Consider the following 72089-nt stretch of genomic DNA (forward strand, 5'->3'; position numbering starts at 1 on the left):
TCTAAAGTTGTTAGAAGGGAAAAGCTTATGAGAGAACGGTTTGGTGAACCACCTAATTGATTAGGTATCTTGTCGTGTCAGACATATCCTTATTAGTTGATAAATGAATTAAAAAAAATGTGCAAAAGGCTTCTAACATAATTAGATTAGATGCGGCCACCGACATCATCATTGTTGTCCGCTTTAAGAAAGGATCTCGGTCGTCCTTTGTCCCAGGCAAACATCCTACACAAGTATGTGGAGTGTTGTTTGTGGACAGTTTGTCCCCATAGAGATTTACATCCAAATACGAAGACCTGCATAGGGAAACTCCTATGGTATGGATGTTAAAATATCCACAACTCAAAAAAGTTCTTATAAATAGGGAGGATTAGAGCTATGTGGATATCTATGCCTTTATGAAAATCTAAATAAACATCCATAGACCCAATATTACCTTTTATATTTTTAATACATTAAAAAATAATAAAAATTGTCATAACATCACTAAGTGAATCCAAAAATAGAGACCCACGTATTTATCCTTTTATTTATAATATATTAAAAAATATTTAAATTTGCCATAAGGTCACCTATGACCTATTTTATGAGAATAAACATAAAAAGAAGAAATACATAAGGTCACCAAGACACTAAGCGATCAGATGAGAAAGCAAAAGACAATTTTTTTCTTATCATATCCGGTCATCCAATGACCTTATGATACTCCATAAGGGACCCTCAAATTTAGAATCCTATTATTAGAGCTTGAACCCAAATGGATTTTTGGGGCTTAAAATGTTATGTGTAGTCAAAAGGTGGATAGGGGGACTGTAGGAATATGAAAAAGTCAAAAATACCCTTATTCGAATTTCACTGTTCATCAAAAAAAAAATCCTAAATCTATAATCTTCTCTCCTCCTTCTCTTTTCATTGAAAAATCATGATGAAGGTGAACACGATTTCATCATGATGAAGATGAAGATCATAAAAAGACAACTAATTATATTATCTTCTCCTCATCCTTCTCTTCTCATTCATAAATCATGATGAAGATGATGATTATAGTTATAATTTCATCATGACGAGGATGATGATCATAAAGAAAACCAAAAACTATCATCTTCTCATTTTCCTTTGATCATGATTGATAGACACATTTTTGTGTCTAATTTGTCTCGATTCTATATATTGATAGTGCTCATTTTTGTACTTATTATGGTGTTTTATGTGTGTGTAGGTATTTTTGGCCAATAAACATTTTTGGAAAAATCGGCTCGAAAAGTTGCATGGGGCACCCCCTGAGGACACTTGTTATTCGGACCCCTCAAATGGATAAGGGGGGACTAATTACTAAGGGGCATCCATTTCCAGGCAACTGCTAAAGGGAGACCAGCACAGGATAGGGGGAGGTCATCTTCATCGTTTTAAAAACTGAAATTGGCGGGAAATTTTGTGCATGCAACTGGCAGAGTTGGGGATTGATTTCGAAGGTGTTTTAGTGAGATTCAATCGCCAGAATTGATTGGGCTGGACGTGATTCAACTAAACAAGCCTGGTATAGTCGTTTGTTTGGATCGAATTGGGCTAGAAACCGAGTTGGAGCTAAACAGGGAAAGTGTTTTTACACGGACGCTATTGAGATTATTTTTAGAAGTTCTAGAGAGACTAAAGACCTAAAACTCTTTCCAAAGATACATATCTATCTAAGGAAGAGTTTGAGATAAGTTGGAAAGCTCAGAAACGCGTGAAACAATTTTGGGAAGAGATTATTGTCGTAACTGCCAAGAAAAGAAAAGAAGAGATTTCGAGAAGTTTTGGGGAGATTAAATCGCTCTGTTGGCTATATATAAGTTGTTGGGAGTTCATAGAAGGGAGTCGAGTGTTTGGGAACCTGATGAGGGCCAGAGAAGAAGAAATCAGAGTTCGATCAAACTCTGTTTCTGCTGCTGCTGCTGCTGCTGAAGAACACGAAGAACAGACGTCCGAAGACAGTCGTTCTTCAACAGTGTTTACGACAAAGTTGTGGGGGTCGCAGCTGCAGTCTCAACAACACTTCATATATATCGTTCTTCTTGTAACTGTGAACAACGCCTTTGCAACAGTTATTTCTGTTGCGATTTTTCTGTTCAATTGTTTTACTCCCTTTTAATCAACTTTTGAGCTTTATACATGTATTTTGAGATCATGATTAATATGAGGAGCTAAACCCCAACACTGGGATGACGAAGGAAACCCTATTTCACGCATGTGGTAATTTTAATAATTCTTTATGACTTTTTGCACTTATTTTAATTGATTCATAATTTTCACTAATTAGTTGTGATTTCGTTTGATGGTGTATGCTTAGACGTAAGAGCTTTTGATACACCATGCTTGTGATTTACATCTAAAGTTTTAAAAATCTATTTTTGGCAAAGAATAAGAGTCCATATTTTTAATATTTTAGCTATAATTGATTGGAGTTATTAATTGAGTCACATGAATGGAATTTGGTGGAATCCTGAATCTCAGTACCTCTCGATACCGTGACAGCTTTCCTTGTACATATTATATTAAGTCTAAAATCGAATCTCAACAAGTCCGAGAAACGAACACTTTACTTACCACTACAAAACTACATCAATGATAAAGATAATGATCATAATTTCATCATGATGAAAATGCTTATCATAAAAAGAAAAAACTAAGAAAACCCATCATTTATTTTTGCTTTTGAATGGTTCAAAAATCCGATTCGATGAATTTCGGGTAAAAAAAAAATCTGAAGGTGTTTACGGTCGGGAGTTTTAAAAATTCCCAACCGTTAATTTAGATTACGGATAGGTTTTCCCAGCCGAAAACAATTACGACTAGTGTTTCCCAGACGTTCGTACACCCACGGCTGGAATTCCCAGCCGTAAGCTATTCTGATGATAAAAAAAAAGAAAAAAAAACAGAGGATGAAAAACGGCTTGGTTTTCCCAGCCGCAATTGAACTTACGACTCGTACGTCCCAGCCGTATCTAAGACTTGCGGCTGGATTTTTCCAGCCGTAAATGGTTCTGATAATTAAAATATATAACGTATAGGTCGACAAGGTTTTCCTAGTCGAGATTGCTTACGGCTGGGTTTTCCCAACCGTAAATTGTTGAGTTGCGGCTGGGATGTAATGTTATGCCAGACGTATACAGTATTTTCGGCTGGAAGTTCATCATTTCCCAGCCGAATAAGTGTCGGTTACGGCTGGGATTTGATGTTTTCCCAACCGAAACTGCAAAAAAATCCAGATTTTTAATGGGTGCTTTCCGATTTGAATCAACAAAATCCTCCATATATAGGGTTATTCTGAGTAACTTAAGGATATGTTTCACCATATTAGATGGTTGATTTTCAAAAAAGTTAAAAAAAATTCTCAGAATCCTCAACTGAATCAAACAAAAAAGAAAAGAGAAAAAAAAAATTGATGAAAAAAGGTTTTTGATTTTCATAAAATTAGTTAGATGGTTAACCTGAATTCATATAATAATCATAATTAATTTAGTTAATTTCCCTAATTAACACTAATTCAATTGAGGGTATATTAGACATTAACAAAATAAAAGGATAGGGGGTTATTGGATTTGTTATTTCATGATCCAATAAAGCCCCCAAAATCCTTTGGGTTTCAAGCCCCAGTAATAGGATTCCAAATTTATGAAAAAACATCTAGACTTCTCAAAGATGTGGATAATATATCTAGCCATAATGCCATTTTTTGGTCCATAAAATGTGGACCATCACAAAATATGGATGCTTTTTGCTCCACTGGAGTTGCCCTTATCACGCCCAACCCGTCGAGTATCATATCAAAGATTTAAAACATAAATCTCACACACACATGTATATAATAGGCATTAATCTGATGTGCAGTGTTTAGTTTATTGTTCTATTTTGAGCATAAACATTTACAACCGCAATATATCTTCATCGCAAAAATAAGGGATTCTGCAGAACTTATACACAAAAAAGCGAAGAGGCCCTATCACCTGACAGGTTTCCTTTTACATATGGATAATAATGAAGAAAGAAACGTTTACAATCACTCGTAGTTGTTAATTAACTGATGATAATGGTTGGTACATCGACAGACTATAATTGTGGCGGATAATTCCGTACGCTGAAGGCCATTGGGACATCCTGTAAGGAGAAAGAACCAGGGTCAAGAACCCTCTCAAGATGGAAGATGGATAACCAATTACTACAAGAATGGATGCTTGAAGGACGAATGGTTAAACTAACAGTATCAACACCTCAGACTGACCATCATTTTCGTTAACCTCTGAAGTTTGAGAAGTTTGAATACCGAAGTAGAGTGTATCAACTCTGTCTGAGAACAATTCTAGCCTCAAATGCTGGATAGTAATGTTTTAAATCGTATTCTCGTCTTGTGTTTGGTATGCAATCTACATAATCAGCAACCAGCAGCTTTTAGAAAGTTATCGTAGGGACTTGCTGCTGGTAGCCTGAAAATGTCAGGGTGATGCTGATATTCGGTTGCACAACGCTTGGGTCCTGCGTTAACAGATGTTTTGCTCTGCTTCATGCTGAAGTTTTCCTCGTCAAACGGGTTCCCACGCTGCAGTTTCAAGTGCTTTCAAAATGAGATGGATTAACAGAAGAAGTACGTTTCATGTACAAGAAATACATAACCGTTGAGTATAAATGAAAACAGGAGTTGTAAAAGTAAAGATCATCACCTTCGGAGGTAGATAAGTTGGTATTCTATTCACATCACAGTTTTCATCTGGTGACGAGACGTGGAGGCAGTTTCCCTGCTTTTGCTGAACGGTCATGAAACTGGACATCTTTTGCTGTTTTCCCATCAGAAGTGCCTCACAATGACCAGCCATCTCCATGTAAGGAACATCAGGCGTAGTCGAAACTGACACTCGTCCAACATGGCGTGTCGTCTCCGAAACCTGCACAATTAGGGCTACATAGTATAACTTTCTGATAGTAAAACCTTCCATCATGCTGACCAAGATTGATCAACGTGTTACCACTGTACACCGGACATGCATGCAATTTGCGAGTACCACTACTAATTTTAATGTTTAAGAATCATTTGAACAAATTGATATATTAGTCATACAATTTTTAACACGGCAAATTGATATATTAATTTTGTTGGTATCTTAGTAAACACGGCTAGCAACTGAAAAAAGACCATGCTCTCCGTATTTAATTATGGTCCAGCTAGGGACCTTCTGAGATAGACACAATCCATTTTAAAGTGTATGCAATAAACAAGTAAAGAGCTGACATACCGAATCTAAGAGTTGATTGACGCTCAAAAGGTCAGGAGTTTGCACAACAATATCTGGTTTACAATCTGTTTGAATTGCTTCAGGAGCAACTTCGTCCACTAAAAATAAAAGTGGAGGCATGGCCTGCATGAAAAACAATGTATAATACATTAGTCATACAATTTTTAACATGAAGTATAGGGAAGGGGAGGAAAAAAAACATACCTCATCAACAGATTCAATTTCATTTGAAGCAAACTGAGATACTTCTTTTGGATTCTCCAAGTATAATGGAGCTCCCAATGGACATATATCATCAGGCATAAAGTCACTTAACAACTGTTGTTTCATAGTGGATGACTCTGACTGCACAGATGCATTAAAACTTATCATTTTCCAGTAAAAATGAATTTTATTAAAGCTATAAATTCCATAAAAAAAAATCGAATTGCATTAAAAGGCAATTTAAAGACTTTACATCCAACATATTTCCCAAGCTCTTTATAATCACGCAAGTCATTGATTCTTGGGAATGATTCTCAGTTAACTTTATTGTTGATAGAGAATTGGTTGCAGCAACATCATCTTCTTTGGATCCATATGGATAATCAGAACCAGTGGTAGTGGCCTGCAGTTTGCAATTATCAACCGAGCGTAGATAGGGATCTACCTGGACGAAAGCAAAAAATGTGGAAGCGAATGAGATGATAGCTTAAAAATGAAATATAGATATTCAGTTGCAGATACAGCGAAAAACAAGAATATTTTTACTTGCATGTTCACATTTAGTTGTCTTTTTTTAAACCGGTTTTAGTTGTCATTGTTAGTCACTATGCACAGCAATCGAGCCAATATAGGTAAAAACATGATTACCGCCTCATCTGTAAGTGATGCTTTGGCTAATGCAACAAGAGGTATGATGTTGTAAGCTTTAGATGCAAAGATAATCATTGAAGTTGCCATCGTAAAGAGAGATCGACAGCGTGACGGCTGAAGTGAACCTGCAAGATAACTGTCAGAGTGCTTCCAGATGATATTCACCCATCGATTCGGCTAAATGCAAGTCTTGGTAATGAAGAAAGGAAGTTCCACAATTAAAACTGACAATGAACCAAATTTCAATAATCAAAATCCTGCTTCGTTACCATGATATTTAAGTGGTAACACTAAAATATACATGAACTCTTCAGTACTCCCAATCTATTATCATGTTCCTTTATCGCTCTAAGATTCTGAACAGTAGGATGTATGATATTTGCACCACAAGTATATATCACTTATTATGCATACCTAACAAAGGTTGAACTTCATTCATCTGGCAATGAACAGTAAACTTTCTCGCAGTGCAAGTGGTGATAACTACTGACTACCTTCAGAAAGAGTCAAAAAAAAAAAAAAAAATCTTGAAGGATGCTTATATGTAGACATCATGTTGAACATTAACTTTAACATGGAATGTATCTCCTCAGGGACTATAAGATTCTTATAGGGAGAAGGATCATTCTGTCATTCCTACTCTGGTTTTTCAGGCTAAGATGTGTTCTAGGGATCTAAAGATGAGAGGTGTGAATTAAGAAAGGCAGTTTAGACAAATTCCAATCAGCTTCTTCCTCCGGTACATATACAAACTTTATGACCTCTCTAGTGGCACTGTGGATTGTGTCATTTTCACATTTGTCAATTCTAGTTTAAATTAAATTACTAGGGTGTTTTCTTTTTCTTTTTTGGTAAAACATCAAGACTTCCTGGTATATGTGATGCATCTTCTGTTGTCGCTTCCCCGGATAATTCTAGGGTACAGCATGGAAATCAATATACACTGTTATCCACCAGATACACCTTGATAGAAGCAAGTTGCCGAACAAAAAAGGGCCAATCTCTTGAAGCACTCAGATCACACATGTCAACACAAGAATAACTCCAACTTATCAGTTTATCTTGAGAAAAAAATAAGAAGCAGATAGCTCAAATATAATTTTAGAACATTAGAACTGATATAAACTAAATTTCTGTGATAGTACTACAAAAGTTGGATCCTACCTCCACCTTGAAGGGAAATTTTCCTTAGCGAAAACGCGAGCTGCAAACTTCGAACCAGAGTCTCATTACTGGAATTCTGTGAATCACAATATGAAACATGAGATCCCTAGATATAGAAAGGAAGTAACTGAACATATGCACAAAATTGGAACGTAACATATAAGGTAATTGATTGCAACAGGTAGCCAAAAAAGAACGAGAGAGAACACCCACTTCATAAATCATATGAATATGATATGCTCAATCAAGGGGATCATTATTCAGCTTAAGGCAGTGGATGGGGTTATATGCCTCCTTATAGGCATTTTCCAGAACAGATTACAGAGCACTTACTCATAAGCCTAGATCCAATCAGGACTTTGTAGTTGAAAACAATAATTCATTTTAGAGGGATGAGTGGAACTTAGCATCATTCAACTCTCCCAAAGGTATTTTAGAACTTAGTTTCTGACTCAAGTCTTAGAATATTTTTTTTATCTTGAACCTCCTTCAGTTCTTTTACTCATACATGTTTTATCAATGTAGAAGGTGATCAAAAATATAGAATATGAAGATTAAGGTGAAAAAATGCAGCAAACATTTTATACTGCAATAATATAAAACAACCCCTACAACCTTGAAAAAATAAGATCAAGATTTCTTACTGTTATATGAAAATAACAGTAATGCTAGTGTATCAAATTCCATACCTTGTTTCGAGCAAACAACACCAGCAAGCTGTATGTATGAACAATAGCCTCAAAGCTTTCAGGAACATTGAGAGGAGAGAGAGACTGAGCCCAAATAGAAGAAAGCAAGAGAGTAATCTGACGACTGCTCAACCTAAGGGAAATTGGATCCTGAGGTTTAGTGAATAGGAGGATGTTATTCCCGGATGCAGTGAAGCCAAGATTTAAGATTTCCTGATGAATAACAAACAACTCCAACACGATAAATTTCAAGAGAGGAAAGTGGATAATTCTTACATACCACTTCTTTGTTTGAAGATACCATAGGTTTTTCACCGAGAACTGAAGGTACAGAAGCACGTCTCATGCTATAAACTCGACTATAGGACGATTTTAATCTGTTCAGCATCCCAGTATTGTTGCCTCCTTGCAGCCTGTCATCAATAGGTTTCTCGGTGTTCTGTTCAGAAGCATTTTCTGACAAGAGTGGTTTATCCTTTTTAAGCTTCTCAAACAGAGCAGCTGAAGAAGAAAACACAGACACATTTCTTGAGAGAGTTCGGTTAAAACCGTTTTCCTTTAGTGCATCAGAATTAACTACGGAAGCCTTTGAACAAACAGAAGATGGCACAAGAACAACAGAGAATATGCTGTGAGCTCCCACCCGTGTTTCATGATCTGGATATACCATAGCCATAAGCAATTGATGAAATAACGCCTCCGGAAAAGCCTACAGCATTTTTTGGAAAAAGAATTACGATGCAGAGCAACATAGAGAAATAGAAACAAGGTCAGATCAAATTAGTTTACATGTATATATTAACTCACCTTGTTTTGATATGATAAATTTGGTAGAGAGGCTAATATTTGAGCAGTACGATACACAGCATGGATGGTAGTTCTGGCTATTAATGCAACATTTGGTATGTTCTCCAACATCACGGCCATTCTATCAAGCATAGGTCCTGCATCTCCTACCTGCCAAATTTATGCCAAGCATTATGAAATCACTTCATAAATACAGAAAATCAAACACTTCACTCTCAATGCCAACTCAATACAATCCACACTTTAGCAAGCACATAAAAGGGCTCAAACAACAGAGAAAGTCCACACTTAAGGATCTTGGTGATGACTTTGTCTTGGGACTTATGGGACTTCAAGAAAAAACCCACCACTACACACGGGCCGGTTTGCAGGCAGTTGCGATCTCACCAAATTAAGAATAAAGGGGTCCTCGGCTCTGATACTGGTTGTAACACCCTTCTCTCAATGCCTAAACAATACTGTTCCCGCTCTAGACACCACTCACGGTACGGGTGTGTCATCAGGCCTCTATGATACTGTACCCGCTCTAGACACCACTCACGGTACGGGTGTATCATCCAAAAGGCCTCACACATGACATTAAAGAAATATTCTACAAATTAGGGCTTCCCCACAACTCTACCTTAGGTAAGATTGTAACAACAACCAAACAGAACCTTCTCTTGTCCCCATTCACGGGCCTCGATTTGAGGGCTGTTAAACAAAATCCCTTGAAACTCATGCTGCTAGAGCCTAGAACCTATTAACTACTAATTCTCATGTTAAGAAAATATTAAAGAGGCCAAATACCTTATGCGATATCTGCACAAGGCACTCATCTACAGCTTCTAAAAATTTCTTATTCCAATTGATAACATCAGCCCCCAGGTTGGATTCATCAAGGGAGCAGTGTATCCCTTTCCGTAAATGTCTCATCAGATCACTTGCTGCACCAGTTATCGCCACAGAGTGCTTAACCTTTGAATTTCTGGTGACGGCAGTAGTAACTCGAACAATATCCAGCTGCATGTCAGGTTCTCTGATAACATTCTTGTGATCAAGATGTTTGACTAGGATAGACAACAAAAGGTGGGTGTTCTGTCCTGCAATTCCAGTTAAACAAAAAGTGACAGAAATTTAGGAGAAGAAGTATAGTAAAAATATTATATAGAAAAATAAAATAATTACCTGACTTTTCCATCAATGACTGAATATCCAACAAAACAGGAAGAGCAAGCCCATGCTCAGGAGACCATAAATTGCCACTGTCAAAATGGCGAAATAGAGAGTCCAATACACGCCGTAGAGTTGTGGCCTCCTTGGCGAGCTTTGCCATATTATACAGGCAAACCCTGGACCAAAAGTTAGCGTGCTTCGCATCTTCCCTCCTAAAAGATACAAATCATGAAAATTAGTTATTTCAATATGGTTAAAGCAATTTACAAAATTTTAGGGAATAAAGAACTACATGGAGATGTTTATTTCGCCTTTTTCATTTACAATCTCCCTCCAAGAAGGGACACTTATGGTTACAACTTCAGAAGGAGCCACTTGGCCATCTTGCTTGTCTCCATCTATATTCTCCATCTTCTGATTAGGTGCTCGATAATTTTCAAGGACCACTAAAACAACCTGTGGGCATCGAAGAATTCTGAAAACATAAGTTCTTAAGTAGAATGATAAAACTGAGGACAATCCCACAGCCAGAACCAATCAAGGGAGAAGAGCCTACTTAACAAAAACTAAAAGAAAATAAATAATGCTTCAAGAAAGCATCAAGGAGAAAACCACCTCATTCACACCTTACAAGCTCACAGTATTTTGAAAGTTAGAAATTATCAAGCTCAAATCAAGCAATTCTGGAAACTTGAATGCCAAAAAGTCTCACTTATAAGTTAGAAAAGTCATGGCTACCGACTAAAGCCTTTAATATTCAGGAACACTTCCGTGATGAGATAATGAACAGAGACAACAATCATTCTTGAGATTTTACCAAAAGGGCCTATAGGCTCATGTATAAAAAGCATGTTTCAACCCCGACATATAATAATATATCAAACAAGGCAATTCTGATTTTTTTTATGACCAGAGATAAGATGTCTCCATTATAGACTGAAACCAAAAAAATAAAATATGATAAACTAGCCAAAATAACCAAGTATCTAAGTAAGTAATCTGGGAATAAGTGTTTAGATCTATCATTGAATTACATTTGCAAGTCATGGAGAAATAATAATGACAATCCCAGCGGGAATGAGGTAAAAATCATATATATAGAGAGCTACCACTTGAAATAACTGGAATGACTTACATTATCAAATTCTGTTGAAATATGTGAGTATTCCCCCATGAACCAGATCTATAAGTCAAAAGGAAAGAAAGTCTGAGTGAAACGGAAGTTTGATGTCCATACTCTTTATAGCAAGTAGAAGGTGCAAATAAAACATTATGACTACTTAAATTTGGAAACTGACAACAAATTCACTGTTAACCATTAGCTACTTCCTTCAGGTAAACAGAAACAGAAAGAATGTTAATACTTTTATGTTCTGCCGGTACATCAAATATTAGGGTAAACTCACAAATGAAAAAGGGGAAACAAAAAGAAAGGTTCAAGTCATAAGTCATTCGAAATATTCCAGATGAAAAATATATATGACTGTAAAAGTAGTTTAAGATTAAAAAATTTGAATATCATGGAAAATCGTCAAGATGAAAGAATCAACCCTTAAAGCATACTGTATGAACGCACTGTATATGCTTCAACAAGCTTTCAAAATCTTTGCTGACATCAAACAACCGATGCCTCAGAAATAAGCAGGTCCTAATGCATGAAGTCGCATAGTGTAAACCTAGATACTATTTCAGCTCCGTAAGAGGCCTAAAGAACTGCCAACTTATTTGACTTCTCAAGAACTCAAGTCCAAACAGAAACGCTGGGATTAACACCTGCTAAGGATAATGATGTCCATCTCAAAGAAAAGTTTTGACTGGGTGGTATAAGCCATATGAGGAACTATATCCAAATTCTAACCATCAGCAAAAATTCAATAATTTATTTTTCCAACTTAAAAGGTTGAAATAATATACTATGAGATGTGAGACAGGAAAAACATTAGAATTACACCAACAAGAAGAATAATATACCATTGAAGATAGAGTTTGCATCGCAGATGAACGTAAACATTGCGTCTTCTCATCCTCACCCATTTCTTGGGTTATCAGACAAAGTTTAGGAACGAAGGCTTCTATGTTGAACATGTAAGTACCATCAGTCTGCCGCAAGTCAGAAACATGTTATCGATCACTCTAAACTCTACCCTAGGATTAAACTCAGGAGCTAACCTTCCAATCACTTTGATGAAAACGAGTAAAAATCTTTGTATTACCTGAGTGTTTACGAAGTCAAAAAGAGTCTGACATCCTATAATCCTCATTTCAACTTGACGTACTTGATCTAGCAAAGTGTGTATGATTCCTAGTAGGCTACTTGCAAGCAACGACCTACAAGGACACATCAAAACGAAGAAAAATTGGGTAATTTCTATAAGTTGATGATAAGATTCTTCTTCAACTCTACAAATCATTAGCGGTTAATCCAAAGAAAGATATGCAACTCTGTTTTGAATAATCATCAAAAAATAGTAGGGGATTTTAATGAAGTACCACACTTCCAATTTCATGTTCAAGAAAGTGCCATCATTTTTTTCAGAATTTATTTCATGCCACACATTTGACCTTTTCCATCCCGTTTTTTTCAAAAAACAGTTAACTTCCGTTAGTGCATAGGTGGCAGTTATTCAGCTTAGTAAAAGACATCTATGCCCTGGAATCATCTCACTGTACTGAGTTAGATCAAGTTATCATAGCGAGTCATTACCGAGTTAAGTCGTGAGTCACTGCAACAACAGAACACAACCCCCAACTCAATACCACCTCAATCCATAGCCTGCACTTTAGCTGCAATACTTGTATCTTCTCAGCTTCAAGCTCCATTATTCTCTTGCTAAAATCATTTGATCCAGCACCACCCACTGCTCAAAATAGCATCCACCTGCAACTGTCCCCTAGCTACCAGCGTTTCATTCTCATTGAAGTATAATTATAACCCATAACAGCATCATATACACTGCAATAACCAGCACCATTTTAAAAATCTCTGCACCTGTAGTTTGTACCTTCCCTAGACATTCATCTAAACAGTTCAATACATCCTGTAATAGCATCATTCAATTGCAACATCAGACTTGCATCTCAACTTTAGTTCAAAGCACAACAACAACACAAGCTAACTGCAGGAGTTCCTGTACCTCCAATTCCATCTTAGACTCACCAATAGTTCAATTTGTAAATCAATTTCAAACAAAATCAAAATAAGATAGCAGGAAAAAGCTCACAATAAGAATATAGATGAACCAAATGGTATTATTACCGAAGAATTGAACCAAAATTCTTGAAATTTTCCATTCGATTCAACCACTGGACTAGATATATGCACCTTGCCATTAACATGAGCCCCATTCATCTGTATTTTTCCTTTTTTCAATTAATTTTAACAGATTTCCACCTCTTCAGTAGCTTCTGCGTCACCTATACCTCAAATCAGTCCAAACCCTAACTCAATCATATCACACAAACCCTAATTTCAGAATCCCCAACTTCCTTGTTCGAAACTGAATCCACCCTAGATTTCTTCTCGATCTGCTCTCAGCCACCAGCAACAATCCCTAACCTAACTTAGAAGCAAACCCATTGAGTAATTCTTCATAAACTCTCGTTTTCTCCTTAGAACGGCTTCATCTTCTCAATTTCTCCCCTAAGTTCTTCACGAATTGATCCCCTAAACCTAACTCTGAAATAAAAAGCATAAGTTTATCTCTGTATGGAGAAGAAGAAAATTAGAAGAAGAAGAAGGACAAAGAGGTGGTGATTATGGTGGTTCTGATGGAGATGAGATCATGGATTCATGGCTGCCGCTGTGAGTGAAGTGAATGAAGAAAAAACAAGAAACCGAATATGAAGGGTAAATGGGTGAAGATGGACATTTGTTCGACTTGTTCAATCATTATAGACCAGTTTGGTGGGCCTTGATGGAATATCTAACGGTTGTGACACTTTATAAATTCTAAAAAAAACAATGGCACTTTCTTAGACAGGAAATTGGAAGTGTGGCATTTTCTTAAATTCCCAAAATAGTATTAGACTCATTCATTTAATAGACCCCTCCAAAGTAATTTTGGACCAAAGCTAGAGATTCTACTTCACAATTCACGGAAAACTTATACATGTGGAACTGAAGGCAACTTACATTTGCTCTTTGCAGGAGATCAACAGTTTTCTGTATATACACATCACTATATGTGCAAACTGAAAACGCTCATTTCTCAATTCCCTGTAACACCTCTGTTCAAGAGAAGCCGCGATCTGATAATTAAGACCAGAATTTCCATTAGTAGAAAAGTTGTGAAGGCAGTAGCAACAACTCAGCAGGTATTATTTCTATGCAAGAATGCAATACTTGGCTATGATAATCAGTAATTATGTAAAAGAGGATATATATGACCAATCACGATTGGATGCTTTGGATATCCCATGTGATCAGCAAGAATCCCCTATGTAAATAACACAGTATTGCACTGTTATTTAGTTTCTTGTAAGTGTCCAACAGTTGAGTTGGTAGACACTTGTTGGCTGTACCAAGAGGTCTGAGGTTGGAAAGAATACAGATGGACAGACAAAGCAAAATTAACCACAAAAACACAAGATTTGACCACAATAAAAAGTCTCCAACAAATCTATCACCGACCGAGTAAGAAGCATACACCATGGGGTTAAAGAATTCATTTTCGAACCAATATGATTATACCTTTGGGATACGCAAGGGATTTCTTGAAGCATATTCACACAATTTGCTTATTTTCCGTTCATTTGGCCCTTCTTCCTACATAAGTAGCACCCATCAGATATCAGGAAAAGATCCACAGGGAAGCTAAGATGTTGAGATTTTTTTCATGCAGGATATATGCCTTTTAACCTATTATTTCTAATAACCATTCCAACAACAGAAACAACGGCAAGTTGAAATGTAAAAGGTACAATAAAAACTATAAAATCCTTCGACTCTAAGCCAGAATGTTGCCGACAGGGGTGCCATTAAATGGTTTAAACAGATGCAAATCTACAAAGAGAGACTCAACGTCAATCACATTTACTGATCCCAATCGCATACACTGCAACGTCTATACAGTTAAGAAAAGCGGCCGTGTTATTATCCTGGAAAAGGCATACAAAAGGTAATCTTTACATAAATCTCGATATCGTGTGAAGTCCGTGGAGTGTATTCCTCACCAGTAGATTATAACATGCAATACTCTATAAGTAGGCTGTAACTATCATCTGTTGTTCTGCAGTGGTGTTAGGTTAGAATTTCGATCTAACACATGATACGCGCACAAAATTTTGTTTCTATGTGTTGGAATGGACAATTTATAAGCGTAGCTCAGCATCAGCGAAAGCTAGCATTCTGCTTATAAACAATTGTCATTTCTGTTTGTTTTTTGGAAAATTTGAGGAGGCGACGTTAGACCAAGACCTCCAAAAATAAAACTAAAAAGTCAAATCTGTTAGTAGCTGACAGAGATTTGTAATTCCCCATTCCAAAATGTAGACAATTAGGCGGTTCATATCACCATTTAGCTTCCGAGGCTAAAGCCCATATGCTGTATGAGCAAACAGGAAAGAGATAAATTTAAAAGCTCTATCATGTTTCTGAACATTTTTTTGGCACATATTCAGTTAACATGGATGGATCATTTAATCAATTAAAAAGCGAATAATAAAATGTACTAAAACAAGAGTATGAAAAATTGAATGATGATAGTAATAATGATCTAACCGGATTACGAGGGAAGATTTCGGAAATAATCTTCTTGTATCGCTTGACTGGTTGTCTAGATCTTGCTCTCATCTCAGGGAAGAAAAAACAAAGGCTCCCGCAAGCTGGCAAAACCTTCCTTGATATCACACCCATCTCTACCCGCTAAAACTTTTCAAAAAAATCCAACTTTTTCTTCTTTCTTTCTTTGTTTCTCCATTGGTAAACACAACAATCACTTGATTCCTTAAATGTTTCTCTTTCTTCTACCTTTTAACTAAGACAATCGAACAAATCCTCTAATGGATGCCGAATGAGGGAGAGAATGAAAATCCTCCTCCAAACAATCGGCTAGAGGTTTAAATTTTCTGGACCAGCCTACAATGTTCATATAGATACCAAACAAAGAAAACAATTAGCAAATGCAATACAGAAGCAAGTTTTTTTTTTATAACCAAATTTTTAAAAAATAAATCAAAATGATTACCTCGGATCGTCGCCTACAAGAGAGCAGATCGGAGGCTGGAAACCCTATTAAGTTATGCAGGAAAGATCAAGCTATGAAACATCCTACACCGCAGAATTAACGAACTCCCCTCTCCCTCTCTCTTCTCCAGCAGAAGAAGGGTAAAATTTCATTATGAGAATCGAATATGAACGAGGAACAGGCCGTTGGAACCGTTATTTAGCCTTTTCCTTCGTTCTTTCTTTTTCTGTAACAATTTTTATTTATTTATTTTCATCGGCTATATTTTTTCATTTTTTTTCTCGGTAAGCAACCATTTTTAGCCTAGCTTAATTGAGGGTCTTCGAAATTAACTGGGGGCCATGCACAAAAGGTCACCGGAATCTAATTTGGGTCACGTCTTATAAAATATTTTTTAAATGGCTAAAATATCCCTAAATGATTAGAGTTAAAATTTAATTAATTAGTAATAATCTTAATTAATTAGTGATAATCTTACTTAATTAGAGTTTAATTTTTTTTTTCCAGAGTTTTTTGTCTGTAGTTTCTAGTCTAACTTTTTCTTTTTTACTTAGATAGTATGAAAAATCGTCAAGGTATTAAAAATTTCATTGACGACCCTCAACAGTCGTTAATGTTTAGACTGTTTAAATGACGATTCTAAACTGTCGAAGATTCATAAATGGCGGAAATGTACGACAGTTTTGGGTCGTCATAAAAATGATCAATTCCCTGACGACCCTTTGGAAGGGTCGTTACTGTTTTGGTTACGCATTTGACGACTTAAACAGTCGTTAATGTTTTAGAAATGTCGTTATAGACTGTCATTAATCTCTAAAAAGAGTCGTTAGTGTATGACAGTTTAGAGTCGTTATTGTTTTGATCATGATGTATATGACAACCCTAAACTGTCGTTAATGTCGGTGAAGGGTCGTTAATGAGGGTCGTTACTTGAAAAAAAATATTAATCAAGGATAAAATAGTATATTCATCTTCCGATTTTTACACCCCTGAAAAATTTGGGGGCAAACAAAATTCCATGGCCCCCAATTAAGCTAGGATTTTTAGCTATAGAGAAACCGATTTTCCAGCACTCGTGTAACACTCATTTATCTCTTGTGATGCTTGGAGTCTGTTCAATAGTGTTGGTGCTACCATTTTTCAGCCAACGCTGAATACCGTGTGTTATTCTACGTGATACAGTTCTAGGACCTAAAAACCTGCTAGTACTGAGTTTTTAAGGATTCTCCCAGGGTGCCAAAATCCAACAGCAGTTTGGAAAAAAAGAATCACCACTGTTATTATGCACGAGAGTGCGATAGGAGCTCTTCTACTCAGGAAAAGATAGCTCTGGCTTCACTCGCGGAGTAAGGCGCAATAAATTATAAACATGTAAATGGATGCATCTCCTAAATACCATCCATCTTCTAAATACCCCAAAAAATATGGTTCTTTTGTTCTTCAGATACACGTACTCTGTGCATTTTACTATTTCAGCCATCCATCCTAACAACATCGTTAATTATACCACCGTAAATGATTATCTTTAAAGTTCCGGATATCAGTGAGATGATTCTAAATCAAATTAGCATGGCAACTATCATTCTCTCATTCTGATTCTCAGAAATTGTAAATGGTTGGCGAAACAACCACGGCATTTATATTCTGTTTCCAAAGAAAACTTTGCAAAACAAAGCAAGTGTGATTCAAGTTTCTTACATTCATCATGCCATGTTTCCAAGGACTATGAATAATCCCTGGTAAACAAAGAAGAACATAACTATTTCATGATAGTGATATTTATACAGTAACAATCTTCTAGTAAACTATCCAAGGCAGCACTCGTGAGTCTTAAATATCTACTTCAAACTACAGCCACATGTGCCAAATTAAAGTACTGCTGAAAGGAAAATATCTACCAGACCCAACTCCCAAGCAAAACCGTTTCCAGTTAGAGACTATGCAATAAGGAAAGGCAGAACAGTTAACATAAAAGCCTCGTAAGTAAAAGTTGCTGATCCAGTGTACGATTTATCCTTTTCCTTAAATTTATCCGTAAGCCCCTGCATAAAAATTAGAACAATTAGAAATTCAAATAACCTTTTGATTGTTTCGCTGAACTAAAAGTTACTTGAATACAACAGAAGGAAGAACTGAGACGGTGATTACCTTGACAGTCAGACAGCATCTGTTTGCCATAGAACAAATAAATCAAAAGAAGATGTGAATTAGAACTGTCGGGAACTTGTACTGATGAAATTTATAAATATAGTTTCTTTCCAAAAAAAAAGATACATCTTTAATAAATTCAAATGACTTAAAAGAGTTAAAACCAATAATGAGCACAACATGGTACATAAATTTAAAATTGGGTAATGAGTAAAATTGGTGACGTACTCTATGAAATTATCATATTCAATTGCCCTGCTTTTGCCACCAGTTTTATCAAACTTTGAGATGAGCAGATCCAACACGCCCGGAGGAACAGCAAACCCAAGGCTTAGAAGTGCCTGTCGCAACTCTGATGTATCAATTTTTCCACTTCGATCACCGTCAAATCTGTCGAATATTGCCTGAAAAACTAAATGTTATATAGTGAAAAGCGCAATGCATGCTACATGTACAAACTTTTTATGTGTGTGTGGTGGGGGGGTGGGGGGTTTGCAAAAAGATCTAAACACGCTGCAAAAGTTTCGAAATGTCTATATTAAGGACATTTCAGATATTTTACAAAGTACACACCTGCAATGCACTATGATATTAACAAAGCTGAACATCCATTCCATTACAAAACAAGAAAGTTCGAACAACTGGATCAAAACTTCGGGTGCTACAGCCAATCTTGACAAGTATACCTGAGAACTATGATTCAAACGCGAAGACTTCATACAGTTCAATTTCTTCTGGTTCTAATTGTAAATAACTGAAGATTTGACGGCGAATTGTATAACAAAGTTTCAGCATATAAATAGGACAATTTTCTTTTGCTTAAAAGATTAATATACAACTGTAGGATAATTTTAAGCAGATAACAGTGTACTTGATCAGTTAATGTGTAAACTGCACTTTTTCATTGTATATGTGGACATTTCTGTTCACTCCTAACTTTTTTCCTATTTGCTATTGTCTAATTTCATCTTTCTATAGAAAACAAAGTGTTCACTTTTTTCCGTCTAACTGATACTTACCAAATTTTAGCAAATATGCATACTTGAATTCATCTATTCTACGTTTAGTTTGGTTCAGGCTCGACCACTTTCTCAAACTATCAAGATGGGTCTCTTCATAACTGTTGCCTATGGAGGAGGAACATTTACAAAGTTTCTGGTCTTTGTTTTCTAAGTGCTCGAGTACACTTCAATATGTTCCTTTTAGGCAAACATCAGGTATTGTAGACATAGATCTGAAATTTAGTGTTGGGCAAGATTTTCTTGTGCCGAGTCACAAAAAACCTAAACAATGTTTACAATGAATGTCTACCGCACAAAAAAGGACATTAGATAGACATAGAATACAATCTGTACAGCTCAATAAAGTCAAATCATGGCCGTTAATAAATTTAGATCGCACTATTAACAACTTTCATTCACCCACAATTTTCAATATCTCCTTTTTACTCTCACAAATCCACTAATTTTTCCAGTCCCTGCTCGATTTTCCCCGAAAATTTTCATTTCCCTCCTTGCAAAATTTTCTGAACTATGTTTACGAAATATATTTATTTTCTGTTTTCCGATTCTTTCACATAACTGTTTGTACAGATCTCAAAAACTAGCTAGGATTTCTTCTATCTCAACTATTCTTTCTTCTCCTTTAGTAAACAATGAAAGAAACCTAGACGAATAACTATGGCTGTGGTGCCAGTATTGAACATAGAATATGTAGAAGTAGAACCTCTGACCATAAGATCTGAAATCTAGTGACTGACAATATTTTCTTTTGGCGAGCCACACGGTCTGAATCTATGTTTACAATGAATATCTACCGCACAAAAAAGGACAATAGACGGACATATATAGATCACAACCTGTATGACTCGATAAAATCAAATTGTGGCCGTTACTAAATTCAAATCGCATGATCCCTATTTACATTATTTCAGTATAACAATGAAAACCACTACGAAGTTTTTTCATTTAACTATGAACATCCCAGAAATTGCAAACACCTCACACATGTACCACCGCTATTCTCCCTATGTTAATTTATATTCCAAGTTACTGGTTTAATCTCACTGCACCTAGAGACACCGCTATTCAACGTAAGTTCTACTTGTTTTTCTTGTTACAAATAAGAAGTATGAATACATCTGAAGTCTGAACACCAACTAGAGGACTAAAATTAAACTAGGATCCTTATTTCTTAGTTGGCGAGGCTTATGAAATCAAAACATTTACCCTAAACTGCAAATTTTCCAACATAAATATAGTGATCAAACAGAAAAAGTCAAAGCATACCAATACCTACTTCAGATTATAATATAAAGACACTATGCAAAAGCTAAGGAAGCAGTTTTCGAACATACCCTCCAGCTTTGAAGACTGTGGTACACTGCAATGAACTCTTTAGGTCCTGGAAAATTATGAAACAGATAAGTAAATTAGAAAGAAAAAGAAAACATAAAAAAGATTAAGAAAAAAAAATTCTGACAAAAGAGAACCACACCGGAAATTATTGACTACCTTATTTATTACCCAGGAAGATGCACTTATTAGCATTCAACTACAAGAGACTCCACACAAATCACTAATAAGCATGTTATGATGCAATAACCCCTTCCACGAATGAGTGAGCAGAAGTGAAGAAACCATCCTTAGTCTAGGAAATGTAGTATTTCAGCAGTTATATGATTATTAATTTTCCTCAGTCAGCTAATCAACTTGCGCATTATTAAACTACCATTGTAGGTACTCCTAATTCTACAATTTCGCTCAATAAAAAATCAATTAGGTGCCCAAAGAACCACCGATAAATCTACATGGACAGGCAACCTGGCAACTTGCAGAGACAAAGACTCTAAAAAAAGGGTATATAAATAAAGGTTAAGAAATTTTTATTCTATCGGATGTCCCCAAAGTAACCCCTAACGGTCCACATGGAGGGTAAGAATAGCTGCAAAGAATTTACTAAGGTAGCAGACCCTATACCCCCAATTTGGACTAAATAATCCAATATTTGCAGGACTACTGAAAATTGTCCCGAACCTAATTTTTTTGTGACACGGTGTTTTGTTGTTTGACCATGTCTTTTCAGAACTCCATCCCTTCACCTCTCTCTCACAGCATCAGAGAAAACGAGAAGATGATCAAAATTGACCTAGTTGTATACATGGTGAAGACTCAAAATTAAGTTGGAACAACATAAAACCTAAATAATTAATTTAATTTGAGAGAGAGAGAGAGAGAGACTCACCGATCTTATGAGTGTTGGAATTGGTGAAGAGATACATAAGAAGATGAACAGTTCTCAGACTAAATCCATTCTGATGATAAGCAGCGAGAATTCTCTGCAATTCTTTATCATCAATCAATCCACTACCATCTTGATCAGCCATCTGAAAGTAAGCAACTATATTCGGATCAGTTCCTGGTGGAAACGCTGAAGGTGCCAAAGGAGCAAATGGGCTGGCTCCGTAATGTTGTTGCTGTGGTGGTGCTGATGCTGCTGTGTGATAACCACCGCTACTTCCATGATAGTGTCCATCAGGACCACCAACACTTCCAGAATCGTAACTATTTTTAGGAGGTTTTAGGGGATCTGATTGAGGAGCAGATGGTGCGTAAGGTGCATAGGCTGATGAACCATACGATCCTGATGATGTTGGTGGTGGTGGTTGAGAACCGTATGATCCTGCTGATCCATATGGTTGAGGTTGATGATGACCTGATGAAGGTGGTGAACCACCATATCCATATGGTTGTGGTTGGGGTGGTGGTGGTTGCGAAGAACCGTAAGGCGGTGCTGATCCGTAAGGTTGAGAAGATGGTGGTTGTGATCCACCATAGCCATATGGTTGTGGTTGAGGTGGTGGTCCACCGTAGCCGTAACTTCCTGGTGGTGGTTGTGATGATCCATGTGGGTACCCTGACATTGTTTCAAGCTTGTCTTTGTTCGTTTCAGGAGAATTATTGTATTGAAGAAGAAGAAGAAGAAATATTGGGAAGAATTAATCAGAGTGAAGAAGAAGAAGAGAATGGATGAAGTGAGAGAATAAAGTAAACGCGTCAAGTAACGCGCTTCCTACCCCAAATCTTCACCGCGTGTCGACGTTTTTTTTTGTAGTACACAGTTAGGGCTGCACAAGACCCGCCCACGATACCCAAAACCACCCGTACCCGTTAAGTCCGTGGGTTTTTAATCCATACCCGCCCGTTGTGGGTGCGGGGTTGGTTATGAAAAAAAAAAAACGTTGTCTGTGGGTGCGAGGTTGGTTTAAGCTAATACCCGCTCATACCCGCCCAAAAAACCCGCAGATTATATACCATTAGATAAAACTAATCATAGTCGTCCATTATGAAACCCTAATACTAGTAGATAGGATAACTGATAACCCTCATTCACTTTCTACACTCTTCTTTCTGTTCGGCCTCTCCTCTTCTTCCTCCTCAGTTCTTCTTCTTCACCTACGAACGACAATTACCAGAAATCTTCACCAGAAATCGACAACAACAACTTCGAATCTTCACCAGAAATCGACAACAATCGAAAAATCAACAGATTCAACACTTAATCTTCATCTGTGAACTTCCTAGATATGAATATTTTTGGGGTTTTGGTTTTTTTTTCTCACTTAATCAAGGAGAATAGAAGTTACTCTAAATACTTGAATATAAGCGGGTTTAAACCCGTTTAAACCCATACCCGCCCAACCCGTAGCGGGCGGGTAACAAAACCCGCCCGCTGTTTGTGGGTGCGGGGTTGGTTATGAAAAAAAAAAACCGCAGTATGTGGGTGCGAGGTTGGTTTTAGCTTATACCCGCCCATACCCGCCCATGTGCAGCCCTATACACAGTATTTTTTAGAAGGCTATTATTGGGGCGTCACACTCCAATAGAGGGGCTTCATTTGGGTTCTTAATGTTCAAAAAAGTAGTTATGGTATATCCTAACACATATACATAATGTCTAGATTACCCTTTAACTAGAAGTGATTTTACGTCCAGGTTTGGATTAATTCCAACCGTAGAATTTTATTTGCATGTAGTTTTACGTCCAGGTTTGAATTAGCTCCAACTGTAGAAGCTCATTTTACGTCCAGGTTCCTTTTAGTTCCAACCGTGGAAGTGATTTTACGTCCAGGTTTGGAATATTTCCAACCGTAGAAGTGATTTTACGTCCAGGTTTGGATTATTTTCAACCGTATAAGTGATTGTCCGTCCAGGTTTGGATTATTTCCAACCGTATAAGTTTATTTTACGGCCAGTTTTTCTTCCCACAAAAACTTTGTCCCAGAATTCACCAAGTATACAACAAAATTCATTAATTTAATTTTTATCTAATTAAATTAAATTAAAATTAACTAAATAAGGGTTATTTAGTCATTACAAAATTATTTGAGATAAGGGGTTTTTTATATTACTTACGGGTGACCCGTTTTTGTCCTATTAGGTGACGCCCCTCTAATAGAATGTGACGCCCAGGTAATAGCCTTCATTTTTTATTATAACTTTTTATATTTTGTACTAGTACACAGTAACTTTTTTATTTTTAACTTTTTATAATAAGTGTAATTAATGTAGTGGGTTATTGTTCATTTATTGCCACGATTTATAAGGGGGAATACCATTTCTATGGGTTGATACCATTTCTTTGATCCAACGGTCAGGATCGGTGGAATTTTTTTGTCCTACATGAAACGGTATCAGCTCCTAATAGGACTGGTATCCTCCTATATAAATCATGTTCATCGCAAACGGACTCTCTCTTATCAGACATCATTTCTCCAGCTTAATATGTCCAAGTTTCGAGATAGATATTTGGGACATTATCATCATGGCTCATGAAGTGATTCACACCATGAAGCAAAAAGAATAAAAGGAAAACCTTCTTATAATGAACTCAAACAGGATATGTCCAAGGTATTTGACAAATTAGAATGACCTTTTCTATGTGACATTTTTCTTTAACTTTTTATCAGGACTGGGTTCAACTGATTCAACAGTGCACCACGACAACTAGAATTTCAATCAATGGCAATCCTACTGCTTCTTTTACTCCTACTCGAGGGATCCGCCAATATGATCATTTATCACCTTCTCTCTTCTTCTTGTTATGGGAGATTTTTCGAGAATTGATCGAACTCAAATTCTACGTAGTAAACTGAAACGGAATAGAAATGAGAAAAACAATCCTCATGTGAATCACTTATTTTTCGAGAACGACTATTTATTTTTCTTAGAAACCACTCCTGCTCATTTTAGAAGCTTTCGGAATATTCTTAAACAGATTAGTGATGCTTCTGGTCAAGCTGTTAACCAGCGGGAATCTACAATTTTCTTCAGTGAAAATGTTTTTTCATCTTTCAAAGTTAATTTCTCTAACATTGATTTTTCAGATGAAAATAATGGAAGTAGGTGAAGAATATTTGGGTATTCATCTTCTTATGCACGGGTTAACAACTGAGAATTCCCAACCCGTTACGGATCGTATGGCTGCAAAACTTCATGGTTAGAATAGATAGATTATTAATTGGTCTGGTAAGACTACTCAATTTAATTCAGTTATGAGTACTAAGAGTCTTTATCACATGCAAGTTCTGAAAATTCCAGATACAACTATTCAGCTCGTGAGTCAGTTGTAGAGAAACTATTGGTGGAATAGTTCTCCCAATCATAACAAGAGACATTTTATTTCTTGGAATAAAATGTTTATGCCTAAAATTCTTGGATGTGATGTTCAAAACAACTAACCCATTACAACTCAGTTGTGTTAGCAAAACTTGCTTTGAATTTGATTCTTCAAAACGGTTTTGAACCTTGGATGACGTTAGTTAAATCCAAATATTTTTCTTATCATGATTTAAAACATGAACGTCCTCCGGTTAACAAGAATTCTAGTTGGATTTGGAATATTTTAACTTATGGTATCCAAATTATTCAAAATTATGGCAAGTGGCATGTGGCAAATGTATCTTCTATTAACATTTGGACTCATAATTGGATTTCAATTGAGAACATGGCTTTATATAGGGAACATAAATCAAATACCCCTACTATTGAATGGCTTCACAAATACCCCTGCCTTATAGAAGCTAGGGTTTCCGGAACAATATATTACAAAATTTCCCTCTTATAAATTATCTCATAAACTTTCAGCCTATGAAGCACGAATATTGATATGGGGACACGGATACGGAGATACCGATATGGAAATTTGTCAACTTTAAAAAAATGAGGATACGGGATACGTTGTATTTACTAAAAATATTTAATTTAATTCATTTTAGTAAAAAGAATCAAATAAAATAAAAAAATCTTAAATATTATCTAGAATATTAAAAAAAAAATGAAAGTTATCTAACATCTCGCTCGCCTATTACTCATCAATATTGTTTCATCAAAGAGTATTGTTTCTAGTGCTGGCTTGTTAAGTGAAAGATTTGAAACTTCAAGTACTCCCACACCGTCCAGTGGATCAAATTGATATCCCACATTCTACTTTCTCCTTTCGTATAATTTTTACCTTTTCGCGAAAGGAGAGGAAGATTACTATGAAAAAATACTAAATCCTCAGCACGTCGGGATACAATCTTGTTTCATTTAAATTTATATATGCTTTGTTTCCCTCGAATAATAAATTATATATGCTCCAATTATATATAATATATGAAGTATCCCCTCTTAGAGTATCCAATAGGTATCCCAGAGTATCCCGTATCATTTTCGTAATTAAAAATGGACAATTTAAATGGAGTATCTGATGCATATCCCTAAGTATCTGACATTAATACGGCGTCTGATACGGATAAGTCACTGATTTTTAAGTATTTGTGCTTCATAGATGTCAGCTACTCAATTATTTGTTCACTAGAACGTTCAAAACGGTTTATTTTCTATCTCCGACACGATCTGTGCAAAAAAAAAAAAAAGATCGGTGGAGAAACTAAAGCTTGAGTAAGCAAAATTGAAGTTAGTGAGAACCTGTAAAGATCAATATCAAGACGAAAATCATCAAAAACAGATCCAGCCAAAAAATCAGGTTACATAAATTTGATTTTTCACAAAATCGATTACTATGTTCTTCAACAGATTCAAATCGAAGATCAAATGAAAGGTAGTGTATAATTGCTGATGATTTTGTTTGAAAAATAAGTTCGTAACATGTTTGTTTTTGATTTGTTAGGGTTTGATTTTGAAATAATTTATCCATTTCAGAAAAAACTTGATGCATGTTTAGTTTCTTATGATTTTTTTGTCGAATTAGGGTTTGATTTTGTATCAAATTTGTTTGATTCATTGTTTTTCATTTTGTTGTCAAATTGATCTGTAAAACGTTGTTTACTGATATTGATCCCTACTTTTATTGATCAAATCCGTACTAATTTTTTATGATTTATTGTTGCATGTGATCGAAATGAAAAGATGGATACTCCGTAAGTGTTAAATCACTTATTACTCAACATAGTAGTACTAAGCATAATTTTATTTACTCTGGTGCTAATTCAGTATACATTTCAGTACATATTCACAAATTTAAATGATGTGAAAACGTGTTACAGTAAAAATCTCAATATGATACATTGTCCATTGTTAATATACTCTGTCTAATTGGGAATGTTAACAATTTTCTGTTTGAAAACGTGTTAAAAAAAGAGATGGAGAAACGAAAAAGAACAAAGAATGAGGAGACAACAAAAGAAGAAGATAAATCGGCGAAGGTTAAAACATATTGATATTTGAAATGACGAGGGTAACAAGTACACCACAATTTTTTCGAGTCTAACGGCCTTCAAGCATACAGGTAGAGGGATGCTTTTATAATTAAATAACTTTTGATGTGGAATGAGTAAAAGCACACAGACACAACAGTTTTGTTAACGAGGAAACCACAAATGCAGAAAAAACCTCGGAACCTAGTCCAGTTTTGAATACTCTATACAAAGACACTACCAACTTCGTATAGTTGAGACCAAGTAAAATACCCCTAGTTACCTAGTTTCCTCAGTATCCATGCGCCTACAACCAATATGGCCAACACACGCGAATCCTAAGATAGAGTCCACTATCTTAAGTTGTTTCAGTCTCTCCGAAGACTTTAAGCACTCAACCCTTTCGACCGTTTTCCAAACACTAAAGGATTAATATGTTCGGTAACCACTCTCCTATCTCAGGAAATCAATCAGAGATATGTTTGTTGAGTGTGACAAAGGCTTTTCTGTTTAACATCAATTAAACTCCTTTTTTCGGATTTTAGATTTTCCAAGATCTACATTAAACAAGTTAAACAGATCGAGTCAAACAGAACTACCAGATTCAGATACGGAAAAGTAACACTAAATGATAATTTGTCGATCTAAATACGATTAGTCAATAAGAAGTCTATCAAAAGATAAACTAGATTTATTCGGATCCCAGCCGATCAAGTTTTTGCACGAATCAGATCACGAAGATACAAAACCAATAAGAAAAATCATCTTGTTTTCAATTTTCAATAGTCTTATGTACCTACACAATAACAAACTTGATTCCTGACTTATGATCGATTACGCAGAGAACGGAGTCTGTTAACAATGGATAATCACAAGTCAATGTTAATCCTTTGATCTAGTTTGAGTGACCTTATGTCAGAAGGGAAGGCTCTCAATAATAATCAAACTAGGTGCAATCAAGAGTTAATAATCGTTAGTCAATCAAATCAATGATCGAAAACTAAAATAACAATGCAAATTTAGTTTCTCGCCAACGTTACTAGTAGACACTTCTTGATCCCAAATAAGTATTTAAACTAGCGGAGTAAGAGATTTCTCTTTATTAGGTTTCTCTCCTATCCAGCATAGTATTACAAGAGTATTATTAGTCGGCTACACCAGAATCAACAAAGATGAAATTTTCCTGGATCAGATAAGTTTGCAAGAAGAATAAACTTCATTGTTTGTAGACCAAAGTAGTTTGGACACCAAGGAATTTCCATAACCAAAGTTATTCTTAAGATGTGCAATAAAGCACCTAAATTCAGTTTTATAAATTCCAACCAATATCCAACTATATAACCGAAATCTTCATGGAAAACTCAATATTAGCTAGCACTTACCAAATATATCTTTCCAGAGATATGTTTTGATTGCTGGTAAAATAAAATATATTAATTTCGAAAATATCAAACAAAATTCTCTACTTATTTCGGTTTGGGATCTCACCTTGAGTATCAAGGAATATCGTTTTAAACAACTAAGAAATAATATTTCAGCACATGTTCAAATTATTCACTATGTCGACATCTTGAACTTTCCTATTTTGAAAACCTAATTTCTAAACCACACAAAACCTATAGTATATGTAACTTATAGAAATCAGTTTTTCCTATTGGGACTGGTTCAACCATGACTCCTAAAGCAAGTTAGGATCGGTTCTATCTTGACTCCTAATATAGGTAGGATTCAATTTTATCTTGACTCGGAATATAGATAGGATTCAGTTCTACCTTGACTCCCAACTTAAGCTAGGATCGGTTATACCTTGACTCCGTATATAGGTTAAGATCGGTCCAACCTTAATATCTTCAATGAAAACCGGACCATCAATACTTTTAATTTCCTTTTGACTACGAAACAAGTTCGTACGTCTACTTCCTTAAACTCATGTAATTAAACATAGTTTTCTAGGTATGAAATCAAACATATGTTCACTACATAATATAGTAACGAGTTACAAATATTATGTCGATGTTGCAATTACGAAGTTCAAAAGATAAGCATTTACTTCGTAATTTAATATATGAATAGAAAGCTGAAATGACAAGGGTACCAAGTACACCACATCTTTTCGATATCAAACAATAAGTCTGTTACCTTGTATAATGGTCTATGGAAAAAGAAGTCAAGACAATATAACAACAAGTTAATCACTTGATAATAGTTACGTTACAAGACCGATTTACCTATGGGATCAATATCAAGTGTCTGGTTAACGTACAAGTGTAATTTACTTTATTATAACTAAACAATACTTACAATGTGGAAGTAAAGTAAATGACACATCAATATTTTGTTAATGAGGAAACCACAAATGCAGAAAAACCCCAGGACCTAGTCTAGTTTTGAATACTCTCAGAATTAAGACGATATACAAAGACACTACCAACTTCGTATAGTTGAGACCAAGTAAACTACCCCCTAGTTACTTAGTTTCCCCAGTTTCCATGCGCCTACAACCAATCTGGATAGCACACGTGAATCCTAAGATACAGTCAACTTTCTTAAGTTGCTTCAGTCCCTCTGAAGACTTTAAGCAATCAACCCTTTCGATCGTCTTCCAAACAGTAAATGACTAATCTGTTTGGTACCCACTCTCCTATCTCAGAAAATCAAACAAAGATATGTATGTTTAATGTGACAACGACTTTTCTGTTTAAAATCTATTAAACTCCTTCGTTGGGTTTTAGATCTTCCAAGATCTGCATTAAACAAGTTAACTGGATCGAGTCAAACAGAACTACTAAATTCGGATACTGAAGAGTACCACCAAATGGTAGCTTGTGGATCTAAATACGACTAGTCAATAATAAGTTTATCAAGAGATCAACTAGATCAAGTTGGATCCCAGACGATCAAGTTTGTGCACGAAATAAATCACAAAGATACAAAATCAATAAGAAATTTTTTCTTGTTTTCAATCTTCAATAGTCTTTTGTACCTGCACAATAACAAACTTGATTCCTGACTTATGATAGATTATGCACTGAACAGAGTCTGTTAACTATGGATGATCACAATTTAATGTTAATCCCTTGACCTAGTTTGACTGACCTTATGTCAGAAGACAAGGCTCCCAAGAATGATCAAACAAGGTGCAATCAAGAGTTAACAACTGTTAGTCAATCAAATCAATAATCAAAAACTAAAATAACAATGCAAATCTAGTTTCCCACCAACGGTACTAGTAGACGCTTCTTGATCCCAAAGAAGTGTTTAAACTAGTAAACATAAGAGATTTCTCCTAATTAGGTTACTCTCCTTTCCAAGATAGTATTACGAGAATATTACTAGTCGGCTACACCGGAAACAACAAAGATGAAGTTTGCCTGGCTCAGGATAAGTTTGTAAGAAGAACAAACTGCACTATTTATAGACCAAGGTAGGTTGGACACCAAGGAATTTCCATAACTGAATATATTCTTAGGGTATGCAATAAAGCACCTGAATTCGGTTATATGAATTCCAACCAATATCCAACTGTATAACCAAAATCTTCATGGACAACTCAATATTAGCAAGCACTTAACTAATACTAGGTGTGACGCCCGTGCTTTGCACGAGTCCAAATATTTACAGAAAAGTGTGTATTGATGAATAAAAATATGCTTATGATTCATGGTTATATTTTTTTAAATATTTTTCTACCCGTCAAATAAAGATAGATTATTTTTTACCGGTGAAATATTTTTTTTACTCTAAGATACTATTTGTTTTTACCCGTATGAAAAGACGAGGGTACCCAAATATACCTCAATCTAAAACTTTTCCACCTATAAGTCCTTTCTCCGAAAGTGATTGTCTATGGACTGAGTCGATACAATACAACAAATTGGTTCATACTTCGTGTGATCGTCTATGGATACGAGATGGAGACAATACGACAACAAGATAACTTGTGTGATTGACTATGGATACAAGATCGAGACGATGCAACAACGAAGTATGTTTACTTGATAAATGGTTCGGACTTAACCAAACACAAATAGGATTACTATCAAGTAAATAGGAATTAATTCTTGTGTAATTTACTTTAAATTATAATAACAAAAACTATAATTGCGGAAAATAAAAGTAAATGACACAGCAAAATTTTGTTAACGAGGAAACCGCAAATGCAGATAAACCCCGGGATTGTCCAGAATTGAATACTCTCAGGATTAAGCCGCTATACAAAATCAAACCAACTTCGTATAGTTGAGACGAAGCAACTAAACCTATAGTTCACCTAGTTCCGTCTGTATTCCCACGCCTCCAACCTGTAATAAGTCACATACTTGGAAAAATTCCTTTGGTTCGTATTCCAAACAGTAAAGGAACAAAAAATTTGTTTGGTATCAACTCTTTTCAACGTGATGTGAGTTCGACAAAAGGCTCTTCTGTTTATCTCAATAAACTCCTTTGTCAGGTTCTTAGATCTATCTTATCATCAACTACCAAAGTAAATGTTAAGATTTTGCAATCAATACTTTAAATCAGAAAGAATTGTATTGATGCCGATCTACACAACTAATCAATCTAATCTACCACAAGGATAAACCGATTATAGTTGGATCCTCTTTTACCGAAACAAGTATTGTGCACACTAAAGATTATGAACCCAAACCAGAAATCTTCAAAGTCTTCTTTGTCTTCAAATCTTCTTATATTTTCAGTAAACACCTGCACACAATCAACTTGAATCTCTTGTGATCAATCACGCACAGAACGGAGTCTGTTAACAATGGATTATCACAAGACGTCTTTAGATCTACAAACATTCTAAAGATCCCCGTCGAAACTTCGATCTAGTTTGAGTGAATCTTATATCAGAAGAGAAGATTCTCAAGCATAAACAAACTAGGTTCAATCAAAGTTCAACAAATGTTAGTCAATCAAATCAATCGAAAACAAAAGATAAATCGCAATTATTTAGTTTCCCACCAACGGTACTAATAGAGCTTCTCAATCCCAAAGAAGTCTTTAAACTGAGCGTCCGTAAGAGATTTAGCCTAATTAGGTTACTCTCCTCTCCGAATAGGCGGCTTCACCAGTAGCAGCACAACTGAGATAGTTTTGCTGTCTCTGAGGATTAGTTTGCTCGAAATGCAAACTTTGATATTTGTAGACCAAGGAAGTTTGGACGCCAAGGAATTTCCAAAATCGAAAATATTCTCAAGATATGCAATATATTCCAGATTCGGTTTCCATAATTCCTGGAAATGCTTTGTCCAAATAATGACCGAAAATCTCTTAGAAAATCTCCAACTAGCAAATGCACATTACTAATTTTCAATTTCCAAAAATAAAATTAAAAACCTTAAATAAAATATTCTCAATTTACTTTTCGATCCGGGATTTTTTTTCCTTTAGCTATTAAGGAATATCTTTGAACAAGTCATGAGCGGTTATACTAATCACACATATTGGTAGTTCAAAAGCTATGCAATGAATAACAATACCAATAATGCCTGGCGATTTCTCTTTCGATTCACAAAACAAGTTCATGAATTTACTTCCTTAAAACAAATGTAAAACATTGTTTCCTAGGATGAAATCTTCACCTTATATCCATACATAATCACAATAGCATTCGAACGATTATGCCGATGTCTTATATACAAAATTTAATGGTTAAGAAATAAACCTCGTATTGTATTCCTTAATACTATGTCTAACCAGAGTATAATCATTCATGCGTCACAGTTTTGTTTTCAATATGCACGACTTGAAAGATATGTTAGGGAATGAAACAGTTCAAGTCAAATATCACTAACCTCAAGTGGAAGGATGATGTTGTCGTTGTAGCTCCTTACTTCTTCACTTCTTCAAGTCTTCGCAAGACTTGTAATGTCTCATATCCTAATACTTTCAAGCTAACCTATATGAAGTTGACTCTAGTACATAATCAAGCGACTCTTTAAATGAGTTTTGGCTAACTAAAATATGACAACCAAACTTGACATACCAACGCTTGGTGGGTTCAACCGAGCTATGCTCTAACAATCTCCCCCTTTGTCAATTTTAGTGACAAAACTCTTACATCATATGGATAAACAAACTAGAAGAATTCATTACACATACGCTTGATTCCCGAATTCAACAACACAATAACCTGTATACATTCAATCCATAAATTCCGTTGTTGACATTATAATAACAAAGCTAATACTCCCCCTAAAGGTAAGATAGGTATATTTTCAATCCGCACGTCTTTGTTATTCCCTTTGTAGTCCATATAACTACAAGTATCATATGATATGCTACTCCCCCTTAGTATATGCTTTTACTCTTTCGTTAGATCAACGTTTAAGCACCAATATCCTTTCCCTTGATACCAATCTATATAAATCAATACTAGTATTACTTGTTTACTCTATATATTTCTCCCCCTTTTTGTCACAAAATGACAAAGAAACGAAAAAATAAAGGACAAACCGAAAGGATCTTACAAACCTCAATAGACTTGCAACCTATAGAGTTATGCACGAGGGTTCCACGCACCATTTTTGATAACCAATATCAAAACCGAAACTACAAAGTAATTTTGTTTTGATATGTTACCAAGAAAACAATTGCCCGAAGCAATTTTCCCTAATAGTTTAGCAAACCAAAAATCGACTAAGCACCTTAGTTCCTTTGCTAAAGCGTTGTAAAAATACAATCACTTGTTCGATAAGACCAAAATAAAGATAACTCTATTTTTTCTCATCAGGTTCTAGTTATCCATATAACTTAGACCTTTAACTTTTAAACAAGACAAGTACTAGGTTAGTTAACTAGCATTTCTTGTTAAGGCATTCGATTAGACTTGAATAACTGAAATCTCCACTTTGATAAGCCTAACTAAGATCAGAATTAACTTAGTTTCTCTTTGTTTGTGGGTGAAAACCGTTTCTGCTGATTTTAGTAAATTTGGGTGTGTGGATGAGAACCGTTTCTCCTTCACTTTTAAACCTTAAACAATACACTGCATGGGAGTACTTTTGATTCGAGAGATCAATCTGTACAATCCTGGCCTAAACCAAAAAATGGTCGTTCCAGGCTTGCTTCGGTCACAAAGTGAAGGAGAAGGGTTGGTCTTAGGGAGGGAAGCGAGAAGAGTGTTGAGACCAGAATCGAAGGTGTGGTCGTTTATGACTTGTATCTGAAAGTAGAACTGGCTAGCATAATGGAAAGCTACCAGGTGATTTCTAGATACTGTATCGTTGCCGACCAAAACTTGTTGTTTGGTGAAAATAGGTGAAGCCTATTTATACAAGTCATATTGAAACATACCCTAGTCTCGTAGGAAGTGGAAACGATTAAGTGGTGGAAGAATAGAGTAACGTGTAACCGTCAGTCATTATGCTTCCATGATGAAGGAGGTGAATTCGTTTACACCGTAAATTTAACCACCACTAATTGTCCTGCTTCATGACACTTTCTTGTAACGGGCACATTGCACGCCGCACGCTGTAAACCGCCAGACCAATACCCTGATGAACATCCCCCAGTTTGTGACATGTTTGATGTCTCGAGTGTTTTCCTGGAAAACATATAGAACTTTGCTGCGTGTGGCAAGTCAAAGTCAATGGACTCACCGTAGGAAAATAACATGCAATGCTATTAGGCTCGTTTTGGCTAGTCGCCTAAAACTTGCCACAGGTTTGTCAGTTTAGTGGTGAACTTCGATGGCTGAGATCGCATCTCATGAAAGAGGGTAGCCGTTGATTATGGCTACCTTGTGTTGGCGCCTGATAATGGAGCGGTAGTGTTTTTGTATACGCCAGTGGCAACGTGGCATGGCTAGCATGGCTCGTGCATGCCAGTGGCACGGTGATGCAAGTTGCGTCTGGCGTAGTCATGGCCACTAGATTTAGGCAGCTGGTCTCCTGAAACTTGCCACAAGTATGTCAGTTCATTGGCGAACTTGGATGGCTGAGATTGCATCTCATGAGGAAGTATGTCCATTGATTATGGCGGCATCTTGTTGTATAGCGAAGTGGCGCCATTGGCATAGTGGCGCCTGGCGGAGCCATGGCGTAGCGGCATGCCAGTGGCGTAGCCGTGGCAGCTGTTTTGGCATATTGGTGTTAGACCCAAATATGGCTTCTGGCAACATTGACCCTGTTTTAATCTTGAGGCCTTAGGAGAGTCACTGGACTCAGTTGGCATGGCACCTTTTAGCTAAATTAGGGTTTGGTGTATCACAACTTTATTTAGCACGTGCAGCATGATTGTGGCATGATGGCGTGGTTGGCATAGTTAGCACATGCCAGTGGCACGAAGTAGCGCATGACGTAGCCATGGCCGCTAGACTTTGGCACATTGGTGTTAGACCCAAATGTGGCATGGCAACATTGGCCTTGTTGCCACATCAATCCCAATGCTCTGGGAAACGTTACTTGGCTTGGTTGGCGTAGCAACTTTGCCTGAATTAGGGTTTGGCATGTCGAAACCCTAATTGGTGCGTGTGGCATGCGGCCGCGGCATGGCGACACTTTTATGTGCAAACGGTGCCATAGCTATGCCGGAGGAACTGTGCTCTAACCCCTCCCACTATGGTGAGGAGACACGCTCTTTTCTTGGTCATGCAGGTTTTTATCGTAGATTTATCAAGGATTTTTCCAAGATAGCATCACCACTTTGCAACTTATTGCAAAAAGATGTGGTTTTTAACTTTGATGAAAAGTGTATGGCGGCATTCAATCGTTTGAAAGAACTTTTGATTTCAGCCCCTATCATTAAACCACCGGATTGGAGCAAGCCTTTTGAGCTCATGTGTGATGCAAGTGATTATGCGGTTGGTGCGGTGCTTGGGCAACGTGTGGGGAAGATACCTCATGCTATTTATTATGCTTCTAGAACGTTAAATGAGGCCCAACAAAACTACACAACCACTGAAAAAGAGTTGTTAGCCATTGTTTTTGCTTTGGAAAAGTTTCGCTCTTATCTAATTGTTACAAAAGTTGTTGTCTTTTCTAATCATGCAGCGCTTAGGTACTTGCTTATGAAAAAAGAGGCGAAACCGAGGCTCATACGATGGATTTTGCTCTTGCAAGAGTTTGATATTGAAATCAAGGACAAGAAAGCAATTGAGAACACTGTTGCGGATCATTTGATCCGTCTTGATGTGGACAAGGAAGCTATCTCATTGTGTGAAAGTTTCCCGGATGAGCAACTATTCTCAATTGCCTTTGGAGAGCCATGGTATGCTGACATTGTGAACTACTTGGTGTCTAAACAAATCCCAAAGAACTTGTCTCGTGCTGAGAGGGACAAACTTAAGAGGTTAGGGAACCAATACATATGGGATGATCCATACTTATGGAAACAAGGTAGTGACCAAGTGTTACGAAGGTGCATTCCCGAATCCGAGTTTAATTTTATCTTGTCTTTTTGTCATTCCTATGCTTGCGGAGGACATTTTTGGAGTAAGAGAACCGCTTACAGGGTACTTGAAAGCGGTTTCTATTGGCCAACCTTGTTTAAAGATGCATATATATTTTGTACAACTTGTGATAGGTGCCAAAGAACAGGCAATCTAGGTGCCCGAAATCAAATGCCACAAACTTTTATTCAATTTATTGAAGTTTTTGATGTATGGGGTATTGATTTTATGGGTCCTTTTGTCAACTCTCATGGGAATTTTTATATCTTACTTGTTGTGGATTATGTTTCCAAATGGGTGGAAGTTAAGGCCACCCCGACTAATGATTCTAAAGTGGTTTCAGATTTTGTGCAAGCTAATATCTTTGCAAGGTTTGGAATTCCAAGAGACATAATTAGCGATGGGAGTTCTCACTTCAATAACAGGATCTTACAAAGCTTGTTGAAGAAGTACAATGTGTCGCACAAGATTGCAACACCTTATCATCCCCAAACAAATGGACAAGCCGAGGTTTCTAACCGGGAGGTGAAATCCATTCTATAGAAGACGGTGAATCCAACAAGGAAAGATTGGAGCATGCGACTTAATGATGCTTTGTGGGCTTATAGAACCGCATACAAGACACCTATTGGGATGTCTCCCTTTAGGCTTGTGTATGGTAAACCTTGTCATTTACCCGTTGAAATTGAGCATAAGGCGTTTTGGGCTATTAAGCAATGCAATATGGAGATGGATGGGGCTGGAAAGCAAAGGAAGTTACAACTCCAAGAGCTAGAGGATCTTCGCAATGATGCATTTGAAAGCTCACGCATTTATAAGGAGAAAACGAAGGCTTTTCATGATAACATGATTTCTAGGAAACAATTTTGCATTGGGCAGAAAGTGCTTTTGTTTAATTCTCGCTTGCATTTATTTCCGGGTAAATTAAGGTCACGTTGGATTGGACCTTATATTGTTACTAATGTGTTTTCTCATGGTGCAGTGGAAATTCGTAGCATAGCTACAGGCAAGGAACTTAAAGTTAATGGGCACCGATTGAAACCATGTTATGAGAATTTCACTTCTGAAGTGGTGGAAGGAGCTAATTTTGTGGATGCACTCCCTCTGGATGAGGCATAGAAAGCAAGGAGATAGTCGGGCTGACGACTTTAAACCAAGCGCTAAATGGGAGGCAACCCATTAGGATGAGTATTTCTTGTCTTATATTTATTTCTTGTTTTGTTTTTAGTTTTTCTTGTCTTGTTTTGTTTTTTATTTTTATTTTTTTTCTGATTTCTTGTCATTATCATATAGGATTTCCCACCTTGACTTTCTTTGGACGATTCAATTTACATTGAGGACAATGTAAAGTTTAAGTGTGGGGGAGTGGTTGCATTTGCATTGGAAATTTTTCATGAAATTTTCAACTTTTTTGTAAAATAGTGAATAAGAAAACTCCAACTTGTGGTTAGTTTAGAGTCACATAGTATACATGTCGCTAAGATTACATCGAGATTCTCATAAGAGTGACTGAACTTAGAGATGACAGAGAACATGATCGGGTTTCTTACTTGTATGAGAGTTAAAGTTGGATTTAACCATTCCAGTGGCAAATGAGGTGCATACTGAATTCGGTATTAGATTTGTGATCCCCTATAGTGGAGACTACCCATGTTACATCATAAGAGGCACCGACCTTCACTTCTTTGTACCTGTCTAAATTTGTTCTTTTAGAGTGTGTGTCACCGTACGTAAACTCTGGGTAGAATGGTGAGCTACCCAACCTCCCACCAATAGAAGCACTATTTTGATCTCTTGAGTTCTATTTTATCAATCATGAATGGTGACATCGAGTTGCTAACTTACATATCACTTGTAATCTTGTTCGCAGTTAGCACCATCCACTTTATCTCTCTACACCAACAGGTCCATAGAAACACCATCATCATCAACAAGAGGAGCATCACAAATTCGAAGGAAAGTTGAAGACGTTTAAGGTTTACAAGCAACAGTACAGAAATGAGCAGATTTCAGATTTAAGTATAGAAACAAGACAAAGAGCAGAATTTTTACAAGTTGAAGACTATTGTACAAGAGCGAATATTATCAAGATGGGAATTCAAGAAGTTTATGATATCGAGACATACGAGTTGTGGAGAATCGAGCGGTAAAGTACTTACACCATGGCCTTTGTACTTGCATTTTTATTTTTATCTTTATTTTGTATTTGTATCATTTTCTCTTGTTAAAAAAAAAATAAAAAATCATTGCATCATATTTTTGTTTGTTTAGTTCGTTTTTGGTTTTGTATTTATTAAATAAAGCGAATGGAAGAAGAAATATCCGTAATGAAGTCTCAAGCAACAAGGAATTATAGGAAAGAATCACATTGTCAAGATTCTACGAAGTTCAAGATTTCATCATCAAGAGTTGAAGACGAAGATGAAGACACCGATTGAAGACCGAAGACGTTTCTATGGATGCTGTGAGAGTGGTGCTAGATGCACGTCGAACGGATAACGAGGTAAGTAAGCATATTCCCACCTTCGTTAAGTGGTTGATTTCTTTTCTTAGAGATCGTCAGAAAAATGGGTTTTCAAAACAATAAAAGATGTGGGTTTTCAAAACGATTCGGAGGGTTTTTGCCTTCCTACCATTCAACGTGTCGCAGGATTCTCTCTTCACTCCTACCTGGACACATGTGTGACCCATAAAGAGCTATTTATTATTGAGAGCAACTTCATAAAACCCTTTCTTGTGAGGCAGAGTCGAGACTTTTGATTACTCCGAACCCGAATTTCTTTCGAGAAGGGATGGTTATTTCTCTCCCAACTTTCAAGGATGAGATTGTGTTCATTTATGTGTCTAACTTCTTATGACTAGTGTGCAGAATTTCTATGTCTTCTTAGCGCGTTGGATGCTATCATTACGGAGAACTAGTAAGTTGGAAAAGTAGGTTTTGTGGGTATATCTCTATTAAACCCTCGCGAGAGTTGTATGTATATTTTAGAAAAGTTTTGTTTGTTTTGCTCGAGGACTAGCAAAGTCTAAGTGTGGGGGAATTTGATAGGTGTTGTAAAACACCTAATTTTATATATAGTATTTATGCTTTCTTTTCTATTATCCTTGTGAATTGCATCTCTTATGTTTACTTTTGAGTATTTAGGTACTGTGGAGTCATCTGGAGCAAAAGAAGGAGAAAACGTCCATGTGGAGCGTAAAGGCCAAAAAGGTTGATTCACAGGCGAGTCATACTCGGAGCAGATTAGGTTCCGCAAGGAAGAGGTGGAGAATGAACTGTCAGTTTCCCATAACTGATAGTCGAACAGAGAACTAGGGTGTCGGTTATCTGGGACCGACAGGCCATGTATGAGTTGATTACCCCTTAACGACTAAAGTGGGGTGTCAATATGAATCCCTTCTCCTACACACAACCTAAATTTAAGAGAAGATTCATTTCTTTTTATCATTAGCTTTCTTTTACTCCACCTGAAATTCAGAGAGATAAAATGGTGCGGCTGCTGTCTGAGAAATTGGTGGCAAGTGGTAAGCATCTGGATCGAATTCAAGGAGATGAGGATGTGAATTTAAGCTCTGCAGGGAGGATGAAAAACATAAAGAAATTCTGAGTTTGAGAAAATGAAATTAGGGTTTTGTGATTCTGAACCTGAAGTTGAGATATGAGAGAAATCGAGAATGAATCCGAAGAGAAAGGGGTTTTGAGATGAATTAGAAACATGGGTATGTCTCAGATTCAAGTTTACATCAAGGTAAAAGTGTTGCTGCTGTTGACTGAAGCTGAGCATGAAGAGAATAATGGGTTCAGTTGAGATTGATTCGCTGTTGAGGATGAAATTCATTGGTTGCAGTGTTGCTGCCAGAGCTAGTGGACATGGTGGAGTTCAGATTGGTTGTTGAACTGGTGAATTTGTGAGAAATTTAGGGAGATTTCATCAGAGAATGGTGATGTTGTCGGTGTTTTGCAGGGGACCTGAGATGAGCAATGAACTGTTGAAGCTGCAGATGATGCAGTTCAAGTGCAGCTGAGATGAAGCATTGGTGGACCTAGACCGAGCTGATATGAGAGCTGTAATGGAGAAGCAAGAGAAATGGAAGCGGTATTGCAGTTTGTGGCTTGAACTGGAACAACATTAGGTGTACGCTAGGATTGAACTGCAGGGGAGTTGGAGGTGCTTTTACTGCCGCGACATGAAGATTGTCATGGCTATTTGCTACTGGTAATTAGGTCAAGAAACTGAAAAGATTGATTGGTTGTGGAGATGTGAAAGCTATAAAATGGGTATGAATTGTTGGTACAGGTCATATTGAAGCAATGGAACTGAAATTCTATGTTGGCATGGGCTGGTGCCCCTCATGAGAATGAAATGGTGTTGATATGAAGCAGTGTAGGCTGAGATAATGATTCAATGGGTCAGATAGTGCAGTGTTGTTGGCTATACTGAGATGCAATGGAAATGGTAGTATGACTTGAGTTATGAACTGCAATAGATGCTGCTAGTAAGATCAGTTGCAGCTGAAGTTCTGATGCCGAGGAAACGAGGAAGGGGTTCTGTCTGTGGTTTCATTGAACTGCAGGTGGAATTGATCTGAGAATGTCTCTAAGTTGTTGTTGCTGCTTAGATGTATGCCTAGGATTTTACAGGTGAATCTGGTGGTGCAGTGGGAGAAAGTAAGCTGCGATCTGTGCAGTGATCTGAGAATGGGGTTGCAAGTCAGATGAAGAATAGTATGGTGGTAAGGTTTGGTTTGCAGTTGAATCTATGTTGGCAGCTAAATGGTGAAGATACAAGTGCTATTGTGTGAAGATGGCTGTTGGGATTGTGTTGGTGCTGCTGTGTTATGTAGTAGCTGAAGGCTGAGCTGCTAATGATAGTGGTTCTGAGATTGTTGCAGGTGATGTTGCAGCCAATGGGAGAAAAGAAACTGATGCTGGGTTAGACCTGGTACCATTGGTGAAGGTCAGATGCAGGTGGTAATGAAACTGAAGAGGGAGCTACAAATGGTGGTTGAGATGTGAATGCATGAGGAGTTGAAATGCTTAGATGTATGCTTAGGTTTGTCTTGAGGTGTTGGTTACAGTGAAGTGCAATTGCAGTTGCTGAGATGCACATGAGCTGTAGATTTGCTCAAGACAGAGTTAGTGGTGATGTTCAACCTCTGCAGTTGGAGTTGTGAGGAGTTGCTGGTGTATTGAAGGTGGTGAATTCTGTTAGTGAGTTGCGTATAATAAAGTTACAGGAGGTGCTTGGTGCTGGTTTGCTAGTTATGGAGAGATTGCAGGTGCAGTTTTAATAAGAATGATGCTGTGTTGCTTGAGAAGGAACTGGTGGCACTGAATTGCAGGCTATAGTGAAGCTGGTGGAGCTTTTGAATGTTGCAGTTGAGTGTCAGAGTTGCAGTGCTATGGGTTAGAGGTTTTGAGCTCAGTCTTGAACATGAGTGCAGATAAGATGAATAGCCATCATGGCTGGCAGTGAAGCAAAATGATGGTGCGGCACAGAATCTAACATGTGAAATGGCTCAAGCCTTTGCAACTGTGGCTTAAGCCAAGGTGACTCAGACCCTGACTCAGGTCTGACTAGACACTGCATCTGACATCACTAAGTTGAGTCATCTCACTCGGTGCCTTTGACTGAGTTGACTCGTTGACCGGTGACCGGTTTGACCTTGTCGGTCACCTGAGCTCTTTTCCGACGACTTCTCCGGCCAGTTTCCGGCACATGTACCCTTTTTCCGGCGACTATATTTTGGGACATATTTTCCCATGGGTTCTTCACACACATGGGATTGGTGGACTTCTTGGTGATGGGCTTTTGAAGACTTGACCTAAGAAGAGCTACAAAAAAGGAAATTTTTCTACAACTTTAAGTATCACGTTTTTTTTATTATTCTTGGAGCTTTGGAGATAGCTACAATTAGGGTTTGCTTTCGTTTTATTTTTCATCTTCTTCAATTATTTTATGATTATGATTATGATGAACTCCATTATTATGAGTAACTAAATTCAATTATTGGTTATGGGATAAAAGTTGATTTCTCAAGCATGTTATTTAAATCAATGAATTAGTTTTGTCTCAAAACTTTATTGTTTATGATTCATGGTTGATATTGTTTTATGATTTGAATGCTAGTTTGGTTGAGTCAGGAATCAATTAGATTAGTCTTCATCTCTATTGCTAGATTAGGGTTTTCAATACGAAATAGTTGTTTATCCCTGATTCTAAGTAGCATAGTGCCATTATTACTTGTAGTGATACATCTTTTTAATTGCATATGAATCATAACCTTTGTTAAAATGAATTAGTGCTTTTACACGTTTGTTTGCATTGATTAGTCTTATTTCATAGAACTTATTGCTCTTAGGGAGTTAAACTTAATTGTGCTTTTACACTTTAGGTTGCTTTCTAGGTAGATTTCACAATAGCATCTTTTAATGTTGTTTGTGATAAAATCGGGAAATAAACGGGATATTCTTGCGATCAAGATATCCTAGGACTTCTAATAGATGAGAGATTAAAATTCCAATTCTAGTCATTGATGAAAATACATGTTTGTGAATGATACTATCCCGTGACCAATATCTTCTCCTTATTGATTATTCCAATTATTTTTTATTGCTTTTGATTACTTTAATTGCTTTGTTTATTTAGATAAAACAAAAATCCCCCCCCCCCTTGGTTACTTAAGAATCTGAAAATTTGATAACAACAAAAGCCTCTATGTGGGAACGAACTCTTTCTTATCACGTACTATATTTATATCTAGTTGAGTGAGAAAGTGAATTATATTTGCACGGCTGACAACCGGTCAGTCGCGGCATGGCAACACTTTTCTGTGCAAACGGTGCCATAGCTATGCCGGAGGAACTATGGCAAGGCCGTAGTGTGGAAACGGCCACAGGAGTAAGGATTGTCGTGGGTGGCTATGATATGGCGCATTCTTAGGGCTTCCTGGGCCCCACACGGCTCGTGGCAGGTTGTGGGGCCGAAGTGGCATAATTTGCGTTGCGAAAATTAGGGTTTTGGTTAACGCAGGTTCGTGCTTCTGACTAGAAAACCCTAATTTGAGCTTATCATGGCGTTTGCCCCGAACAGGAGGTAGGTTAGCACGTAGGGTGCTATTTATGGCACGTTGGCGCGTTTTGGCAGGTTTGGCATGCCGTTAACATGTTGACGCGGTAAGTGGCATGTTTGGCACACGCACTTGGCATGCCCGTTTGGCATGTGCGATTGGCATCATTTTTGGCGTGTTTGGCATGTCGTTGGTATGTTGGCGCGGTTTTGGGAAGCCAAAATGGTATGGTGACATCTTGAAACCTCTTTTAAAGCTGTGGCAGGTTTAGAGCAACCTGATTGGTCGAAAAAGGGAAGGCCAGCCAAATATGGTGTGGCCACACTTCCAACGTGAGTGTTGCGGCTTTAGAGCGACCTGATTGGTCGATGGAAACTAGGGCCGGCAGGTATGGGCCCAGCCACAACTGGTGTGAGCGTGGCGGTTTTAAGGCGACCTGATTGGTCGAGGGAAGTAGGGCCGGTTTAGGATGGGGGTGTGGCCAATGGAAAGTGGCGCCAGCTGGCCTAAGGCATGGCCACGCCTCCCTTTGCTGCTGCGGCTCCCTGTTTCCTGATTCTGGGCACGGTTTTGCACCTTCTAATCCATGGCGGATTAATTACCTAGTTTTACTAAGCTTAATTTCGACAAGCAAGGTCTAATATACTGCGCAAGGCGCAAAAACCCTAACTTTTGCAATTTAGTCAGGAAAATTGATTGAATTCTATGTGTTGACACAAAGTTCTTTTAAGTTCATTGCCAGAGAGCAACATGCTTTCTGATTGAATACCTTATGCAAACACCTCATCCTTGATACTTGGAAATTCGTGCTACTCTGCTGCCAGTGAACACAAATTGTCATGCCATATTAACATTAAGGGTTCAATCGGGGAACATAACATAGGAAGCATTCAAAGAAACTTATATTAATCGAATGTAGGCAAGGTGCCAAAATTTACAGAATACTTGGGATTGTTGCCACATGCACCATTCTGGGTAAATTTCATAATAAGTATTGAGTTGCTCAATAAATGTGCCAGTGAAGAGATGGACACTCATGGCTCCGTTTCCTTACAGAGTGACGTCACATCAGATGTAAGGTTTTTACAATTATAACCCTAAGCTAAAAACCACCATCAACACTCTTATTTGGAATCGAATTGGACTAAACAATTCATCCCGTAAACCTTTGCTTTCGTTAAGCCATAAACAATTCATACAAACCAAATAAATCAACTTGCATAATTATTTACCTCAAATGGAAGCAATTGAAACAACATAGACATTAAAGCACCGCAATTGCACCGAAATTTTGTAAGCCTAAACGATTGATCCCAAACAAAAAGCAAGATAACAATAGTTTTTCTTAACCAGAACCAATTGAATCACACACACATCCATACACAAATAATGTAATAAAACATCAATTGTACCCAAATTTTGTTAAGCAAAAGCAATAAATATACACAATAAAATCAGGCTTTTCTTAAACAGGAAAACGATTAACTAACAAACTCGTTACCTCAAATTTCGCATCCTCTTCTCCAATATGTATGCATCTTCTTCCAGGGAGAATTGATATCAAAATTTCATTATGTTGTCATCCTTATGCAAAACAAAAGAATAACAACAACCAACCTTTACCAGAGAAAGGTTGAAAACCAGGTTTTTAACTATTGCAAGCAAAAGTTGAAAACCCCGAAACACATATGCTTTTATGCTAAACCCAACGATTCAACATATTGTGACTTTTTCACATATTGTTTCTATCATAACCCCCGTGATCCGTTGATAAAGCCTACCAACATGGACTAGAACTTAATCCTGCTAAACCAAAAAGTCACCCAAACCATAAGGGTTCACAACATTATGAGATCGAATATCAAGGTAGCAAAACCGAAATCAAACATCCCATAAACATACATAGCAATAACATAAAGCATCCAAGCACATGATATGTAAATCAAAAACAATCACCAGAAAAATGATAAATCAAATAATTTTATTCATAATAATAAGATAGCTTTATTCATAAAATAGACCTTACATAATTATTGAAAGAAATCAAACATTGATGTCTATTTTCCTGGATTAAGTATTATAACATATAACTTAATCTCTAGTGGTGCTCTTGTTGTTCACTGAGGTTTCTTCAGTATTCAAACTTTTAAAGCATGTCTCAAGAGACTTGTCTGCAACCACTTCCTGTTTTTCAAGCTTTTCAACTTGAACCTTCATATCAGCAATATCTGCTTTTGTTTCCTCAATCTTATCCTTGAGCCAGTCCTGATTTCGAACCGTTATTATGAGATTGGTTCTTAGTTCTTCAAAACCTTGGATATAGTCAATCATACCATCAGAACGAATCCACTTGGTTTTGGTTGGATCTTGTAGGTTGTAAGCCAACATACATGACTCATCTTGTGATCCAACTGAACTATCGGAATCATAATCAGACATGATTTATGATATGTTTTTCTTCTTCCTCTCTGTATTGATTCCTTGACAATCTTTAACCTTTTAAGATTCCTCCTTATTAGACTTTGTGATACTGCGAGTTATTGGAGGCATGCTGGGTTATATAAATAAGGATTGATCAGGGATTCAATAATACATGCAAGAAATAGTTTCCCTTTAAGAAGACAACTCTCAGACCGAAAATATCTGAAAATCCTAAAATATTACAGAAATATATTTTTTTTCCTTTGTCCGAACTTCTCATGCTGGAAGGTTTATTAAAATTCGAAAATTCTAAATAAAACCTATTTTTGGAAGAACATGATAAACATGAACAATTTTTAGACAGCCATGGATTCGCAGTAATCCATAAATTGTCACAGATTTTTCTGAAAAACTCCTACACATAAAACAAATGTGCTCTTGTTTTATTGTGCTTTTCTCATCCATAAATAAGAGCACGGAAGGGGATGAGAGTGCACAATATTGATATAACTAAGTTGTATCAAAGTAAGCTTTTTATAGCTTACAGTGAGTATCAGAACCATAGTTCATGTTTCTCCTTGGGAATTTCTGCCCAAAATATTTTCTCCCAGAACAATGATCTTTTCTAACTCTAGAGATATGATCGTGTTGGATAAACTGTACAGACGTGAGAATTTTCAGAGAGATAAATCACTCTTAATTCTTTCAATGATTGTTTCAATGAGATTTTCATAAGATTTTCTCATTCTAAGGATTTCCTTATGATGGACATCAGTATGATTGTCTAAAACAATTATCAGAAATTCTTGATTGTTTCTTTTGGCAGAGATTCTCTCTTTCCCTTTCTTCTGGAGTTGTTCTTCATCAAAACAAGGATTGTTTCGATATGGGTGAGGAGGAACTTTTTCCAGAAGCAATTATCAACTCTTTCCTCTGATTCTTTTATGTTGATCTTGTCGGGTAGTGGTATGATCTGTCTTTCTACCGAGGAATGGTCTTTCAGTTTTTTAAGACAAGAAACTTCTTTCAATATTTTTACCACCGTACGTTGAAGAAGTATAAGTTTCCTGTCAAGTGACTGAAAATTGTATTCCTTAAGATCACGTTCACGGAATTGGTTCAAAGTTTCCTTCGGACAAGATTTCGTTTGATCATCTGTAGATATAGAAGATAGTTTCTTATCCTCTTCTGACTTGATGTAGTTAGGCAAACTACCATCATCTTGATCTGTTTCAGATGTGACTAAACCGGTTTTATCACCGTCTATAAAAGTTGAGCAAGGAATTTTAGTTTCCTCAACATCAGAAGAAATCACAACAGCATCATTAGTCAGAGTCATAGGACGTGTCTCCTTTTCTTGAGAAAGAGATTTACCAAGAGCTCCTAATTTGACAGTGAGATCCATATTCTCTATGGCTAGAATATTCAGTTGAATGTCTTTATCTCTGATCTCTTATTTAAGAAGATTTGTCTTTGTCTTTAATATCATCACTTTAGAAGACAAAGATTTTATATGCTTTAGGAGTTTTACCAACTCTTTATCAGCATCTTCCTTTCCATCAGAGATGGACACAGATGTTTTCGCAACTCCTGGATCATGAGTCAACGAAGTAGTAACATCTTCAACTTTTGAGTAGTCATACTCTTGCATAACGTTAACTGAATCAGACATAGATTCAATTTCTTATAGGTTGGATCACACCAAACACAAATTGTTAGATCTTTTCGTGTTTGCCTGCTCTGATACCAATTGAAAAGATGAGGGTACCCAAATATACCTCAATCTAAAACTTTTCCACCTATAAGTCCTTTCTCCGAAAGTGATTGTCTATGGACTGAGTCGAGACAATACAACAAATCGGTTCACACTTCGTGTGATCGTCTATGGATACGAGATCGAGACAGTACAACAACAAGATAACTTGTGTGATTGGATATGGATACAAGATCGATACAATGCAAAAACGAAGTATGTTTACTTGATAAATGGTTCGGACTTAACCAAACACAAATAGGATTACTATCAAGTAAATAGGAACTAACGTTTGTGTAATTTACTTTAAATTATAATAACAACAATTATAATTGCGGAAAATAAAATTAAATGACACAGCAAGATTTTGTTAACGAGGAAACCACAAATGCAGAAAAACCCCGGGACCTTGTCCAGAATTGAATAGTCTTAGGATTAAGCCGCTATACAAAATCAAACTAACTTCGTATAGTTGAGACCAAGCAACGAAACCTATAGTTCACCTAGTTCCGTCTGTATTCCCACGCCTCCGACCTGTAATAAGTCACGTACTTGGAACAATTCCTTTGGTTCGTATTCTAAATAGTAAAGGAACAACAAATCTGTTTGGTATCAACTCTTTTCAACCAAGTGATGTGAGTTCGACAAAAGGCTCTTCTGTTTATCTCAATAAACTCCTTTGTCAGGTTCTTAGATCTATCTTATCATCAACTACCAAAGTAATTGTTAAGATTTTGCAATCAATACTTTAAATCACAAAGAATTGTTGAAAATGCGAGGGTACCCAAATATACCTCAAGCTAAAACTTTTCCTACCTATAAGTCCTTTCTCCGAAAGTGATTGTCTATGGACTGAGTCGAGACAATACAACTAATCGGTTCATACTTCGTGTGATCGTCTATGGATACTAGATCGAGACAATACAACAACGAAGTATGTTACTTGATAAAAAGGTTCGGACTTAACCAAACACAATAGGATTCACTTATCTAGTAAATAGGAATTAACGTTTGTGTACTTTACTTTAATTATAATACGGAAAATAAAAGTAAATGACACATCAATATTTTGTTAGCGAAGAAACCGCAAATGCAGAAAAACCCCGGGGCCTTGTCCAGAATTTAATACTCTCAGGATTAAGCCGCTACACAAAATTACACCTAACTTCGTATAGTTGAGACCAAGCAACTAAACCTATAGTTCACCTAGTTCCGTCTGTATTCCCATGCCTCCGACCTAGTCACGTACTTGGAACAATTCCTTTGGTTCGTATTCAAAACAGTAACGGAACAACAAATCTGTTTGGTATCAACTATATTCAACCAAGTGATATGAGTCGGACAAATGCTCTTCTGTTTATCTTAACATAAACTCCTTCGTCAGTTTCTTAGATTTATCTTATGTTCAATTACCGAAGTAATCGTTTAATATTAAGCCAACAACACTATTAATCCAAAGAATTGTGTTGAGGCCGATCTACTCAATTAATCAATCCAATCTATCACAAGGATAAACCTATTATTAATTGGATCCTCTTTTACTGAAACAAGTATTGTGCACACCAAATATTATGAACCCACAAATCATAAATCTTCAATATCTTCTTCGTCTTCAAATCTTCTTAGATCTTCAATAATAACCTGCACACAATCACTTGAATCTCTTGTGATCAATCACGCACAGAACGGAGTCTCTTAACAGTGGATTATCACAAGATCGTCTTTAGAACTCAAAACAGTCTAAAGATCCCTGTCGAAACTCTGAACTAGTTTGAGAGAATCTTATATCAGAAGAGAAGATTCTCAAGCATAAATAAACTAGGTGCAATCAAAGTTCAACCACCGTTAGTCAATCAAATCAATGAAAACAAAAGATAAACCGCAATTATCTAGTTTCCCACCAACGATACACGCTAGAGCTTCTCAATCCCAAAGAAGACTTTAAACTGAGAGACCGTAAGAGATTTCGCCTAATTAGGTTACTCTCCTCTCCGAATAGGCGGCTACACCAGTAACAACACAACAAAGAGGAAGCTTGTTGTTACGAAGGATTAGTTTGCTAGAAAGGCAAACTTCAAGTATTTATAGAGAATGATGTTTGGACACCAAGGAATTTCCAAAACCGAAAATATTCTCAAGATATTCATTAAAGCAAAAATTCGGTTTTCATAATTCCTGGAAATGCTCTGTCCAAAAATAATGATCGAAATATCTCGGAAAATCTCTAATTAGTAAATGCACATTACTAATTCTTATTTCCCTACAAAATGAAGTTAAATACCTTAATTAAAAGATTCTTAACTTATTTATGTTTCGATCCTGGGATTCTCTTCCCTTAGCTATTAAGGAATAACTTTGAACAATTAAAGAGATAAACATTCATAGCACGTGTTCAAAGTATGTCGACATCCTTACTTTGTAAGTTCTCTTTCACACTTACAACCTTGAAACCGATTTGCCACACTTCCAAACAAGTTTAGAATTGGTTCATCTGACTTTCAAGAACTATGCGATTGATCAAATAACATTCAATCACAATCATGGGTTTATCGGTTCTACCAAAACAAGTTTCGGTTCTACCTTCCATGTGAGTACTGTGCATAGTCACACTAGCTTTCCAAAATTCGGTTGACTAGGTACTAGGATCGGTTCCCCACATATATATATGGTATCTAACTTATATGTGTTGAACATGTCCATAGGATCGGTTCCCCTTTGCCTAAAAATGTGTTGCACATGTTCATAGGATCGGTTCCCCTTTCTGCTATAAACCTTGTTGCACCTCATACGAGGATCGACTCCCCTTTGTGATGTATTGCACCTCTTACTAGGATCGGTTCCCCTTTCCCATATTTGGCCAGACATAAAATCACAAACCCGATCATACCATCTCAGGTGATTACTTAAGATCGGTTTCACTAATAAAAGTCATACCAATACATAAGTCAGGCCTTTGTGAATAGTTCTACCAAGAACATAACAAGTCGTGAATGGTTATACTCAATCACACATATTGGTTGTTCATAAGATATGCAATGAATAACAAAACCAATAACGCCTGGCAATTTCCTTTTCGGTTCAAAAACAAGTTTATGAACTTACTTCCTTAGAACACATGTAAAACATTGTTCCCTAGGATGAAATCCTCACCTCATACCCATACATAATCACAATAGCATTCAAATGATTATGGTGATGTCTTATCTACAAACTTTGATGGTTAAGAAATAAACCTCGTATTATATTCCTTAATACTATGTTTATCTAGAGTTCAAATATGCTTCGCAGTTTTGTTTTCAATATGCACGACTTGAAAGATAACGTTAGGGAATGAAACAGTTCAAGTCAAATATCACTAACCTCAAGTGGAAGGATGATTGTTGTCGTTGTAGCTTCTTGCTTCTTCACATCTTCAAGACTTCGCAATACTTGTAATGTCTCATATCTTAATACTTTCAAGCTAACCTATACGAAGTTGACTCTAGTACATAATCAAGCGACTCTTAACATGAGTTTTGATTCACTAAAATATGACAACCAAACTTGACATACCAATGCTTGGTGGGTTCAACCGAGCAATGCTCTAACAATCTCCCCCTTTGTCAATTTTAGTGACAAAACTCTTACACCATATGGATAAACAAATTACAAGAATTCATTACACATACGCTTGATTCCCGATTCAACAACACAGTAAACTGCTTACATTCAATCCTTGAAAATGTTGATGTTGACATTATAATAACAAAGCAAATACTCCCCCTAAAGAAGATAGGTAGATATTCAATCCGCACGTCTTTGATATACCACTTCATATGACATGTTACTCCCCCTTAGTATGTGCTTTCACTCTTTCATATAGATAAAACGTTTAAGCACCAATGTTCTTTTCCTTCGCGAAACCAATCAATATAAAATAAATGTCAGTATCACTTGTTTACTCCATATATTTCTCCCCCTTTTTGTCACAAAATGACAAAGAAACGAAAAAATAAAGGACAACACGAAAAGAATCTTACAAATCTCAAAATAGACTTGCAACCTGTAGAGTTAGGCACGAGGGTTCCACACATCATGTTCTAGTAACCAATATCAAAACCGAAACTACAAGTAGTTTTATTTTGATATGTTACCAAGGAAATAATTTTCCGAAACAATTTTTCCAATTTAGTTTAGCAAAACAAAAATCAACTAAGCGCCTTAGTCCCTTTGCTAAACCGATTGTTCAGAAACAACCGCTTAATTCGATAAGACCGAAATAAAGATAACTCTTTTTTCTCGTCAGGTTCTAATTATTCATAAACTTAGACCTTTCAATTTTAAACAAGCCAAATACTAGGTTAGTTAACTAGCATTTCTTGTTAAGGCATTCGATTAGACTTGAATAACCGAAAACTCACTTCGATAAGTCTAACTAAGATCAGAATTAAGTTAGTTTTTCTTATTCGGAATCGAATTGGACTAAACAACTCATCCCGTACACCTTTTATTTCGTCAAGCCATAAATAATTCATACACACCAACATAAATCAACTTGCATAATTGTTCACCTCAACCGGAAGCAATTGAAACAACATAAGCATTAAAACACTGCAATTGCACCGAAATTTGTAAGCCTAAACAATTGATACCACACAATAAAGCAAGATAACAATAGTTTTTCTTAACCGGAACCAATTGAATCACACACATCTGCACACACATCATGGAATAAACATCAATTGAACCGAAATTTTGTTAAGCAAAAGCAATAAATATATAAACGATATAAACTCAGGCTTTTCTTAAACAGGAAAAAAATTAACTAACAAGATTGTTACCTCAAATTTCGCATCCACTCTCCAATATGATTGCATCTTCGTCCAGGGAGAATTGATATCAAAATATCATCATGTTGTCATCCTTATGCCAAAACAAAAGAATAACAACAACCAACCTTTACCAGAGAAAGGTTGAAAATCGATTTTAACAATTGCACGCAAAAGTTGAAAACCGTCGAAACACATAGGCTTTTATGCTAAACCAAAACCGATTTAACATATTGTGACTACCAGAACCCCTCATGATTTTTTGATAAAGCCTACTGACATGGGCTAGAACTTAATCCTGCTAAATCAAAAAGTCACCCAAACCAAAAGGGTTCACAATATATGAGATCGAATATTAAGGTAGTAAAACCGAAATCAGACATCCCATAAACATACATAGCAATAAGATAAAAGCATTCAAGCACAGGTTATGTAAACCGAAAACTATCACAAGAAAAATTATAAATCAAATAATTTTATTCATAATAGTTTTATTCATAATAGACCAATACAATCAATGAAAGAAATCAAAAGTTGATGTTTATTATTCTAGATTAAGTAATACATCAAATAACTTAATCTCAAGTGGTGCTCTTGTTGTTCACTGAGGTCTCTTCAGTGTTCAAACTCTTAAAGCATGTCTCAAGAGACTTGTCCGCAACCACTTCTTGTTTCTCAAGTCTTTCAACTTGAATCTTCATATCAGCTATGTTAGAGCATGGCTCGGTTGAACCCAGCAAGCGTTGGTATGTCAAGTTTGGTTGTCATATTTTAGTGAATCAAAACTCATGTTAAGAGGTGCTTGATTATGTACTAGAGTCAACTTCGTATATGTTAGCTTGAAAGTATTAGGATATGAGACATTACAAGTACTGCGAAGTCTTAAAGATGTGAAGAAGCAAGGAGCTGCAACGACAACAATCATCCTTCCACTTGAGGTTAGTGATATTTGACATGAACTGTTTCATTCCCTAACGTAACTGCGAAGCATATTTGAACTCTAGATAGACATAGTATTAAGGAATACAATACGAGGTTTATTGCTTAACCATTAAATTTTTTAGATAAGACATGGCCATAATCATTTGAATGCTATTGTGATTATGTATGGGTATGAGGTGAGGATTTCATCCTAGGGAACAATGTTTACATGTGTTCTAAGGAAGTGAGTTCATAAACTTGTTTGTGAACCGAAATGGAAATTGCCAGGTGTTATTGGTTTTGTTATTCATTGCAAATATTATGAACAACCAATATGTGTGATTGAGTATAACCGCTCACAACTTGTTTGTGTTCTTGGTAAAACTATTCACAAAGGCCTGACTTATGTATTGGTATTACTTTTATTAGTGAAACCGATCTTAAGTAATCACCTGAGATGGTATGACCGAGTTTGTGATTTATTGGACCAAATATGGGTAAAGGGGAAACGATCCTATGAAGAGGTACAACATATCACAGAGGGGAATCGATCCTTATATGAGGTGCAGCAAGTTTGTAGCAGAAAGGGGAACGGATCCTATAAACATGTTCCAAACGGTTTTAGGCCAAGGGGAACCGATCTTATGGACATGTGCAACACATACAAATTAGATACCATAAATATGTGGGAACCGATCCTATGAACATATGCAACAAGGGGGAACCGATCCTTTGAACATGTGTAATCGGCCACAAAAATTCCCAATCAAATCCGAGCACGTTTTGTGTTTTTAACACAAAAAATTATCCAAAAATATCTTTTCGAAAATTCTATTATTCTAGAAATATTAGAGATACCGAAAATATATTTGGTTAATGTGTAAGGATGTCGACATACTTTGAACACGTACATTAATGTTTATCTATTATTGTTCAAAGTTATTCCTTAATAGCTAAAGGAAGAAAATCCAAGGATCGAAACATAAGTAAGTTAAGAATCTTTTAATTAAGGTTATTAATTTCATTTTGTAGGGAAATTCCAGAATTAGTAATGTGCATTTACTAATTAGATTTTCCGAGAGATTTCGATCATTATTTTTGGACAGTTCATTTCCAGGAATTATGAAAACCGAATGTGTGCTTTAATGAATATCTTGAGAATATTTTCGGTTTTGGAAATTCTTTGGTGTCCAAACTTCCTTGTCTATAAATACTTGAAGTTTGCCTTTCTAACAAACTAATCCTTCGTAACAACAAACTTCCTCTTTTTTTTTGTTACTGGTGCAGCCGCCTATTCGGAGAGGAGAGTAACCTAATTAGGCGAAATCTCTTACGGCCGCGCAGTTTAAAGTCTTCTTTGGGATTGAGAAGCTCTAGCGTGTACCGTTGGTGGGAAACTAGATAATTGCGGTTTATCTTTTGTTTTCGATTGATTTGATTGACTAACGGTGGTTGAAATCTGATTGAACCTAGTTTGTTTATTATTGAAAATCTTCTCTTCTGATATAAGATTCACTCAAACTAGTTCAGAGTTTCGACAGGGATCTTTAGACTGTTTTGAGTTCTAAAGACGATCTTGTGATAATCCATTGTTAACAGACTCCGTTCTGTACGTGATTGATCACAAGAGATTCAAGTGATTGTGTGCAGGTTTTTATTGAAGATTTAAGAAGATTTGGAGACAAAGAAGATATTGAAGATCTGACTTGGGTTTTATAATCTTTGGTGTGCACAATACTTGTTTTGGTAAAAGAGGATCCAATTAATAATCGGTTTATCCTTGTGGTAGATTGGATTGATTAATTGAGTAGATCGGCATCAACACAATTCTTTGGATTAATAGTGTTGTTGGCTTAATCTTAAACGATTACTTCGGTAATTGAACATAAGATAGATCTAAGGACCTGACTAAGGAGTTTATGTTACGATAAACGAAAGAGCCTTTGTCCGACTCATATCAATTGGTTGAATAAAGTTGATACCAAACATATTTGTTGTTCCTTTACTGTTTGGAATATGAACCAAAGGAATTGTTCCAAGTACGTGACTTATTCATAAGTTGGAGGCGTGGGAATATAGAAAGAACTAGGTGAACTATAGGTTTAGTTGCTTGGTCTCAACTATACGAATTTAGGTGTAATTTTGTGTAGCAGCTTAATCCTGAGAGTATTCAATTCTGGACAAGGTCCCGGGGTTTTTCTGCATTTGCGGTTTCTTCGTTAACAAAATCTTGATGTGTCATTTACTTTTATTTTCCGCATTATAATTGTCTTATTATAATTAAAGTAAATTACACAAACGTTAATTCCTATTTACTTGATAAGCAATCCTACTGTGTTTGGTTAAGTCCGAACCTTTGTATCAAGTAAACATACTTCGTTGTTGTATTGTCTCGATCTCGTATCCTTAGACGATCACACGAAGTGTGAACCGATTAGTTGTATTGTCTCGACTCTGTCCATAGACAATCACTTTCGGAGAAAGGACTTATAGGTAGGAAAAGTTTTAGCTTGAGGTATTTAAGTACCCTCGCCTTTTCAATTGGTCTCAGAGCAGGCAAACACGAAAAGATCTAACAATCTGTGTTTGATGCGATCCAACCTATAAGACATGAGTCAAAGTAAATTTAAGCGAGAGCGAAAACTAAAGAAAGACTCAGTTAACATATCGCAAGACGTTGAAAGTTTTGATTTTAAGAAATGTTTAAAAGGGGCTTCTTCGTCAAGTTCTACTTGCTCTTCTGAGAACAATTCTGAATATTCTCAAGACGAGATTAAGTTAAGTCCTGTATGCGTAATCGATGATTCAGACTCTGAAAGAACTCTTCTTGATGACGATAAAAACATTGATTCATCGAATATAGAAACATTTCATCAAAATGAATTAAGCGAAAAATTTCTCTCATGTTCAACTGAACTAATTCTTGCATTAGAAAGAGAAAAGAAGCATTTAGACGATATAAATTGTCTGCAAGCTATGATTGATCAACTTGTCATTGGTCTTGACTCCTCAAAGTCTGAATTTTATTCTCTAAAAAGAGAAGCTTCATTAGAGATTCATTCTATGAAAGAAAAGCTTAACAATTGCCTTGAAGAAGCAAAGAAAACTGATTCTAAATATATACAGAACCTTGAGGAAAAAACAAGTGCTAATCTTTCTCGAGCGAAACTTTTAGAGAAAGATCGTGATGCTACTCTTGAAAAAGTACATTTATTGGAAGAGAAATTTGCTGATTATGATGCGAGGATTAACTCTGAACGAATGAGTTTTGAAGAGAAAGAAGGTGAATATCTCTCCCGAGAAAAACGCATTGAGGCTGATCTAGCTAGTGCTCTTGATAAAATCAAGATGTTAGAAGAAGAAAATTTGGACCTTAAAAAGTTCAATGCTAGCTCAAACAATTTAACCTCAATGTTAGAAGCAAGTAGATATCATCGTGAGGATTGGGCTATAAGGGAATAGATGCTTCAAATATTAGCAAAGAGGTAAAATTTGTTAAAGCTAAAAATTCTTCTAAACCAGAGGCTTACACTGATGCAAAAAAATGCTCGTATTTCTTGTAAAGAAATAAAACCAGTCAAGCCTAAAAATCATGTTCAATCATTCTCTTCAAGTACGACAATCAAAGATGTCAAGGAAGCAACAAAGTTGAACAAAGATAAGAAGAAGAAGAGGAGGAAGAAAAATCGTCGAGCTCCAATGCAAGAGGATCCACAAAAAGGTAACATTAAAACTCACACCTCATATGTTACTAAACATTGTCGTTATTGTGGTAATCAAGGGCATGTGGAATGGAGATGCAATATTCGTAAGATAAAAGATACTCTTTCTTTTGTATCAAATGAATTGGTTAAGATTGCTCCCCAAAGGAACTCATATCGGGATTGTCCTAAGTTTAGGAAAAAAAATTATTATAATGATAGTTCAAATTTTGCATATCACTCGACAAGGTCATCTCATAAAAGACCCAGTTATAGAAAGAGAGATGACTTTTTAAATGCAAAAACAAGATCTGATGTTCCAAATTGGAGAAAGAGTGTTTCACAAAATATTAAAAAGGACAATGATCCTAATGGTATGAAGGAGAAAGATGCTCCTGCGAAACCCAACTCTAAATGGGTCCCGAAGTCCTCCATAGCCAAGAAGGGACAAAAAGTTAGTCACAAGAATGACTCTCAGCTGTTAATTGTTGGTGACAATAATTACAAGAGTTTTCTTGAAAGACTAAAGAAAGACATCATGTCTGAATTCTCTTGTACTAGTGGACGTTGTGATAATGACACTCTTCATCACAAGTAAAATAAGAAAAACAAGAAATGGAACAAGAGAAAACAAACCAAGCAAGAGGTCAAGAATGATGAGTCTGTCTTAGTTACTTGTGACAAACAAGACAAGTTTCAACTTAACACAACCTAGTTGTGTTATAATGTGCATGCTCACCTAGGTGATCAATTTCTTTAAAGGTGAGGAAGCACATGAAAAACTGAGCACATGATCTCTCAATTATTACATGACTAATTAACATCTTTAGAGAGATTTATTTTCTTTTATACTCTTACCTTCTCTATCTATTTTTGAGCTTTTGATAGAAACGGTAATTTTGAGTTGATGATGTTGATATCTACTGATCATATATGTGTATCTCTTGCTTTTTTGGTCAAAACGAGCCAAAAATCACTGAATTCGGACTTGGTATGCAAAAGTTATGTCTAAAACTGTTTTGTGTATGAATTCGTGTGTTATAACCAATTCTAAACTTGTTTGGAAGTGTTGTTTGACTGATTCCTAGAAGCAAATTCATATGAATGAATGTTTATATTCTTTCTTTGAATATTAAGTTTATGGGATGTTTGATTTCGGTTTTAATGACCTTAATATTCGATCTCATATATTGTGAACCCTTATGGTTTGGGTGACTTTTCGGTTTAGCAGGATTAAGTTCTTGTTAGAGCATAGCTCGGTCAACCTCGCATGCGTTTCTATCTCAAGCATGTTTGTCAATGTTAGTGATCAAAATTATAAGTCTTGATTTCTAGCCTACATAGCTAAGTCTCGGACTAGGATAGAAAAGTGTAGTTGAGCTCAAGGACTTCATGGAGATTCATCATACAACGACGAAGATATATACAAGTGTGAGTGGGGAAAAATGATTTGATGTCTTTTACGGAATTGAAGAGTCGACCGTGTGGAGACTCCTTGAACCGAGCGAAATGTTGAACCTTACACAGATGCACTGCAAGAAGGGAGTGCTTTAAGTTCGAGAGATCAATCTGTAAGAACCCGGCCTAAACCAAGAACAATGGTCGTTCCAGAGTCAATTCGGTCACAAGAGAGGATGGGTTGATCTGTAGAAGGGAAGCTGAGAAATACGTGAGATCAATGGTGATCGGAGATTGTAGGTGTGTTGTGAATTCAGCGTGAAAATGCTCTGAATGATTGAATTTTGCTCAATTGAGAGTAATTTCTGTGAGTTTGTGTATACGAAAGATTGTCTGTATGAACTTTGATGAGAAATTGCTCGTCTTGGCGAATGTTGTTCGAGTATTCGAAAACTTCTGTCTTTTCAATCAGGATTAGAGACATTTTATAATGTCGTAGTTGAAAACACCATGATCCCATGAAGTGTGACAGTTGCTGGACTCAGAGAGTGGGAAATGGGGAAATCGTGTTAAAACCAATTACTCATCGTGCGGAGACTTGGTTAACTTTCCACCCACTACTTTGCTGACTCTTCCAACTGATTGCACGACTTGCTCACATTGTCATCGTGGGTAAACACACGTTCCGTAGACCGCCAGACCAAAACCCTAGTTAGTATCCCCCCATGTGACACGATTGAAATCTCGTGATTGTGGAGTTAGTTGCTGACTTTATGGGACGATGAGTCCATGTATTGCTGAGTTGAACATGATTAGCAAATGTTTCGAAACTCATGAATTTAATGTGTCTGCTGAGACGAGGTATCATCATAACCTAAAACGAGCAAAACTGTGTTGCTAAATTGTTGAATATTGATAGTTGAACCAATATTCTTTGATTTGAGCAAATATTGCTAGTCTGAGCGAATATTGCTAATTGAGTAAATATTGACGGTTCGAGCGAATATTGCTAGTTCGAGCAGATATTGCTAGTTTGAACAAATATTGTTCTTTTGATGAATTGTTGGTAGCTGGACCAAATAAAATATTAATTTAAGTTACTGACTGCTGAGTCGAGCAAAATAAATACGAATGTTAATCATGGAATCAACATAAAATTATCAGAGTGTTCGAATCTGCTCAGAATCACGTTTCTGCAGAGTTCTGGATTCAAAACCCTAATTTTACCGAGATGATGATTTACTGCAAATCACATAGGACCGGCTACATGGGATGACGAGTTCACCATATAACTCCCAAATGCTCGAATGAGCAAAAATACCAAAGTCTCTTGAGGACCAGTTGGTGAAAGAATGATTAAATGTTGATTTAATCATTTACTGAAATAATGCTCGTGTGAGCGACAAATTATAAAAACTGATGTAGAAAGTATGAGGGACCGACCAAGAGGTCATGAGACCGTCTCTTGGTGGTCGTGGGACCAGTAGATGATCGTTTGAGTGAACTTCCAATTGTTTGGAAAGAGTTCAAACCTAATAAGAGCAACTGAGCAAATTAGGTTAAAATCATTAAAACATGCGGGACCAGCTGTTTGCAAGCCTCAGGGTCACCCTTGGTCAGTCAAGGGGATGTGCCCGTGTCACCATGATGTCCGTGCTTCAGTCCTGAGAATTTTGATATTTTTTGGTGCACGTTTGAGCAACATTTGGAGAAAATACGAAAAATCCATGGTTTTGCTGAAACTGGGAAAAATACATGAGATGATGAAAATAATAAATAAACAAGGAATCACAAGGTGTGGGGCCGGCCACGGCTAGGGCATGGCCGGCCGGCTGACACGCGGTCCCACATGCTTTTCCCAGTTTTATGTGATTTTATGTATTTTTCTATGATTTAAGGGAAATTCAATGAAACTGGAGAGTTTGGCGAAATTAGGGAACTTCCATGAGATGAGAGACATAAATTAAAATATAAAAAAGGGAATGGGAGTGTGGGACCGGCAATGGCCGTGGCATGGCCGGCCGGCCAATGGGCGCGGGTCCCAAGGCACTCTTCTCAATTTTATGTAATTTTGATGATTTTAAATAATTTTCGTAAAATCAAAGGGATTTGTTAAAAACCAAGATATTTTGTTGAAATCAGGGAGTTTACAGAAATCAGGAAACAAAACACCAAATAATAATAAAATAATGGGTGCGTGGGACCGACTAGGGCATGGCCGGCCGGCTAGAGCCCGGTCCCACAAGTTTTCCTAATTTTTAATATTTTCCATGATTTTAGAGAAAATACATGAAATTAGGTAATTTTAGGGAAAATTCATAAAATCAAGGAATTTTCATAATTTGAGAAGGAATAATAAAATAATGGGACGTGAGGTGTGGGACCGGCCACGGCCAAGTCATGACAGGCCGGCCGTCGGTCCCGCAACACCTTTCCCTAATTTTATTATTTTTGATAAAATCATGTGATTTAGATAAAAATACATGAAATTAGGTAATTTTCATGATTTTAGGGAAAATTCATAAAATCAAGGAATTTTCATAATTTGAGAAGGAATAATAAAATAATGGGACGTGAGGTGTGGGACCGGCCACGGTCAAGACATGGCTGGTTGGTGCTCGGTCCCGCGATACCTTTCCCTAATTTTATTATTTTTGATAAAATCATGTGATTTAGATAAAAATACATGAAATTAGGTAATTTTCATGATTTTAGGGAAAATTCATAAAATCAAGGAATTTTCATAATTTGAGAAGGAATAATAAAATAATGGGACGTGAGGTGTGGGACCGGCCACGGAAAAGACATGGCCGGCTGGTGCTCGGTCCCGCGACACCTTTAACTAATTTTATTATTTTTGATAAAATCATGTGATTTAGATAATTTCTTTGAAATAAAGGAAATTTGCTCGAACAAGAGGATTTTCATGAGATCGTGAAGATAGTAAAAATATGATAAAATATAAAATTGGGCGCGGGACTAGTCACGGCATGACTGGCCTGCTGGTGAGCCTAGTCCCCTGGCGCTTTTGCTTAATATTTTATTATTATTATTTTCCCTTCCTATTTTGCATAGGTTCCTCGGTCGTTCGTATTTTTGAAATGCTCGTTTGTGCATTCAAAATGCTGGTCTTTGCATTATCCGCTAATTACACTTGCACCATTTTTGTCAGGGCTTATTCGAGGCTCAGATGCCTGTTTCGTTGAATATTTATTACTAACCTGTGGAATTCTGCTGGGAAGAACCACAGATTGAAGTGACGAAATATAACGAGGAATCGTAGAATATTGCTGGATATTCAGGCGATTGATTGACGACTCATAGAATATTGCTGGATATTCAGACGATGGCTCGTAGAATATTGCTGGATATTCAGACAATTTAAGATAATTAATTGTTGGCTCTATACTAGAAGGGCTTCATGTCTAGGAGCATTAATTATCTGAGGGTTGAGCAATATGAACTTGCTGGAGTGTCATATTCCTCTTGCATAGTCGGGGAAAACTTGGTTACATCCCAAAGACGTTGTCGCTCTATACTAGCAGACATGCTGTCTAGGAGCCGCCCAATATTTCGATTCTATACAGTATGAGATGTGCCGTGGCCTCAGCTGAGAGACTACACATCTACATCTTCTCTGAGAGACTTTCTTCATCAGAGGTGGCATGAGCTTTCATGCATAGAGACATGAGTCTCGATACTCATCCGATTGCCGGATCCGGAGTAATTACTGAAATTGCTCAGTATTCATGAGATGTGTCGTGGCCTCAGCTGAGAGACTACACGTCTACATGTACTCTGAGAGACAGCCTTCTGAATCAGAGATTTTATGGCATGAGATTTCATGCTTTGATGAGAGACATGAGCCTCAATACTCATCCGGTTGCCGAATCTGGAGTATAGTTTTAAAATTCTACCCTTTGTCGAAAATCCACTATCTACATTAAGTCCTCTGCTTACTGAGGAATAGTCATGTTCCTCAGTCAGCATTGAATGGTGATTTTCCAGGTACAAACAAGAATAAGTAATTGAACTTAGTCATAAGATAAGATATTACCGGATTTCGACTGAATGAGCAAACCATGATTTGAGCGGAAACCTCTGTGGCAGAATAGAACATCATCCAGTGAACATAAATTGATGTAGAACCGTTGATTCGATGGTGGAACCTTGGTTGGTTTAGGATTCACGGGCCGGGCCCAAAAGGAAATCCTTATGGAATTAGGTTTTGGAAATAAAATTAGGTATAAAAGGGAATTAATCCTCTTTTTTTTTTCTCTCACGTCTACCACCTCCTTCATCTCCCTCACGTCCGTGCATCAGGAGCAGCAGGAGATTTTCTGCCGGAGTTGCCGCCGTCGTCCGATCACCGTCCGGACAGTTTCCGGTCGGCACCGTCAGGTGAGTCGATTTTTTTCAGAGTTTGCTAATTTCATGAATTTTTCGTGCTTTCACCATGTCAAAATTCTATACATGTGTATATGTTGATGTGAGTTTTGTAGAAAAACCCTTGTTTTATCAAACGTATGTTCGTTCGATCGTTAGTTTTGAAAACTAATAAAAATCCCTGATTTATGAGAGATTTCTTTATATATGTGGACTTAGGTCCAATGATAAAACTTAGTGTATGAGAATTAATGTGAACCAAGATTTTACCTTAATAGATGTGAGCTTTCACAAAACCGAAATAAACCTCGTTTTAGAGGATAATGCTCGTTCGAGGAAAATAGACATGTATATTTTTATGTATGTAAATTTATGTCCAGTGATAAAACTTTATTTATGAGCTTTCATGAGAATTAGTATTTTATCACAATAGGTGTGAGCTTTCACAAAACTAGCATAAACCTTCGTTTTTTTAATAAAACACTAATACGAAGGAAAATAGATTTTTTTTTTCAATATATATGTAGCCGTGACATATTTTATGTGAAACATGATGACATATTTTATTCATGTAGTTGCAGGAAATCCTACAACACACCCCTTGTATTATCATGACTATGATTTCTAGATCTAAACTTATTTGATATGAAAATAAAGATAAAGATAATGAAAATAGAAAATAAGACACAAGATTTACGTGGTTCGATCAATTTGATCTACATCCACGGGGTTAGGTTTCACTATGATCATTGAATTACATATGAATTACATTGAGACTCCATTAATGAGTATTTGGAGCTCTCTCTCTCTGGTTTTTGGGGAAGAATAAGAAGATAATAATAATACAAGTTATTTTTCTCTCTCCTACTTTTCTCTTTATATAGGATGCTACCTAGTGGATGACAGCTCACATATAGTGGAGTACAGCTCATATTATCTCGCGCCCAAGCTACATTCTCGCAAGCTTCGCTACCTTCTCGCAAACTCTCTCTATAATTTCGCAGGCTCTATCTATAATTTCACAAATTCTTACTGTTGTGCGATATTCGGATCCTACATCTTGCCTCTTTTTCCTTGAATATTGCTTGAAGAGCGATCTTTAAGGAAAAATCCACCTTGTTGTAGTCGTTGGAGGAACGAGCGAAAGAATATTGGACTTGAAAAGTACGTACTTGCCTATATTCTTTTGTGAAGTTCCGCAATGTTGCGAAATAAATAAGAAGTATCATCTTTTGAAGTATGCGAAGTATGAAGTATCCTTGAAGAAGTATAAGAAGCATGAAGTATCCTTGATGAAGTATAAGAAATATTCAGTTCTCGAAATGTAAGAAGTATCCGTCCTTGAATGAGAATAATAAGTATTGCCTCTATTCATGCGAAATTATTACTCCAGTTTTGGTGATTCTTGCTGAGAAGATAAAGAACATAAAATGTTTTCTTGGTAATCCATAGTTGCCTCTGTTCTTTATCTATGAGGGTAGAATCTTTGATAAAATGTTGAATGTGCGAATTGTTTCTTCATTCTCATCTTTCCTCTGTCTCATGTTTTGTGCTCATGCGATAGTATAATCTCTTCAAGTTGCTTATAATTGTGCGAAATAATTGAGCGAAATGATCATATCGTTCGGAATAATCACATTTTGCGAAATAATCACATTCTGCAAAATTCTGACACATTCTGAATAATCATACGAAACTCTGAATAATCCTACGAAGTTCTGACACATTCTGCGAAATTCTGAATAATCCTGCGAAATTCTGAAAAATTCTGCGAAATTATGAATAATTCTGCGAAATTATGAATAATTCTGTGAAATTCTGACACATTCTGCGAAATTCTGAATAATCCTGCGAAATTCTGAAAAATTCTGCGAAATTCTGAATAATTCTGCGATATTATTGCGAAGTTCTGCAATATTATTCCGTACAGTTTTGTAAAGTACTTGTGCGAATATAATGCTTATGTGATGATTATGTTATGAAATGTGTATGCGATGTTTATGCTATGAAATGCTTATGCAATGCTTTTATGATGCGAGTATGATGTTTGTATGATGAGAATGCTTGTCTATTGCAATGTATAACTAATGTTTGCGTTACTTAGCTCATTTTGCACGCTAAAATTGATGTAGATTTAAATTGCCTCCATTCTCCATTTCTCTGGCTTTTTCTTTAGTGTATGCATTCCTCTTCGTGTAGTTATTGTTCCTCACAAGTTCTTACTTGTGTTTCATCTTTCCTTTTTCCTGAACTATTAGTATCTCATAACAGTATGATCATAATATCAAGTCTGCGGCATTTTCACTGCCTTAGTTTCATTTCCATGTACATATTCGCAAGCTTGTTTGCTTACATATAATCATTCTCGTAAGCTTACTTGCTTACTCATTTTCTTATGTGATCTTATTTTTCCTTCCTAGTTAAAGGTCTTATTTTGCCACCTCTTGTCATTGCGACAAAATCGCAGGACGTCTTTGCACTTTCATGCAAAAACCCATTGATCTTGCCTTAAATTTTTCTTTTGTATTATTGCCTCTTCAGGATTGTTGCGACAATATGACAGGCCAAAATATTCTTGCGAAAATAAAGCCCCATGACATTGCCGTCTTGCGATGAAATCGCAGGACGTCTTCAGACTTTCATGTAATGACCCATTGATCTCGTCTTATCTTTTTCTCTAGTATTATTGCCTCTTCAGGATTGTTGCACAAATATGACAAGCCTTAATACCCTTGCGAGTAAAAATCCTCGTGACATTTGCGTCTTAAGACACTTATCAGCTCCCTAATGGAGGGTGCCGCCCTTATCTCCCCCCTGGTTGCCCCTTCAAGGAGGCGTACTTCTACCATACAAGTTTAGCTCCTCCCATCCGGTCTTAACAACAACCAGTTGTTTTCGCAACCTCTTATCCCTTTTACCTATAGGGCTTATGGTTACGAGACTGCACCCTAAGTGGGGTTTTCTTCGGGCCGAGTGCAGTATAAGCCAAGACTTGTCAAGAATGGCAAGGACGCTTCAAACGCCCCTGGCACTCTTGACTCAACCGTGTACCTAGGAGCCTTGATCAGATTCTGCACTCCTTGGGAGAGTCCTTATTACCTTAGTCGCCAACCTAAGTCATATGCTTAGGCTGAGAATCCAAGGTGCCTCTCCCGGATGGGCTTTATTGACCCCAAATCTCCATGACTCAGGTTCCAGGGGCGGTGTAACCTTTTCCTTGAGTCATGCTACATGTACCCCCTTCTATGATGTACTTTAGCTCTTACATTTGCCTCTTGCGAAATTTTATTCGTGAACTAGGGTGTACGCCATAAAGGTTCGCCCCATTCTAATCTTAGATTTTTATGGATCTTAGATTGTCTCTTGCGAAATTTTCGCGTTTCTTTGTTCTTTTATTCTTTCATTCATTCTTTCATTCTCATAATATCATATCATTTGAAGCAAAGTAAATATTCAAGAGAAGTTCTAATACATTATAATTCTGAAATCTTTGTAATTGTGAAATCTTTGTAATTCAAAAATCTTTTTATTCTCTGTAAAAGAAATATTCTAGAGAAACATATAAATTAAATTTTCTCAGTTTTCTGTAATTTTGAAATCTCGCAATCTTTGTAATTTTGAAGTCTTTGTAATCTTGAAATCTTAGTAATCTTTATAATCCTTGAAATCTTGAAATATTTGTATCGTGCGATTGAATCGCTTTTTTGTAAATCAAATCAAAAATCTTTTTATTCGTTCTTAGTATAAAGTAAAATGTTCAAGGAAGTGGTACTTATCTTTCATGTGAATCGTTGTTGTTGTCAAAGAAGTGAATAAATGCCTTCAAATGTATGAATTTCTCGCAGCAAAAAGAAGTGTGAGAAGTGAGACTTGAACCCTTGATCTGTTTCTTAGATTTTCTCGCACCATACCAACTGTGCTAAGCCTCTTTTGCGAAATAATCAAAGTTCTTGCGAAGTAATCAAATTCCAACTGTGTAAGAGGCAATTCTGTATAAATTTCGCATAATAAAAATAAACATGCGAGAAGCAAGAATTGATTCCGCGACCTGCTTCTTGCATTCATGCCTCCTGACCAACTGTGCTAACCCTCTCTTGCGAAATAATCAAAGATTGTGCAAAGTAATCAAATATCAACTCTGCGAAATGAATATTTGCGAAGCAAAAATTATTTGGTCGCAGGGAGAATCAAACCCATGTCCTCTAGTTTGCATACTCCTTCTCTGACCATCTGCGCTACTTGTTGCTTGCGAAAGAAACACACAATGTTGTACTTTATTCCATTTCTTCGCCTTTAGGATTTCAAAAATGTGCTAAAAATTAAGCTTGATGAGGGATTCGAACTCGAGTCTTACAACTCACTCTAGCGAAGCTTGACCAACTGTGCTACCTCTTGTTTGCGAACTAATGAAACAATATTGTGAAATTATTCATTTTTTCGCTATCTGTAAAAAGAAGAAAACTATGCTCACAGGGAAGTTCGAACTTGCGACCACGAACGTACATATTGTTCTCTTGACCAACTGTTTAAGAATCTCTTTGCGAAATAAATGCACAATGTTTTTCTCTTATTCTTTTATTCTCCCATGCAAATGAGAAGAAAATGAAAAATATGTGTCTCTGCGAAATTCGAACCCGTGACCTATCGCTTACTCGCTCCAGCTCAAACCATCTGTGCGAATTTTTGTTTGTGATAGAAATTGCAGCACCTGCCTCTTATATTTTCTTCGTCCTTCCGTAACTTCTTTCACATTTGCCTTCTTCTCCTGAACATGAAAATCTTCCACTGAAACTTCCATTTTCTCCTTAAATTTCACCACAACAACTAATTTTTTCTCTCACTCTTTTCATGTCTTTGAATTGTTGATGATGTTTACTCCCTGAAAGTGTGATTTCTTCCATAAAATTTCCATTTTTGAACCTAAATTTTGTAGATCTAGAAAAATATGAACAGTAGCTAATCTTCATGAAAATTTCTTGAATCAACAAGTTACAAGAAGGATAAATCCTTTACTCGTCCCTGTTTCTAGCGCCATTATGTAGTTGCAGGAAATCCTATAACACACCCCTTGTATTATCATGACTATGATTTCTAGATCTAAACTTATTTGATATGAAAATAAAGATAAAGATAATGAAAATAAGACACAAGATTTACGTGGTTCGATCAATTTGATCTACATCCACGGGGTTAAGTTTCACTATGATCATTGAATTACATATGAATTACATTGAGACTCCATTAGTGAGTATTTGGAGCTCTCTCTCTCTCTGGTTTTTGGGGAAGAATAAGAAGATAATAATAATATAAGTTACTTTTCTCTCTCCTACTTTTCTCTTTATATAGGATGCTACCTAGTGGATGACAGCTCAAATATAGTGGAGTACAGCTCATATTATCTCGCGCCCAAGCTACATTCTCGCAAGCTTCGCTACCTTCTCGCAAAATCTCTCTATAATTTCGCAGGCTCTATATTTAGTGAAATTGAAAGAGGTAAGATTCAAGAATTACCATTTTGTAGATGAATTTATCTGCATGTCGATAACTCCATGCTCCTGGTTTCAGAAAATGCCGGCTTCCAGCAGTCGTAGTTATTCCTCTGGTTCTGACGAAGATCCCAAAGCTCCCATAGCTAAGTCGAGATCCAAGGTAATTCGAGATGAGGGAGCAAAGCCCAGCGTACCCTTGAACGAACGGAGAGTTACTTTTGCCGAACTCAGGAAAAGAAAATCCGAAGACGATGAGAAAGATGCTCGTCAGCGCAAAAGGGATCGAATCCGGCGCAAAATACAGAGAGCTGAGGAAAAACGCCAATTCTTGGACGGGGTACCCTCTGATTCTGATGCTGATGTTCCTGAAGAAGAAACCACTTGGGGTTTGCCTGATCAGTGTGCCAGAGAACTCGAAATTCCCATGGAGCAGATTGACACTGAAGCTGAAGTGGAAGAAGATTCAGATTCAGATGATGATTTTTATGCTCATCCAGACGTCACCAATAGTCATGACAGTGATTCCGAAGAAGAGGATTCCGAGAAGGATAGTGATGAAGACTCAGAGAAGGACAGTGATGATGAATCTGACAACTCAGATGGATCTAACGAGTAGCTTTACTTTCGATCTCTTTTTCTTTTTAGTATTTGAATACTCTCAATCTTCGTAGTAGATGTCTTCATTCGAACAATTTTATTGAAGTATTTAGGTCTTCCTTTCGAACGAGAGATTTTATTAACGTGAGTTCTTCTTGATCGAATTAAGCAAGCCGAGCCAATCTTCATGCCGAACTCATTGTAATCTCGCTTAACTCTTGTGGTTCTTCGTCTTATGAAAATATCCAAACATAAGCTGTATAACACATGGGGCCGTGTGACTTGCCGATCAAAATTAACCTTGGTCAGTCCCCAGTGCACTATTTTACTCCGCACCTCCAGTTTGACCTTGTTCAAGACTTAGGGTTTCAGTAAAACACGTAACTGAATCGAAGATAAGTGCCTGCCGTATCTTGTATATATCTTTGTAGATTTAGGATTTATCAATTACGCCAATATTTCCTCCATTCCTAAGTTAGTTTCATCACAGAAGAAATTTCGATCACCATACCTCTCATATCATTCTGTTGATAATACTTCTTCTCAAAACGGACTTTAGTCGAAACATGGAGTATAAGCGCCCATCTTGGTAAGTTGCACATCTTTTCCGTCTCGTTCAGTTGAGGTTACTGATTGTAGAAGATGATTTGCTGCAGGATAACCAGAAGAATCTTTCTTCTCACAATTCAAGGCCCAAGCGGACTGCTAGAACTCCTGCCCGGTATAGGTCGGATCCTGCTGAGACTGGATCATCTGTAAGCAATCTTATAATCCTTGAAATTTTACCATGTCTAATTCAGGAAAAATTAAACACTTCCCCGTTCATCACAGGCGGATGTTCGTATCGTTGTTGATGCTAGAAGGAGAAGGAGTGGAAAGTCCGTGACTGTGGTCGAGGTTGAAGATAGTAACAATCAAGCATGTGAAAATTCTGCAGAATCCATGGAGACAAAATACAGTATTCATGCTCGTGAATACCCAACAGCTGGGCTCTTGTTTGAAGCACCATTGATTAACACTTTCCCAGATAATGAGGTGGTTGGTGGATTCGTCATTCCCAAGTGCCATGCACCTCTGTATACTAAGATATGGAAAAAGTATGGGCATATTTCCACTGCAGAAGTGTGGAAAGGTTTTCTACCCACCCTCCTAACTACAGTTGCAGGGCTGCTACCGATCATTGAAGAAATGAACTAAATGCACCTGCGAGACGTCAAGAATCAGGAACTACACAAGTGGGATGAGATGATTTCCAATTGCGAGATATTGCAATTCAATGTGAGCTGGCTTCGCCGTCGTCTTGAGATAATTAAGATCCATAAGGCGGCGGAGGATACTGATGCAATTTCCATGACCACTGCTTTATTAGAGGAGGAAAAGATATTGGCTTTGGAGTCAGCGAGGGTCGAGAAGGCGGTTGAGGATTTGAAGGAAAAGACTAGGATCTTCCAGAAAAACTCGACAGGGTTTCCTACAGGGATTATCCATTGCTGGATGGTTTGCTCTGAGCGAATATTCAGGAGAGCTGAAATGTAGGTTTCTGACAAGGTAGAATAATCTGATAGCATGAGGAGTTTTTGTTCAATTGATGAACAAATGAGCATCTTGCATGCTCTTTGAAGGAAATAGATTACATTTGAGATGTATTTGAAATAAAGGTTAATTATCTGTTGTTGATCAAGTGTAATAGGCTTTGAGCCATTTTCTATTGATAACATTTCCTTCATTTCCTCCACTGATTGCTAAAATTTTGTAGTATCCACTAGACACCACTTTGATGATAACATACGGCCCTTCCCATTTCGGAGAGAATTTGGGAGCAGACATATCTTGTTGAATGTGCTTTGCCGTCTTTAATACCAAATCTTCTACTTGAAAAGTTCGGGGTTTTACCATTTTGTTGTAAGCCCTGGATATCCTCTGTTTATAAGCCTCCATGTACTTTTCTACTTTATCTCTCCTTGATTCAAGCATGTCTAGTTCAGCAACTCTTGACTTGGACACTTCAGCTTCATCCCATCGTATTCCACTAGCCGCTGCAATCCTTGCTGAAGGAATTTTTCTCTGCTGGGAGTATAGCATCATCCCCATAGACAAGCGAATACGATGACGTTCCAATTGAGCTTCTCGGTGCATTTCTGTAAGCCCACAAATCCATGGGAAGTTGCTCATGCCACGATCGTGGATTGTCATGAATTGTTCGACTGATAATCCGAATCAAAGTTTTGTTGGTACTCTCTGCTTGGCCATTTCCTTGGGGGTAGTATGGTGTGGAAAAGATTTGTTTAATCTCGTACTCCTTGAGCAATTTCTCGACATCTTGGTTGGCGAAAGGAGTCCCATTATCTGTGATAATATGTTTAGGGACGCCGAATCTACATATAACATGCTCCTTAATGAAGCATGCAATAGTTACCTCTGTGGTACCTCTGAGCGGGATTGCTTCGACCCACTTAGTGAAATATTCAGTAGCTGTGATGATGTATGGGCATGGTTTTCACAAACCCAGTAAACGTTTACCAAAATGTGTGTGACAAGCTAGGTTTTTCGATCTAACGGTTGAGAAATATTAGCTTGAATCTAAATCACGTTTTCATCTAACGGTGAATAAGGATTGCTTTCTACCTAAGGCAAAACCCTGATTTGAAGGCTATATAAAGGAGACATCTAGCATTGTGCAAAACTAATCCCCACACGTCTGTTTGCTACTAGTGCGCTCGCTAGAATCAATCTCCATTAACCTTTGATTTTCTTCTCTAAAATCAGGTTAACGACTTAAAGACTTCATTGGGATTGTGAAGCCAGAAAGATACTACTTTATCGTAGTTGTGTGATCTGATCTTGCATCTTCTATCGTACGAGTACAATCGTTTGATTGGCTTGAGATCGTGAGAGTTCTCCGATAGGCAAGATAAAGAAGTCACAAACGTCTTCGTCTCACTGTTTGTGATTCCTCGACAATCCGCTTGTGTAGTCAGGAAGGATTGTAGAGAGGTGATTTATTAATCTAGGCTGTTCTTCGGGAATATAAGACCGGATTATCAATTGGTTTCTGTTCACCTTGATTTTATATCAAAAGACGGAACAAAACCTAGGGTTTATCTGTGGGAGACAGATTTATCCTTTGATAGACTTTTCTGTGTGAGACAGATCTGTTTATTATCAAGTCTGTGATTTTGGGTT

At 36.8% G+C, this 72089-nt stretch overlaps 2 protein-coding genes across 3 annotated transcripts; both read right to left on the minus strand.

The window, feature by feature from the left end:
* Positions 1-4372: 4372 nt before the first annotated feature.
* Positions 4373-16319, minus strand: LOC113310198. Of its 2 annotated transcripts, none has more exons than XM_026558794.1 (20): positions 16123-16319; positions 15657-16013; positions 14628-14702; positions 14070-14185; positions 12151-12265; positions 11909-12037; positions 11073-11120; positions 10230-10393; positions 9950-10149; positions 9572-9864; positions 8783-8932; positions 8256-8684; positions 7976-8125; positions 7293-7362; positions 6120-6247; positions 5725-5916; positions 5472-5612; positions 5268-5390; positions 4698-4919; positions 4373-4576 (listed from the first exon to the last, which is right to left on the minus strand). In XM_026558794.1, exons 2-20 carry the CDS (start codon positions 15789-15791, stop codon positions 4412-4414), a joined length of 3045 nt encoding a protein of 1014 aa, XP_026414579.1. In that variant the 5' UTR covers positions 15792-16013; positions 16123-16319; the 3' UTR covers positions 4373-4411. The 2 variants fall into 2 exon arrangements, with proteins under 2 accessions (XP_026414579.1, XP_026414578.1); XM_026558793.1 differs by having other exon boundaries at positions 7287-7362; positions 16123-16318.
* Positions 16320-17728: 1409 nt separating this feature from the next.
* Positions 17729-22355, minus strand: LOC113309626 (probable calcium-binding protein CML49). Its single transcript, XM_026558077.1, has 5 exons — positions 21514-22355; positions 20627-20673; positions 18499-18674; positions 18271-18289; positions 17729-18164 (listed from the first exon to the last, which is right to left on the minus strand). Exons 1-5 carry the CDS (start codon positions 22190-22192, stop codon positions 18060-18062), a joined length of 1026 nt encoding a protein of 341 aa, XP_026413862.1. The 5' UTR covers positions 22193-22355; the 3' UTR covers positions 17729-18059.
* Between the last annotated feature and the right edge of the window lie 49734 nt (positions 22356-72089).

The sequence above is a fragment of the Papaver somniferum genome, chromosome 9 (genome assembly GCF_003573695.1).
Source record: "Papaver somniferum cultivar HN1 chromosome 9, ASM357369v1, whole genome shotgun sequence".
NCBI classification, from domain to species: Eukaryota; Viridiplantae; Streptophyta; class Magnoliopsida; order Ranunculales; family Papaveraceae; genus Papaver; species Papaver somniferum.

Bases quoted from the DNA above. Each gene is read 5' to 3' on its own strand.
- LOC113309626 (XM_026558077.1), bottom strand. From the start codon at position 22,192: ATGTCAGGGTACCCACATGGATCATCACAACCACCACCAGGAAGTTAC. The intron at 20,674-21,513 runs GTGAGTCTCTCT...ATAATTTTCCAG, and splicing joins TTCCAACACTCATAAGATCG to GACCTAAAGAGTTCATTGCA. The intron at 18,675-20,626 runs GTATGTTCGAAA...TTAGTTTTTCAG, and splicing joins ACAGTCTTCAAAGCTGGAGG to GCAATATTCGACAGATTTGA.
- LOC113310198 (XM_026558793.1), bottom strand. From the start codon at position 15,791: ATGGGTGTGATATCAAGGAAGGTTTTGCCAGCTTGCGGGAGCCTTTGT. The intron at 7,363-7,975 runs GTATGGAATTTG...TGTGATTCACAG, and splicing joins TGTTGTTTGCTCGAAACAAG to AATTCCAGTAATGAGACTCT. The intron at 5,391-5,471 runs GTATGTTTTTTT...TTTTTCATGCAG, and splicing joins AAATTGAATCTGTTGATGAG to GCCATGCCTCCACTTTTATT.